This window comes from Eleutherodactylus coqui, chromosome 4, assembly GCF_035609145.1.
Source record: "Eleutherodactylus coqui strain aEleCoq1 chromosome 4, aEleCoq1.hap1, whole genome shotgun sequence".
NCBI classification, from domain to species: domain Eukaryota; kingdom Metazoa; phylum Chordata; class Amphibia; order Anura; family Eleutherodactylidae; genus Eleutherodactylus; species Eleutherodactylus coqui.
The window spans coordinates 115727640-115799728 of NC_089840.1; the positions used below are offsets into that span (position 1 = coordinate 115727640).

The following is a 72089-nucleotide window of genomic DNA, read 5'->3' on the forward strand; positions in this document are numbered from 1 at the left end:
TGTTACTGGGGCCTGTCTTGACTGCTACTACTACTGAAATGGAACTAATACTGTGCTCCCCCTATAATGCTACTAGTGATATGTTACTGGGGCCTGTCCCTAATGCTACCGCTGAAATGTTACTAATTCTGGGCTTTACCTATACTGCTGCTAATGCTATGTCACTAGGGTGTGGAAACGGAGGCTTCCCAAAGACATGATGGTGGCGAGGCCGTTTCCCACCAACGCGGTTACTGGTGCATATAACCACGGACACATGGAGAGGACACGTAGTGCCTCAAAAACATCCCCCTCCTCCTCCAACAATGAAAACATTCTTGGCAAATAAACTAGGCCAATCTGCAAAAGCAGTGTGTAAAAAATTAAGTACACTCAATGAATCAATAGCTTGTTGAACCACATTTAGCAGCAATAAATTGAAGTCATTTTTTATGACTTTATCAGTCTCTCACATCATTCTGGAGGAATTTTGTACCACTCTTATCTAAATCTCTACTTTGGTCTCCTCTGTACAAAGGACATTGTTCCAGAAGTCTTGTAGTTTGTTCAGATGCAAACTTTATTCATGCTGCCATGTTCTTTTTAAAAAGAAGAATTTTCACCTGACAAGCCTTCCAAACAAGCCATACTTGTTAAGTCTTTTTGTAATTGTACTGTCATGAACATTTAACATGCGGACCGAGTCCTTCTGAGTCTGAGGCTTCTTTCCCACGAGCGTATATTGGCCAGGGTTTTCACGGCCAGCAGATATACGACACCATCTGGGCCGTAGAAGATTGTGAATGGGCGCACATAACTACCGTTTATGCGCCCATTCACGTGACATAGGCCCCGGCGCATATACGCCGAGGTCACCATGCTGTCGCCCCTTTCCACTCCCTCCCCTTTGTAGACTCACCTCTTCTCTCCTCCCCACTTGTTATTTGCAATAGGAGGGGGCGGGGCGGTGACTCTCCTAGTCCACAGCCAGCAATGGGAGGAGGCGGGGCTATGGTGGTGCTTAGCTCCACCCCTGCCCACCCCCTACCATTCCAAAGAGCAAGCGGGGAGGAGAGCAAAGGGAGTTTAGCAGCCACACTGCTAAACTCCCTACCACCTCCAGCCGCTCTCATGGGCTCACATAGGAGCCCATGCAGGGGCTGACGTATTCAAGCTCAAAAGATAGTTCCAGGACTATCTTTTATGCACAACGTAAAAACACCCGGCCGGGAGCTTTTACATCTCAGAAATATGGCCATGTGATTTGATGCATTGGAATCCAATGAATCAGATCACAGCGTGCATCGGCCCGCTGTGAAAACAGACGGCTGATATACACTCGTGGGAATAAAGCCTGAGTTGTAGCTCTGGGGATTTTTGCTAATTCTATTTACCTTAAGATAAAGTTACTGGGACATTCACTTCTGGGAAGATTGTCAACTGTCTTGAATGTTTTCCTTTTGGGATAATTTTTCTAACTGTAGAATGATGGACTGCAAATAGTTTGGAAATAGCCTTTTACTTTTGCTGCTTCTCTAAGATCATTGCTGATGTCTTTCCTCCTTGGCATTGTGTTAACACACACCTGAATATTCCAGGTTAGAAAGCTGTCAAAAGCTGACCAGCCATATGGCTGGTCACTAAGGGATTAAATTAAAAATGACATGGTGCAATTTGCCACATGTTGCTGTTCATCTGAGGTTCTTTTTACCTAATATTTAAACATTCTAAGAGCCACATTTTTTTAAAATTATGTCCTGATATGTAAACCATAGTATTCAACCATAGGGTATACTTACTTTTTTCATCACTGTAATTCGCTCACAAATTAGGCATTCTAATTAAAGGCTAAGGAATTGAACTCTCAGTGGGCTGGTCCATGCAGGAAGACAAACCTGATGACCCATTGACAGTGAGCAGAGGAGACACAACTTCAGAGATCCAAAACACCAGCTGCTAAATCTAATGAAAGTCTGTGGTGGGGGTACAGAAAAAGAGGAGTGATTGAGTCATCAGAGATGGGCTGCAAAATTATGCAAATGGCCTTGATGACCAGAGGATATGACAGGTCCAATTTACCTCCAGATTAAGGGTTTATTCATACGGGAGCGACGATTGTAGGCCGGCTTTGTCACAGCATCAGCGGGGCGGAAAATTGCGTGAACGAGTGGCAGACGTAACCAAGTCAAAGCTGCAAACCCTGTTTTAATGCCCGTTCAGATGGCCGAGGCTGCAGCGCATATACGCAGCAGCCCCGGGACACCGTCAACCAGGGGGTGGGAGTTTAGCTCTGCCCCCCCTCCGCCCCTTGCTGAGCTTACGACAAGGGGAGAGGGCAGAAGCTCAGCAGAGCTAGTCCCTCAGCCTCTCTGTTCCAGCCTATGGGAGCTGCCGGCAAGTGGGTGGGGTGGGAATTCAGCACACTAGCTTCTGACCCATCCCACCCTCTCCCATTGCAGACAGCCAGCAAGGGGCGGAGAGGTGGAGAAAAGGGGAGGGAATTTAGCAGTCACGCTAGTAAACTCCCTCCCACCTTCCTTCTCCAGCAGCTCTCATAGGCTCCCATAGATGTCTATGGTAGCGGCCGCCATATTCCAGCTGAAGATAGTTCCAGAACTATCTTTTCTGGCCGGTGTAAAAACGTCCAGCCGGAATGTACACCGTATGCTCTATCTTTACCAGCTGGATGTTTTTACGCATAGTAGTTATCATTTTGTAAAAAATGTAGTGTATTACTTTATTAAGTTTGCAGTCATATTACATTCCAAAGGATTGAATTTTCCTCCAGTATTTTCTGAGCACATTCTGTATTCATGTATTTTGTGGAAGTGACAAATCATTTGCATAAATATTAATGCTGTCGGATCATGTCTGTGTTGTCTTTTCTCAACAAGTACATGCTAAAATATTTGAACAGTCATATTTACACTTTGTGACTATTCTCATACAGGATTGACACCAGGTGACTATAAGCTGATGATTCTGTAATATAAATTAAAAAAAAGAATACTGTTGCCTTTCGAGTTAAATTAAGTAATGAAACTAGGCATGTTCAGTGGTCTATAGCCAAAAACTATGGGCTAATAAATGTTAGTGTGTATACACAGTGGGGTATGGGGTTTAGATTTCTTGAAGGAAAAAAATATATATCATAGACAGTTTAACCAGTGGTCATTTTACAGCTGATCCCAGGACGTGGTCTGTTGTTAAGGACAGATATTGTACCGAGTATTTAGTGTTGCTGGGTGTGAAAGTTTATATGCCAGCAGGCAAGTTAAACAGGGTTCTATTGGTGTGACCAGAGAAAGAAGCTTTATCATGTTTTATACCTATATGAAATGTGGTCTCTACATTGGAAGTGGATATATTTCTACTGCTGTCATCATAAAAATAGCAGCAAAGCAAACTGGCATGGGGAAAGTTGCAGTTCTCTGTTCGTGGCCTCAGATGTCGTTCAAAATCGCCAGTCCGGCCACTGCAAAGTATTTTGCACAGCTCGAAGTGGGGTGAAGGGAATTCAATTATGCTGCGCCAAACAGGGACAGTGCAGAAATATACAAGCTATACTGTGTGTTCGTCTGTTCTCACATATCGTGCCACCCACTCATTGCAGCTTATTTAGTTGTTGCTGTTTTTTTCATTGTTAATATAAGATAAAAAGAAACCCAAACAGGGAAGCATCAAATACACACCGTGCGTGTTAGCAAGCTCAGTTCAGGTTGGTCACTCACAACACTAACATAGTAACATAGTATATCAGTCTGAAGGGAGACAATGTTCATCTTGTTCAGCCTGTTTCCATCCCCTTGTTGATTCAGAGAGAGGCAAAAAAAAAAACCAATCAGGCCTCTCTGGGTATTCCAGTGTTCTCATTCTGTTTATTAATTCTTTGTACCCCCTCAAGCACTGCAATATCATTCCTGAGCACCGGTGTCCAGAACTGTACACAGAATTCCATGTGAGACCTGACAAGTGCCTTATATAGTGGAAGAATAATGTTCTTGTCCCTTGCCCCTATACCTCTTTTAAAGCTGATCACATTAGTCATACATGATCAATCCCTCGTGAATCCATGCTGATGAGGAGTTATACTGTTGTTCTCCTTGAGGTATTTCAGGATGGCACTTCTCAGAAACTCCTCGAATATATTTCCAATTATTGAAGTGAAACAAAATCACTGAGGCAGAACGAACACCAGATGACGAATTAGGTTAGTCACTGTAGGGTTCTGAACATAACTAAAACATAACCTTTATTAGGTACCAATAAAAAGAAACTTTGTCAAACAAGATTCAGAAAAGACACACACGTAGTATAAAAGGAGTGCTACTCATGCGGTAATCCCAGAGCTGATCTCTACAGGAAATGGCCGCAGTTCTGGGATACAATATGAGAGCTTAATGTAGAATTCAGAACTTCAAAACGGTTCAATTGATCAAAAAGCCGACCATAAGGTTAAATAGTACAGCTATGACCGTTTAGTTGAAGGGTCAGCCAGACAGGTACGTTCAGATGGTTTAGACGCATTAACCACCATATAGTCCCTGGTAATTGTGTTCTGAGGATATAGAACTTTACAAATTACCCCAGCCTAATTTGTGTATGGGATGAATGTCAATCCCGAATAGCACACTCTGGTAGAAGGCTATAGGGCAATTTTGGCGAACTGGATCTAATCCTCTCAAGATTGATGCATGGGATATAAGTCAGTCCCTATGATGCACAATCTGTTTAGTAATTGAAAGGTCCCTTAGAAGAAAAAAAAAAGGGGGGGGGGGGTGAGCCTTTCAAAAGTAAGGACAGGATCGATAATGCGTAAATAATTCTATCAAGAAAATTTAGCAGAAATTTACTTCCGAATATAGCGTGGTTCGGATCGATAGTGCATATTTCGTATCAAGCAAATTCAGTAGAACTTTGCTTCCAAAAATAGCGCGGTTCAACGCGTTTCTGCTACAGATAGCGTAGCATCATCAGGAGCCTAAATTCCATAGCAAAACGTCAAGAAATTGATGAAACGATCCTCAACTGCTAGAAAAATAGCAATAGGTAAGCTGTAGCTCAAGTTCTAGGATTCAGAGGAGAGATAGCCAATACTATCACTCAGAAGGATTTTAGAGTACCCCAGAGATTCCCCCCAAAAGAAATCAGAACAGAAAAGGTAGCAGCACCAGCCCCTGTGGTAGGCTGGCGGCTAATGACCCATTGTGTGTCTTGCAGGAGTTTAAGTAGTAGATAGGGTCCTCCCCTAATGAGGGGGTGTGTGGTTGCATAGCCAATAGGGGTTAAGTAGGTTTAAACTCCGCCCCCTAGAAGGCTCAAGTCCTGTCAGGTACAAATATATAATAGTGCCAGAGTGGATCAGTGATACAAAAGGAGTGTTTGAGCTCTCCTTCGGTCTATTTTAGCATTTAAGTTCTCCTGCACCGCTTTTTATATTCATTATAGCGGCTTATGTGTGTGTATGCCGTTACTAGGGGGCTCGGCCGTGCGTTCCCCGTCATTACGTAGTCACGTGTGCGGCGTAGGTCACGTGACTAGACGCGCTGACGTCAGTAGTGAATAGAGTGTATAGAAGGGGCAGCAGTACATGGAACAGCCCCATGCGGTCACGTGAGAAACGCCGATCATGTGCCCGGGCAAGCTTGGAGGGGTGGGAAGTCGGCGATAGAAGTTCCCTCCCTGTTACATCACATGAGGATGCCCGATCATTTGACCTGCCTCCATGACAGAGCTGGTGGGTGGCAACCTAATGGGCGGAGCCAGAACAAACTGTCAGAGCACTACTTCTTTGTTTATGGCCTGCAATCCATCTCTATTACTGGGATATACCCAGTGAACATGCCACCGGAGATAAATTGATGTGCAGTCATAATAGCATACTGCATCATAGGAGTCCTTTAGATTGAAAGGACATGATGCCTGATGGCAGATCAATCCTTAGTAATACGGCGCCTAGCTAAATATGACCAAAGTATATAATGTAAGTCCATGTATCCCTCATTCTGTATCTGACAGTGCATAAGAAACAAGACAGGATTGATTTTATATTTACCTGAGTAGGGCAAATGTGGAATATATATTGTATATCCCAGATTAGATATGGAGTGTGAGTGTCGGAATAGAATTTTAATAATTATTTATGATGATGAATTTTATTAGTTTGGTGATGCAAATTCTCAAGTCCTACTTCCACTAATATACGGCTATGATTAGATCATAATGGGGAGGAGGGCGCTATATATATGCCACTTATAGTGTTAGAATATCCGCTAAGGGACTCAACGTTGTCGAAAAGGCTAGTATTGGATTTACACATGCTCAGCTCCGAAGGATTGGACATGCAGGACACAGACTCGTCCCTATTCATATAAAACATGCGAATGATAGGTTCTCGTTGAGACCCTTTGGTTGTAAACAGTCAATACGGTAGGTACATTGTGACTCCTTTTGTAGGAGCTTCCTATCCAAGTCACCTCTCCTCCCATGACTCCTGATGGATTCCACTCCCTGAAACTTGAGGTCAGGGTCACCTCCATGGTAATCTCTCATGTGGTTTGCCACCGGCGTTTTATCCCCTCGTCGGATGTTGCCAATATGGGCAATGATCCGTCGTCTGAATTCTTGCCTTGTCTTCCCTATATAATTCCTTTTACATGGGCATGTCGCCATATACACTAAATGAGAAGAACGACAATTAAAGAATTCCCTCAAAGTGTATGTCTTGCCTGTTTGAGCACTAGTTATCGTGTCTCCTTTCAGAATATTTCGACATGCTAAGCAATCAGAACAAGGGAATGTACCCTTGGGTCTGGGCATAGTGAGCCAATTTTCGGATTGTATGGTCCTTAAATGGCTCTTAACTACTCTGTCCTTGATGTTGCGACCCCTTCTAAAGGTTAAGAGTGGGTTCGGAGGTAAAATAGCTTTGAGGTCCGGGTCTTCTTGGAGGATCCCCCAGTACTTGAAGAGGATATTGCGCATATACGGAACTCCGTTGTCAAATGTAGATATAATGCGTAGTTGACTATTTTGGTTCTTTATTTTGGGGACAAGTAGTACTGGCCTATTCTGTTGTTTGGAAAATTGATAAGCTCTTTCGATAGAGTTACTGGGGTAACCTCTGTTTATGAATCTGTTTTTAAGTTTCGTGCTTTTGATTTCAAAGTCCCTTGTATCTGAACAATTGCGTCTTAGGCGCAGGAACTGCCCTTTAGGTATCCCATTTTTTAGGGAGTAGGGGTGGGCACTGTCCCAGGCGAGGAGGCTATTGGATGCGGTCGGTTTTCTATACAGAGAGGATTGTAGGAGGCCATCATTCGTTTTGCTGATCTGAACATCCAGGAAGGAAATGGAATTCTTCTGGATCTCCATGGTAAGTTTAAGGTTGATTGAATTATCGTTCAGAATATCAACAAATTCGATGAATGATTCCTTTGTTCCTGTGTAAAGAATCAGAATGTCGTCAATAAACCTAAGCCAAAGTGGGATGTTGTCTATCCACTTAGCGTGCTCATCTGTGAAGACCATACGTGTTTCCCACCAGCCCAGGAACAAATTTGCGTAAGATGGGGCACACGGACTCCCCATCGCGGTGCTCCTGAGCTGGTGGAATATATGGCCTTCGAACAGGAAATAATTTTTGGTTAGAACAAAGGTTAAAAGATCTTGAACAAACTGATTATGATGTAGGAAGATATTCCCTCTCTGCTTTAGAAAATAACCAACCGATTTAATCCCGATGTTGTGGGGAATGGAGCTATAAAGCCCCTCTACGTCCAGACTTATCAGTAGGGTTTCAGGTTCAGTGTGGATGCCAATAATTAGCCTTAGCACGTCCGTAGTGTCACAGACGTAAGATGGTAATGCCGTGACAAACGGGCGCAAAATGCGGTCGATGTAGATGCCCGCATTTTGTATAAGGTTCTCCACCCCCGAAACTATGGGCCTGCCTTTTAGGGGGTCCAGACCTTTATGAATCTTGGGTAGACTGTAAAAGGTCGAGACCCTGGGATGAAGTGGCAAAATGAAATCATATTCAGAGGAATCGATACAGCCCCATGATTAAGCTTGTTGCAGAATTTTTCCAAGATCAACTAGGAAAGTGTCGGTCGGGTCTGATGTGAGTTTGCGGTATGTATCTCTATCGTCTAGAATCCGCTTGCACATAGTAATATATTGGGACCTATCCAACGCGACAATGTTCCCCCCCTTATCCGACGGTTTAATTATAAGGGCTTCATTCTTTTCCAATAGTTCCAGAGCCTTTAATTCATCGGGTGTAAGGTTGTTTCTGATTCTTTGGGGAACTTCGATATCCCTTATTTCGTTAAAACGATTTTTTCAAAGATATCGATGTGCGTGGAAGTGTTGGCTGGTGGATTTTTTGTGCTTTTATTTTTAACTTCAGTAAACGGGCCTTCCCCTTCCTTTCTGGTGCTATCTCTCTCGAGGGCTTCCAGAGCTTCAAGGCACGGTAAATCATCGGATTCTAGACCCAATTCCTTCAACTTTCCCTTATTCTGCACAGCAAAAAATTTCTTCCATCTAATTTTCCTAAGAAAGAGTGCTATGTCCTTCGTCCAGGCAAACCTGTCGAAACGGCATGCCGGGACGAAGGACAGGCCTCTCTCCAGGACGGAAATCTGGCTTTTAGTCAGAGTCTGTGATGATAAATTGATAACCCTCAATCTATCCCCTGATTCTCTGGGATCTTTTACAGGTTGGACATTAGAGATAGGGGTACTCGTGGGCGTGGGGGTGACAGTCGGGGTTGGAGTATTGGTTACATTCCTTTGTGTTGCAGTAGTCAGGGAGATGTTAGGTAGGGCAACCCCTGAATGGTGACTAGTTGAAATGTTTAAGTCATCATCTTTATTTGAAATTTGGGCCACTTCGTTTAATGCAGCGGAGTCATGCTGGTATCTCTTCTCTTGCGCATGAAGTATTGGCATATAGGTTGGCCTAAAATGCCCGTATTTCATGCTTGTGGTCTGCCCCTTCCCCGAGTTCGACCCCTTGGTCTACCCCTGCCTACTCCTAAAAAATGATTCTTAGTGGAGTTCGGGGGATTGCCTTCACTTTCTGATAGTTCCGCCTCGGATGAACTAATTTCGGTGCCTGATCTGGTTTCTAGATTTTTGTAGACTTTATTATCTTTAAAGTCCTGTAGATCGCGCATAAAGTACCTATGCTTTCTTTCCTTGATATATACAACGTATTTATCAATGTTTTCTTGAAGTACTTTTTCTTTTGATGCAGAACACAATTACCAGGGACTATATGGTGGTTAATGCGTCTAAACCATCTGAACGTACCTGTCTGGCTGACCCTTCAACTAAACGGTCATAGCTGTACTATTTAACCTTATGGTCGGCTTTTTGATCAATTGAACCATTTTGAAGTTCTGAATTCTACATTAAGCTCTCATATTGTATCCCAGAACTACAGCCATTTCCTGTAGAGATCAGCTCTGGGATTACCGCATGAGTAGCACTCCTTTTATACTACGTGTGTGTCTTTTCTGAAACTTGTTTGACAAAGTTTCTTTTTATTGGTACCTAATAAAGGTTATGTTTTAGTTATGTTCAAAACAATTATTGAAGTGAGACTTACTGGCCTGTAGTTACCAGGCTCCCTTCTTGACCCCTTTTGGTATATTGGAACCACATTGGCAATACGTCAATCTAGTGGTACAATCCCGGTCTCAATAATGTCCTTAAATAGTGGTCTATCTATCACGTCACTTAGTTCCCTTAGTACCTTTTGGTGTATTCCATCTGAGCCCGGCAATTTGCCGATTTTAATCTTTTTTAATCGGCTCTGCACTTCCTCTTGAGTTTGTTGCATCTCGTGTGACATTTTGCGTTCCTTCATGAATGCACTTGAGAAAAAACTATTTAATAGATTTGCCTTCCCCCCATTATCTTCTATGGTTTCTCCTGCTTTATTTGTTAAAGGGACAGTGCTCTCAGTGCAAATCCTTTTACTGTTTGGATAATTGAACAATAGTTTAGGGTTATTTTTGCTCTCTTTGGCAATCAGTCTCTTTGCCTCCTCCTTTGCAGTTGTTATCTTTGCCTTACATAATTTGCTTTTTTCCCTGTATGTTTTTAGCACTTCTTCACAGCCTTGTTTTAATAATTTAAACACTTTCTTTTTTTTCGCTTATAGCCCCCCTTACAGTCTTGTCAAGCCACATTTGTTTCCTTTTACCTGTGGTTCTTTTATTTTTAAAGGATATAAACTGCACATATTAGGTAATTAGAATGTTTTTAAACTTACCCCATTCGTCGCCTGTACTCTTATTTTTGAGTATGCTGTCCCAATTAATGTTGCTGATAGCAACATTAGGTAGCATAGTCAGGGGGAAGCAAGAGGTTGGTACATGGGTAGTACCAGTTGCGGTACAAAGGAGCAGACAGGTAGCATAGTCAGGGGAAGCCAGAGGTCGGTACAAAAGTCAATCCATTTGCAATGTGGAAGAGCAGGCATATGGTAGAGCTTGACTACAGACTTGGGAGCATGCAAGGATGGGAGATGCTAGGCCAGATTATATAGGGTGTGCAATGAGGGAAACAGGGTGGAGCAATAATGGAAACAGGGACTGGATAAGAGCAAGGAGCAAGGGACAAGAACAATGTTAGCAGGGGAGCTTGTCAGAGGGCTGAATAGCTCAACAGGTAGAGCTGTCTGGAACACAGGAGCTCCTGGGTTTGAGCCCGAACAACTGCAGTGACAGTCTGACACATAGGGACCCCCAAATCTGGAGCTTTGACTCTGAAGGGACAAAAGCTATGATTAGGCCTACTGCCTTTATCAGAGAGGAGGAATATATGGCAAGGCGACCTTTTGTGTACTGGAAGATTTGCTAATCAACAGGGATAGCTGTGCAGGTGTGTCTGTAGGAGCTAAAATCTCCAGACACATTTAGTTCTAAAATGCTGCTGAAAGCTGGAGCTACTCCGCGAGAAGTTGGCCTGACATCTGTGGGAGATCAGGCTGTGATACGGCCACAAGTCTTATGGGGAAGTATACCCCCAGATTGACATCAGGTTGGGTACGTGTAGTGGTGCTAGGCCACTGTGTTGTAATGAGTAGTGAAACTACTGTTTAGTTAGCTTGAAACAATTGATAGGCAAGTGTGAGTTATGTTTATAGCACAAAGTGTATGTGCTGCCAGTGACTGCTATGTTTCCACTGGATTTCCGTCTCATTGCTGAATATTCAAGAAAATAAAGTTATTTGGACTTTTACATGGACTGAGTGAGCCACTGTGGCATCACAGACCCCACCCCCCCAATGCGGCTTATATATATATATATATATATATATATATATATATGTATATATATTGTAGCAAATGGGCTGCCCTCGCCTCGGGATCCCTGACCTCTCTTACCAGAAATGGCGCACCACACATGTAAACACGGCTCAGGAGTTGCGTATATCTTTGTCTGGCTCCTGCCAGTGTTTATTTCACAGTACATCACACAATGTCAATATATATATGTCTTTCAAATAAGCACCCCAACTTGGGTGGGAGTCCAGGGGCGTCATCCCTTTCGGACTCTGGCCTTTGCTAGGTCACCGGCCTGCAGCACCTTCCTATGCTGCACTGGTCCTCTCTCTCTCTCTCTCTCTCTCTCTCTCTCTCTCTCGCTCTCTCTCTCTCTCTCTCTCTCTCTCTCTAACTTGATTCTGGCAGGAACTGGCCCTTTTCTAGTTCCTGCTCAACCCCTTTGTGTTAACCCTCGCACCAGAAGTCCTGTCTGCAGCCCTCTACAGGCCCTCTGTGTACTTCACTACTACAATATATATGTCTGTTACGTCTTGTGAAACTTTCTGCGTATGACGTAGACACAACCTGTTACTTAAGTTCTCAACTTTAAGCAGCTCCCCACTGATGGTACATAGTATACTTAGTGTGATACTGATAGTTTAAAATAGAGACAGGTTAAGTATCTGATGGTGAATACGTAGTTAGAGGTCCTGTGCAATGTTAGATTAGTTGGTTGTTAGTGAAGTGTAAGTGTAGAGAGGCCTGCATATGCTCTCACCACCTGCACTACCTGGGTATATGTGCATGTCTTCTTCAGGATCTCTTACTAATGTAAGGCTTGAGGGACAGTTAGGAGGGAAAGCCTCATGGGATCTCTGAGTTTTATGTACACGATGGATGGATATGTCACCTTCTATGGAGAAGGTTTTCTGGTTAGCTATGATATGTTACAAAGGTCATTACTGGCTCAGATGAGATGGCAGAGAGTAAGTTCTGCCCAGTGATGGACTGGTTGGCAGCAGCAAATGATTGGCTGAAGAAAAATGGCGGGAAATGCCTGTGGTTGTGAGGCAGAATCAGGTGGCCTGACTGTGACTGGTGATTGGTCCAGAGGAACAAGCTAAGAGGAGCATCAGTGAGATATGGAGGTGCAGAGATGTGGGCCATCATCATCTGAAAAGGAAGCAGCATCCCACCCTCCCTCCCTTAGGTTTGTCGCTGTGTAGTTAATGGGGGATTGTCGCCCGCATTAGGCGGGTGGGCGGGTAAACTTGGGGAGAGTTTGGTGGTGGTAAACTCGTGTCTGTAAGGCAGAGTTTACATGAACTGTTATAGTTATTGATTGGTTAATAAACTTGGGTCTGTAAAACAGAGTTTACAGGAAGTGCTATAGTTATTATTGGTTACATTTCTCCCCATGTTTGTAACCCTGTTAATAAACACCGCGGACTTCTTTATCCAATATTGGTGTCTGTGTCGGTTATTTATAAGAGTTTGGTAAGATTTTAATAAAGCGTAAGATTCCATGTACTTAGGCCGCCTGCAGACGAGCGGGTCGGATCCGGCAGCGAGAAATCTCGCCGCGCGATCCGACCCCAGAGCCTGCAGGGACGAGCGCGTACTCACCCGCGCCTGGCGGCCCCGGCTCTTTGATGTGCCGGCTGCCGCGCAGCCGGCGCATGCGCAGACCGGAGCCGGCGGCCAGGTGAGTGCGTGCCCCGCAGAAAATTAGAACATGCCGCGGTTTGTTTGCCGCGCGAGATTTCGCGCGGCCAAACCGCGGCCGTCTGCATAGGAGTGCGTATTGTAATGCACTCCTATGCAGACTTTCAGCGGCGGAAATCCCGCGGGAAATCCCGCGGCGGGATTTCCGCTCGTCTGCAGGCGGCCTTACTCATTTCAAGTAGGATATATATATATATATATATATATATATATATAGTGTAACCATGTATTTTTCTATAAAGATATTGTTATAACCTACTGTATATACTCAAGTATAAGCCTAGTTTTTCAGTACATTTTTTTATGCTGAAGAAGTAAAAAACCCCCTCTGTACTCACCTCCCAGCCGGCATCTGTGTCTCTGGCGGCGGTGCGGCAGGCTGCTTGAATTCTCTCCGCTGTCATCCCCCGCCGTCCTCTTTGCTCGGCTTTGTCATCCCCTGCCATCAGCGCTGTGTAAGTAGGAGCTGTGATTGGATCGAGCACCGGCCAATCACAGCCGGTGCTCGATCATTCACAGCCAATCCAGCTGCTTTAGAATTTTCCCTGCTCAGCTTTCAAATTCCCTGCCGTCAGAGCTGTGTAAGTAAGCGCTGTAATTGGATCGAGCACCGGCTGTGATTGACTGGCGCTCAATCCAATCACAGCACTTACTTACACAGCACTGACAGAGCCAAGCAGAGAGGACTGGCAGCTGGCAGCCCCGGGGCCTTTCAGAAGGCCCTCTGCTACAATGACAACTGAAATCTCATCACAGGGGGCCTTTCAGAAGGCCCTCTGCTACAATGACAACTGAAATCTCATCACAGGGGGCCATATGGGAGTTCTCAACATCGGTCGGGGCATTTAAATCCCGCTGTCAGAATTGACTGCAATATTTAAATGGTTCATAGCTCAGATGAGCGTGCGGCTTATCAGAGCTGTTGCGGGCGGGTGTCATCTGTAAGAAACACCCGACACCCGCATTGTATGGCGCAAGATTGACCTGCGATCCCCTTCCATACATACCTTGAGGATGCAGGATGTAACTGTACACCCTGCAGCGTTTAGGGGTTAAACCCTTAAGAATGCAGCTTTTTTTCTTTCATTTTTGTTTTTTCTTCCCCACTTAAAAAAAAAACAAAAAAAAACCTCTTTTATTTATCCTTCAACGTAGCTGTTTGAGGGTCTATTTTTTATGTGATGAGTTGTATTTTACAACGGTGATATTTAATGTACCATATAATATATTGAGAAACTTTAACTGTACATCCTGGAGTATTAAGGGGTTTAATACAGAGGCTTTATAGTGGATGGAGTCTTCCATTCATTGGAGGTTGTAGTAACCTTGTCCCATACAGGTTAGCATTACATTTTATTGTGGGATGGATAGTATTCATACCCTTCTCAAAATGGATTACCCAATTATAACCTGATATTGAAATCTCAAGTTAAGAATAAACCATCCAAGAATATCTATATTATATTAGCAGGCTTTTAGTAACTTGTGATATATAAACAAACTCATGACAAATGTTGTTTAAGTTGCCACATGTCAAAGGAAATGAATATTTGTAAATGTACTCAAGGTATTAAAATATTATTTATTTATTTTAATCACAAGAAGAGTTCTAAAAAGAATGTGACCCACAATACATACAAGGGGATGATAACAATAAACAGAGTTCTCTTCCCTGCAGTGTAGTCATTATTGTAGATTTATGATCCCACCCCCAAGTAGCTGCTATATTAACCAGCATGTGCATCCCAAGAAATCAACGATCCTGCGGTATTCTGCACTCAGTACTTACTTAATCACACGGTATGTATTGTGCTTTATATTTAAAGTGCTTTTTAATTCTATGCATACTGAACTTTATTTCACAGCAATTCCACAACTAGGGCTAAATCATGTACAATTTGACTTTATTGATGACCTGTCAGCTTGTATTCCCATAAAATTACAACCTTATGGCAGCTAACTTTATTCCTCTGTTATTCCTCCTACAAATTATAGAATAAATTGACAACTGGGATCTCTCATTCTTTGTCAAGTGTGTGTCCATGGACATATTTCCTCTGTCAGTACTGACTGGACAGTGACAGATTGTGTAGGGACATAACTTAACTGTTAATTCCCAGTTGCCAATGTATTCATAAATGTGTAATAGCAACAACGGAGGAACAGAACAATGCAGAGTTCTCAGAAAAAAATGTTCTAGAATTTAGCTATTCTCCCTATATATGTCTGAGATTGGACTGCGAGCCCGGTGTGGAGCGAGACCGATGTGCATGATGACGAGCGCCATATAGCAGAATATGTTGGAGATACATGAGCAATATGAAAAAAAAAATGTTTTAGAAATGTTCAACTTACACTGACATTAATACAGTAAATAGAGGAAGTAAGTGTGGAAAGAAAAGTTTGACATGATGATGTCTTTTTTAGACATTTTTGACCTTTCAATGCTTTTATTTTTACAGACGAAACTGAAGAAGAAAATGGCTTTCTTAAAGAAGTCTCTTCTCCTTGCTCTCCTCCTTGGATTAGTCTCACTTTCCAGCTGTGAGGAAGGGTAAGTACTCATATAATATACAACATATCAGAGGGTTATTCTCATCTCATACAGTGATGGTATATCACTAAGATATCGTATCACGTATTGCTTCCTGGGGTCCAACTGCCGAGACACCCACAGATCCTGAAAATACAGCAGTAGCTATACTGGTTTAGTTTTGCAGCCCCTTCCCGGTTTGTTCCTGCATAGAGGCAATCCCGAGTACTTTTTAAGCAGGGAGTGGCAATATAGCCCGATTCAAGTAAAAGGGGTTGCGCTGCAATTCCCTGCTCTGTCAAATGATGGGAGTAGCACTGTGCAGGAAAAACTTAGAAAAATCCACAGCAATAAACCAGCGTTGTTCTGGGGGTCCCAGCAGTGAGATTCCCACTGCTCTATTTCTTTTGGTCTTGGTCTGTGGTCTGGTTTCCGTATTCATTCCGGCTTGTGATCTAGGGTCTGTATTTATTTTAGGTTCTATATTTATTTCATATGATTAAAGTAAAAAGTGACTACATGCTAATTATAAATGTTACCACTACAGATGAGCGAGCATACTCACTAAGGACAATTGCTCGATCGAGCATTGTCCTTAGCGAGTATCTCCCCGCTCGGGAGCAAAGGTTTGGGTGCCAGCGGCAGGGAGCGGCGAGGAGCAAAGGGGAGATCACTCTCTCCCTCTTTCCCCCCAGCTCATGGCCGCAACTCACCTGTCACCCACGCTGGCACCCGAACCTTTGCTCCCGAGCGGGGAGATACTCGCTAAGGACAATGCTCGATCGAGCAATTGTCCTTAGCGAGCATGCTTGCTCATCTCTAGTTACCACTGATTAAAGTGCTGAAAAAATCATCAGCTGTCAATTGTGATGTAATTAAACTGTCTTGCCAAATTCAATGTTGAAAAATCAGATCGTTGTTGTCCAGTGCAGTCCACACAACGATCCAGCTGAGAGAATAATTACAGGCAAAGCACAATAAAGGCGAACCAGGGACGAAGGTTCCATAAACTCTCTTTAATAGTCTCTGTACTCTGCCCAAATTAGGTGCAGTAATCGTTGTGATAAGTGACAGCCGCATAGTAATCTTGTTTAACAGACCCTGTTATAGTCGTATTTCAACGTTCATTATGTCCCTATGCATTTCGTCTGCCAAAAAGTTAAACTTGTCAGACAACTTCTTGAGTGAATCATACCTAGATGTCTCTGGGGAAATAACACTGCATATAAGCTCATTTTCAAATTAGGGTTATGGCCATTCAAATAAATATCAATTACGTTAATATACAAAAAAGAAAAGTTCCACATCTAGTACAACCTCACTGGTAGTCTACTTATTTTCCTCTGCTATCATTTTCCAATAAATTGGTAGGCCTTACTCATACATTTGTAGCCGTTGTACTAATGGGAGACATTTGTCAAAACTATTGAATAGGAAAATAAAAACGTTGGCCATAGGATGGAAAAGTTAGAGCTTGAATCAAAGAGATTGCCTAATATTAGATATAATTTTTTTTCCCACAAACACTGGTTCTATTCTGGAACAACTGTATTAAAATGATTTTACCACAGGATAGGGGATAACTTACTTATCAGTGGGGGTTTCTCCGCTGAGGCCCTGGTGATCTTGAGAACGAGATGCCCGTGTCCCGCTCTTCTGTCACTGCGGAGGATACTTCTCCAATAGTGACGTTACTCTGAATGGAGAGCTGACTGAACATGTGAGGTCAATGATCCATTCACTTTCAAAGGGACTGCCAGACACCCGAGTTGCACCTTCTTGGGTATTTCTGTCACTTCCATTGAAATGAATGGAGTGCTAACCTTTAAGCTTCCTTTGCAGTACTTGACTAAAACTCCTCAGTGACTGCAACTTGCTACTTATTTCTGTTTTCACCAAATCAAGGCATACAGAGATCACTTGCAAGTTCTACTATATTATTGATACAGGAAGAATTAGCATAATGTTTTATTGAATGTACACTGTCTCCCAACAGGAAAGGAGAGGAAGAAGAGGGCAGAGAGGAAGAAGAGGGCGGAGAGGAAGAAGAGGGCGGAGAGGAAGAAGAGGGCGGAGAGGAAGAAGATGAAGAAGAAGAAGAGGAAAATGAAGAAGCGAATGGAGAAGAAGAAGAGAAAGATGGAGGAGAAGAGGAAGATGGAGAAGAAGAGGAATATGGAAAAAATAAAGGAAAACATTACCCCAAACCAAGTTATTAGTAATATAGAATGTTTCATAAGAGCACAATTGTTATTAGTTGTGCCAAAAATAAATTCAAGCATGCTTAACTGAAATGATAGTCAGTCTTCTTATGCTTAATTTCTTTGGAAACATAAATATTGGAAGCCAGAATGGCTCAACTACTACCAGGGTTTTTGCAGATGTGACTCAGTATGATGCCAAGTGTGTTAATATGTGGATTAAACTAAAACAGCTTTAGTCACAAAATAATCTGCCAACTAGAACCTCATTTATACAGTGTTTCCCTAAAAATAAGACACTGTCTAATATTAAATTTTGCCCCAAAAGAGGGACAGTGTCTTATTTTCAGATGGGGGGGGGGGCATATACTCATCTCGCAGCCAGCGCTGTTATGCAATCCTCCCCACTATCAGAGGATTATCAGTTTGGTAAACTGGGCTTTGAATTCCCCCGGTTTCAGCAAGTGAGCGCTGTGATTGGATCGAGCGCCAGCCAATCACAGCCGGTGCTCGATGAACCAATCACAGCCATTCAGTGATGTCACTGAAATAATTACACTGCAGACTGCCAGGAAGACCATTGTGGGGACACAGACGCCAGCTGCAAGGTGAGTATTGCGTCCCCCCCCCCCTAGTGTAGCTAGGGCTTATTTTCAGGGGAAGGGCTTATATTTCAAGCCCACCTTGAAAATCAGGGTAAGGCTTATTATTGGGGTAGGCCTTATTTTCAGGGGGCATGGTGGGAGATCTCTCAGTGAAGCTGGACTGACAGCTTAGCTCTGCCTGCTCTCTCCTCCACTGTACCTACTTATTAGCTAATTTATGATCAGAACAAAAAAAAAGTTTTGTCTATATGCAGTCATACATAGAAGCAGCAGTCAACAAGTGATACAACATTCTTAGTTAATTCCTATTGCAAAAATGATTATTGGTGTCATGTTTGTGCTGACCTTGGGGCCAACAACCTACATGGATGCAACCCAAACATGAGCTGGTCACCCCATTGCATTCACTTTGAGCCAAGGACGCACTGTTATGCCCAGGATGAATGTACGGCTGTGTTCACAACTGGAGAGAGAATATGCTGCAACAGATATACCAGGCATGTATGCAAACATATGACAATGTCAGACAAAAGCTAAAATACTTACTAATAATACCCACACACATAAATCACTGAAACAGCTAAGAAATACAAGGTACTAGTAATTTGGCCAAAGTACATAAGCTCAAAAAGCCCACGACAAGGGTCCTCATTGTCTCATAAGTGCCTACTCTAACAAGACAACTGTTACGGTATACTACCCTTGATACGCCAGCCCGGGTCCACTTGGTCTCACCCACAACCCCTGTCCCTGCCTACTTGCCTCCACTCCTGGCTAACCCCAGGCGGGCAACTGGGTGGCGGTCTCTACTCTCACTAGGGACCAAAAAAGGGACGCTGGCGTACCTGGATGGAAAGCGTAGAATACCGACAGAAAAGGCAGATGTAAATAACCAACATGAACCATACTAAGCAGAACTGAGGCAGATTGAATAACCTGGCAGATAATAGCGAAGATGAAGATGAAGATGGCAGGAGACCAACAAAGGCAGACTAGCTAGCACACTGAGGGAAATTAATAACTGGCAGTGATTGCAAGTTTCGGCCTGACCTTTAAACAAAAGCCTCCGCCCAGGGGCGGAGAGTGGGAGACAGCCAACTCCCAACAGGACACAACAAAAGAGAGCTCGTGCATGGCAGTCGCACTCACCAGCACCACGCCGTCCACGCCGGCCGGGCACGTGCGCCACCGGCAGCCAGACAGCAAGCATGGGGGACGCACCCCAACCGCGGGACCCCGCACACCGCCACCCCAGGGTGGACCAGCAACCGCCGCATAGTAACAATAACTTAACCTCAGGAGTCCTGCCTACAAGCATGGTGATCATCCCAATAGGGATGGTCCCACTCCAGAACTTAGGGGCCTGACTCACCCTGGACAGTAAGAGACAGGATGCCATCAACATGCACCAACGAAGGAGTTTTCAAACCTCAGGTCTGGTCACCTACACGGACACAGAACATATTTCTGTTCACACCAACAACAGACAGGAAGCCCACTCAGAACTCACGTCTACAGATGTTAAACAGAAGGTAGTGTAAGTGTTCTCATCACTTACCTGACAACATACATCACATCAGATATCTGTAGGTCGCATCTGTTAATGGGATGGGAAAAGGGGACCACATAACATGCAGGCAGGGAATACAGCAATAGAAATAAAGTGGCAGCATCCAATGGTGCAAAAAAATCCAATGCGTTTATTTTTCCACAAGCGACGTTTCGATCAGCAGTCTGATCTTTATCAAGCTGGAATCGAAACGTCGCTTGTGGGAAAATAAACGCATTGGATTTTTTTGCACCATTGGATGCTGCCACTTTATTTCTATTGCTACTGCTTTTGGGATTGGATCCGTACCCGGAGGCTGTTGCATCCCAAGACTGTGTCCCAGCGTTATGGCAATAGGAGTGCTGCTTCTGTGCATATACTTGTCCAGGGCAGGGAATACAGGTGTCCAGACCAACCTCAAGGAAGGTGGAAGAAACACTTCAAACTAACATCATGCATTACACCAAGCTCTGAGTGGGAATGAAAAAAAAGGTAGAAAAAAAAAATAACTAGCACCCTTTAATAAGAGCGACTGTTAATTATATGCAGCAGACTGACCGTGATTGGCTGGCTGGAGAACATCACATTATCACCCAGCCAAATCAACCACACCTGCAGCAGTGTGCTCCTGGAAATCAACAGAACCACAGGTCCCAAGAGCACAAACGTTACAGTTGGCCATCAATACATTTAAGTGAAAAAAATGTCTTTCAAAAGGAGTCCATAGCCTTTAAATCTGCACTGTGATTGGCTGCCTGTTTTGATAAAAGAGGCCAATTTTATACTCTTACATTGGTTGTCACATTACATCTGTGATTTATGTTATTTAATGCACAGAATGTCATGAAAACATTTAGGCTGCACAATCACAAAACTCAAGGTCAGAATACACAATCACGATACAGATCCTTCAAATGCTATCTGCATCCTCATCTGGGACAGTGACAAAGTACATAATTGAAAAGTTAACTAATTTATTTTACTAGATTAAGCCAATGTTCACTACACAAACATAAAATGTTTACCTGCATGTAGCAGTTCTGAGTGCGTGTACCTGCATGAGGCAGTGCTGAATGAGTGTGCATACGGGCACATAGCGGTGCTGAGTGTGCGCACCTGCGTGTAGCATTGCTGAGTGTGTGTGCATACCTGCATGTAGCAGTGCTGAGTGAGTGTAGTACCCGCATGTAGCAGTGCTGAGTGTGTGTGTGCATACCTACATGCAGCGGTGCGGAGTGTGTGTGTGTGTGCATACCTGCATGCAGTGGTGCTGATGGCGTGTGTATCTGCATGTAGCGGTGCTAAGTGTGTGTGTGTGGATACCTGGGTGTAGAAGTTCTCAGTGTGTGTGCGTACCTGCTTGTAGTGGTGCTGAGTGTGTGCGTGTGCGAACCTGCGTATAGCGGTGGTGAGTGTGTGTGCGAACCAGCGTATAGCAGTGCTAAGTGTGTGTATGTGTGCGTACGTGTGTGTAGCGGTGCTGAGTGTGTGTGTACCTGCGTTGTGTATGTGTCTGTGTGTACCTGCACTGTGTGTGTCTGAGTATATCTGCACTGTGTGTGTGTCTGTGTGTACCTGTGCTGTGTGTGCGTCTGTGTGTATCTGTGTTGTGTGTGCCTCTGTGCTGTGCATGTACCTGCACTGTGTGGCTGTGTGTGTACCTGCGCTGTGTATGTGTACCTGCGCTGTGAGTTCACCTTTGCTGTGTGTACCTGTGCTGTGTGCACCTGCGCTGTGTGTGTACCTGTGCTGTGAGTGTTCACCTTTGCGGTGTGTACCTGCACTGCGTATGTACCTGCGCTGTGAGTGTTCACCTGTGCTGTGTACTTGCGCTGCGTGTGTGTCTGTGTGTACCTGCTCTGTGTGTGTACCTGCGCTATAAAAATCTGTATGTGTGTCTGTGTTTACCTGCGCTGTGTGTGTCTGTGTTTACATGCACTGTGTGTACATGTGCTGTGTGTGTACATGTGCGTACCTGCGCTGTATATGTGTACCGGCGCTGTGTATGTCTGTGTGTACCTGCGCTGTATATGTCTACCTGCGCTGTGTGTGTCTGTGTGTACCTGTGCTGTGTGTGTACCTGTGATGTGCGTGTGTCTGTGTTTACCTGTGCTGTGCGTACTTGCGCTGTGTGTGGACCTATGCTGTGTCTACCTATGCTGTGTCTACCTGCGCTGTGTGTACATGCGCTGTGTGTACATGCGCTGTGTGTGTACATGTGCTGTGTGAGTACATGTGCTGTGTGTGTACCTATACTGTGTGTACCTGTTCTGTGTGTGTGTGTACCTGCGCTGTGTGTGTACCTATGCTGTGTGTGTACCTGTGCTCTTTGTAAAGCTGCGCTGTGTGTGTGTCTATGCGTACCTGCGCTGTGTGTCTGTGTATACCTGCTCTGTGTGTGTACCTGTGCTATACATGTGTCTGTGTTTACCTGTGCTGTGTATACCTGCACTGTGTGTGTACCTGGGCTCTGTGTGTAAACCTGCACTGTGTGTGTGTCTGTGTATACCTGCACTGTGTGTATCTGCACTGGGTGTGTACCTGTGCTGTGAGTGTACCTGCTCTGTGTGTGTCTGTGTGTACCTGTGATGTGTGTGTACCTGTGATGTGCGCGTGTCTGTGTTTAACTGTGATGTCTGTACCTGCACTGTGTGTGTACTTGGGCTTTGTGTGTGAACCTGCACTGTGCGTGTGTCTGTGTTTACCTGTGCTGTGTGTACCTGCACTGTGTGAGTACTTGCGCTGTGTGTGGACCTGTGCTGTGTCTACCTGCGCTGTGTGTGTGTCTGTGTGTACCTGCATTGTGTGTGTACATGCGCTGTGTGTGTGCCTATGTGTACCTCTGCTGTTTGTACCTGCGCTGTGTGTTGGTCTGTATGTACCTGCGCTGCGTGTCTGTAGGTACTTGCACTGTGTGTGTACTTGTGCTGTGTGTGTGTCTGTGTGTACCTGCGCTGTATGTGTACCTATGCTGTGTGTGTACCTGCACAGTGTGTGTGCAGCTGCGCTGGGTGTGTACCTGCGCTGAGTGTGTCTGTGTGTACCTGTCATGTGTGTGTATCTGTGATGTGCGTGTGTCTGTGTTTAACTGTGCTGTGTGTACACCTGCGCTGTGTGTGTACCTGGGCTGTGCGTGTGTGTCTGTGTGTACCTGCACTGTGTGTGTGTCTGTGTGTACCTGTGCTGTGTGTGCGTCTGTGTGTATCTGTGTTGTGTGTGCCTCTGTGCTGTGCATGTACCTGCACTGTGTGGCTGTGTGTGTACCTGCGCTGTGTATGTGTACCTGCGCTGTGAGTTCACCTTTGCTGTGTGTACCTGTGCTGTGTGCACCTGCGCTGTGTGTGTACCTGTGCTGTGAGTGTTCACCTTTGCGGTGTGTACCTGCACTGCGTATGTACCTGCGCTGTGAGTGTTCACCTGTGCTGTGTACTTGCGCTGCGTGTGTGTCTGTGTGTACCTGCTCTGTGTGTGTACCTGCGCTATAAAAATCTGTATGTGTGTCTGTGTTTACCTGCGCTGTGTGTGTCTGTGTTTACATGCACTGTGTGTACATGTGCTGTGCGTGTACATGTGCGTACCTGCGCTGTATATGTGTACCGGCGCTGTGTATGTCTGTGTGTACCTGCGCTGTATATGTCTACCTGCGCTGTGTGTGTCTGTGTGTACCTGTGCTGTGTGTGTACCTGTGATGTGCGTGTGTCTGTGTTTACCTGTGCTGTGCGTACTTGCGCTGTGTGTGGACCTATGCTGTGTCTACCTGCGCTGTGTCTACCTGCGCTGTGTGTACATGCGCTGTGTGTGTACATGCGCTGTGTGTGTACATGTGCTGTGTGAGTACATGTGCTGTGTGTGTACCTATACTGTGTGTACCTGTTCTGTGTGTGTGTGTACCTGCGCTGTGTGTGTCTGAGTATATCTGCACTGTGTGTGTGTCTGTGTGTACCTGTGCTGTGTGTGTATCTGTGTTGTGTGTGCCTCTGTGCTGTGCATGTACCTGCACTGTGTGGCTGTGTGTGTACCTGCGCTGTGTATGTGTACCTGCGCTGTGAGTTCACCTTTGCTGTGTGTACCTGTGCTGTGTGCACCTGCGCTGTGTGTGTACCTGTGCTGTGAGTGTTCACCTTTGCGGTGTGTACCTGCACTGCGTATGTACCTGCGCTGTGAGTGTTCACCTGTGCTGTGTACTTGCGCTGCGTGTGTGTCTGTGTGTACCTGCTCTGTGTGTGTACCTGCGCTATAAAAATCTGTATGTGTGTCTGTGTTTACCTGCGCTGTGTGTGTCTGTGTTTACATGCACTGTGTGTACATGTGCTGTGTGTGTACATGTGCGTACCTGCGCTGTATATGTGTACCGGCGCTGTGTATGTCTGTGTGTACCTGCGCTGTATATGTCTACCTGCGCTGTGTGTGTCTGTGTGTACCTGTGCTGTGTGTGTACCTGTGATGTGCGTGTGTCTGTGTTTACCTGTGCTGTGCGTACTTGCGCTGTGTGTGGACCTATGCTGTGTCTACCTGCGCTGTGTGTACATGCGCTGTGTGTACATGCGCTGTGTGTACATGCGCTGTGTGTGTACATGTGCTGTGTGAGTACATGTGCTGTGTGTGTACCTATACTGTGTGTACCTGTTCTGTGTGTGTGTGTACCTGCGCTGTGTGTGTACCTATGCTGTGTGTGTACCTGTGCTCTTTGTAAAGCTGCGCTGTGTGTGTGTCTATGCGTACCTGCGCTGTGTGTCTGTGTATACCTGCTCTGTGTGTGTACCTGTGCTATACATGTGTCTGTGTTTACCTGTGCTGTGTATACCTGCACTGTGTGTGTACCTGGGCTCTGTGTGTAAACCTGCACTGTGTGTGTGTCTGTGTATACCTGCACTGTGTGTATCTGCACTGGGTGTGTACCTGTGCTGTGAGTGTACCTGCTCTGTGTGTGTCTGTGTGTACCTGTGATGTGTGTGTACCTGTGATGTGCGCGTGTCTGTGTTTAACTGTGATGTCTGTACCTGCACTGTGTGTGTACTTGGGCTTTGTGTGTGAACCTGCACTGTGCGTGTGTCTGTGTTTACCTGTGCTGTGTGTACCTGCACTGTGTGAGTACTTGCGCTGTGTGTGGACCTGTGCTGTGTCTACCTGCGCTGTGTGTGTGTCTGTGTGTACCTGCATTGTGTGTGTACATGCGCTGTGTGTGTGCCTATGTGTACCTCTGCTGTTTGTACCTGCGCTGTGTGTTGGTCTGTATGTACCTGCGCTGCGTGTCTGTAGGTACTTGCACTGTGTGTGTACTTGTGCTGTGTGTGTGTCTGTGTGTACCTGCGCTGTATGTGTACCTATGCTGTGTGTGTACCTGCACAGTGTGTGTGCACCTGCGCTGGGTGTGTACCTGCGCTGAGTGTGTCTGTGTGTACCTGTCATGTGTGTGTATCTGTGATGTGCGTGTGTCTGTGTTTAACTGTGCTGTGTGTACACCTGCGCTGTGTGTGTACCTGGGCTGTGCGTGTGTGTCTGTGTGTACCTGCACTGTGCGTGTGTCTGTGTGTACCTGCGTTTTGTGTGTGTGTCTGTGTGTACCTGCACTGTGCGTGTGTCTGTGTGTTATTGCATTGGGTGTGTGTCTCTGTGTACCTGTGCTGTGTGTCTACCTGCGCTGTGTGTATCTACGCTGTCTGTGTACCTGCACTGTGTGCGTTTCCCTGTGTTACCTTTGCTTTGTGTACCTGTGCTGTTTGTGTGTCTTCTTCTATCTGCGCTGTGTGTGTACCTGTGCTGTGTGTGTCTGTGTGCACCAGCGCTGTGTATGTGCTATGTTTGTGAACCTGCACTGTGTGTGTGTCAGTGTGTACCTGTGCTGTGAGTGTACCTGTGCTCTTTGTGAAACTGCGCTGCGTGTGTCTGTGCGTATCTGCGCTGTGTGTGTACCTGTGATGTGCATGTGTCTGAGTTTAACTGTGATGTCTGTACCTGCACTGTGTGTCTGTGTGTACCTGCACTGCGTGTCTGTGTGTACCTGCACTGTGTTTACCTGTGCTGTGTGTGTACCTGTGCTATGGGTGTGTCTGTGTGTACCTGTAAGGCTTGAGGGACAGTTAGGTGGGAAAGCCTCATGGGATCTGGGAGCTTTATGTACATGATAGATGGATGATATGTCACCTTCTATTGAGGAGGTTTTCTGGTTAACCATGATATGTTACAAAGGTCATTACTGGGTCAGATGAGATGGCAGAGAGTGAGTTCTGCCCAGTGATGGACTGGTTGGCAGCAGCAAATGATTGGCTGAAGAAAAATGGTGGGAAATGCCTGTGGTAGTCAGGCAGAATCTGGTGGCCTGACAATGGCTGGTGATTGGTCCAGAGGAACAAGCTGAGAGGAGCAGCAGTGAGATATGGGGGTGCAGAGATGTGGGCCATCATCATCTGGAAAGGAAGCAGCAAGCAGCATCCCGGTGACAGATCCCTGTTCCTGTCAGCTCCCCTCACAATTCCTGTCACAGCTTCAGATCCTCTGTGAAGATGGAGGACCTTCTGCAGCGGCTGATTGTCGGAGTGTATGAACCGGACGGTGAGGAATAGCTGCCGGACGGTGAGGAATAGCTGCGCAGATGTCTGGAATCCCCTGTGCTTCAGTTTAGGACTTGTCAGAAGCGCCGGCCAAGAGGAGCAGAACAGGGGGAGGACATCGTGTGAACACTTGTATCTGAGGAGGACTTGTCAGTAGAGAACCACCAGCGAAGCGAACGCAGTGGCTGCCTTTACCTTCATCTGATTGAAGGTGACTAAAACCTGGCAGCGGGAACAGTGCCCAGCAGATGCCAACACCAGCAGGAGCAGTGCTACCAGATGACAACACCAAGTCCTGTGCTGCTGCATGTGCAGGGTATGGGTGAAGCTCTACAAGATGGCGATGGCACCTCTGCCAAGTCCTGTGCTGCTGTAGTTGCAGGGTACAGGTGAAGCTCTACAAGTTGGTGAGACCCACGGTAACCAGGTGGTACCCCTGGTTACTGGCACCTGTGTATAGAAGGATTTAGATTGTGTAGCAGTTGGGAGAGATTTTGCACGGCGGTTTTTCTGTTTGGTTTTTGGCGGTCCGGAGCCAGGAGTGGGTCCATTATAGGGAAGACATGCAAATCTTTCCATTATACTTTCTCTCTGCTCCTGGCTTTGGCTCACAAGGTGCTGGGCATGGGGGCTGTCGTGTGAGCGCCCCCTAAGGTAGATTTGTCAGTTTAAATGTGTTAGTGTCAACCCTTACTAGGCTGTAAAGAACTGCACGGAGCCGGAGTCCAGGGGATATAGGCAGAGGCAGACATGACCGGGTAACGGGGAGGGAAGGGTTAATAGTGTAGATTATGCTAGAAAGAAAAGAGGAGTCAGAGAAGGAAGCTAGGAGGAGGGGGAGGAGTCAGTTTGGGTGGGGTAGGATCACTTCCAGCGAGACGGCGAAGAGTGAAGACAGGACCAGGAGAAAGCCGGGAGAAAACCAGAAAAGAAAGCAGTGACCAGGAGAAGAGTGAAGACCAGGACGTTTTTGGAAGACCAGGACGAAGAAGGCAGAACAGGCGAAGCGGGAGAAGAGTCGGCGCGGAGAAGGTAGCGGGCGGCAGGATGAAGAAAAGAAAAGCCCGAAGGTACTTACAGGAAGGAAGATGGAGGCCATATTGGATTGGATCTGAGCAGCGGCGGAGGAGAGGGGCTTGAAGTGGCTCGTGCGAATGATGGAGGAGGCCCCCCAAGAGGCAGCACCGGCCCCGACTGCAGCAGCGGTGGAAACGGTGTCGGGAGGTGAAAGGGAGAGAAGACCCCGAAGAACACGTCCGCCGGCAAGGCTGAGCCCGGAGCAAGCCCCCTTCAGGCGGCGCGTGCGTAGCCCTTCCATGGCCCCTCCATGTGGAGTCCCTCCAGCAACTCGTACTGGCATGGGAAGGAGGCCGGGGAGGGGGCGCCCGTGCGGCGCCGCGGTGGTGCAGGGGAGGAAGGCGGACCCCGGGATAGGAGCGGTGGCCGGATGATGGGGCTGACAGCGTTGGGGACCAGGGGAAGTGCGGGGGGCCGTGCTCCCGGTGATGTGCAAGCCTGAGCGCGGCCTCGGCACAGCGGTGGGCCGGATATTGAGGAGGCCGAAGATGGGGGCAGTGGGCGGTGCCCCAGAAACACAGAGGTGGCCAGGAGGACCTCGGCACCAGGAAGAGCCGCTGAGGATCAGGGTGAGCGGCCACAGCCTGGAGGAAGTTGGATGGGCGAGAGGAGCAGCAGCGCAGAGGACGGCGACAGGGAGCGTCAGGACAGCTGATCGGTGGCTGGTGGGCCCACAGCCCCTACGCAGCCAGGTGAGAGCTCTATGTGGGGTCTGTCTAATGCGTGTAGTCAGGTAGCGCGGGTGAGGGAAGTTATGGGGTCGTATGCGAGCGGCGCAACTTTAACAAATGCGCTTAGCGGGGGAGGGGTAATGGCGGCACTGCTTGGCGTACTCTGTGGTTTACTGATGCAGCAGAGTGGGGGGGGCAGGACAGGCCGCGGGGGTTGCCGCGGCGGTTAGACCGCCTCTGTGTGCGTCATCCAGCATAGTGAGCTCGCCTGGGGTAGGCTCGGCTGAGGGGACTGGGGGTGGCCAGGTGGCATGGGGGGAATTAACGAGCCCCTCTCCTTCAGCGGTAGCGGCATGGCGGATGGATGCAGGTTCGTCAGCTGCGTCAGAAGGCATGCAGGGCTTTAGCGGGGGTGTGGAGGTAGGGTGGTCAGCGACGGTAGCTGTGCAGACCGAGAAAGAGGGGGATGGGATTAGGCTTGATGACCGTGCTAGGGGGGAGGTTTATGTATTCTTCGAGGGGCCCCTGGGGGCCCACTTGAAGAAAGAGGTTAGAGAGAAAATATGGAAGTACGAGTATGTTGAGATATTCTCCCTCCTCCCCTTGGAGAAATTTAATCTCGACAAGGGGAAGAGGACAGAATTTAAAAAAGAGGAGGAAGAGAAGCGAAGGTGGCGTCTGATTCCCCAGACATTCACTAACTGGCTCCAGGCGTTCGCCATTTTAGCTAGCGTAATTGGGGAAAAAGCGCCGGACAATTGTTCCGGGCTTTTTTGTTACATGGATTCGATAGGTGAGGGGTATCGGATTTACGGGGGCCAGATATGGCTTCATTATGATGAACAATTCAGGCAGCGTAAGGCGGTGCGCCCTTCCATTAGGTGGGACCAAAAGAATATCGGGCTGTGGCTTAGGGTTATGGCTCCAGCGTGTTTGGGTCAGCCTTTTCAGGGGGGTGCCGGCCCTCGGGCCTGGCCTCCACCTCAGCAACAGGACAGGCGGGCGGAACTAGACTTGGCTTTTGTTGGCAATTCAACGAAAGTCAATGCAAGTTCGAGGCGACATGCAAATTCAAGCATGTCTGTTCACACTGTAATGCAGGCTCCCATGGAGCGGCAAAATGTTTTAAAAAGGGACAGGGTAGAGGGGCAGGGGGTGTTCCTAAAAGGGACAACCCCGGTGAGGGTGGAAGAGATGGCTCCCTTCTTAAATAGATACCCGGATAGGGAGAAGGCGGATTTGTTGTTGCAGGGTTTTAGGGAGGGGTTTGTTATTCCCCCTCCGGCTCATTGCGTCCCATTTTCAGTTAAAAATTTACGTTCAGCGCGTGAGCATGCAGCGGTGGTGTCGGAAAAGATCTGGAAGGAGGTCAGTCTGGGTAGAATGATTGGGCCGTTTTTAGAGCCTCCGGTGCCAAATTTTGTGGTATCACCACTGGGAGTAGTACCGAAGAAGTAATCGAACAAGTTTCGGTTGATACATCACTTGTCCTACCCAAAGGGGGCATTGGTGAATGATGGTATTGACCCTGACCTTTGTTCCATAGTCTATACGTTATTTGATGCCGCTTTGCGGTGGGTAAGGAAGTATGGCAAAGGGGCTTTGTTGGCGAAGGTCGATATCGAATCGGCTTTTCGCCTACTGCCGGTGGCACCGGAGAGCATTAGGTTACTGGGCTGTTATTGGGACGGTAAATTTTTTGCTGATCGCTGTTTGCCCATGGGGCAAGAGACACCGCTAAGGTTCAGTCGGTGATCCACTACTTGGATGATTTTTTGTGCATTGGGCCGGTGGGGTCGCCGGTCTGCGCAGTTTTCGTTGGGTATGGTTCAGTGGGTGGCGAAGCGTTTCGGGGTGCCGCTGGCCCCCGAAAAAACGGAGGGGCCTACGACGTCACTGAGTTTCTTGGGCATCTTCATTGACACAGAGGCAATTGAGTGCCGACTGCCCGAAGATAAGTTACGGGACCTGCAAGCGGAAGTGGCGGCTGCGAGGGCGTCCAAAAAGATTATGCTGCAGTGTTTGCAATCGGTTTTCGGGAAGCTTAACTTCGCCTGCACGATAATGCCCAGGGGCCGGGTTTTTTGTAGGCGTTTAGTGGCGGCAACTGCAGGGGTGAGTGCCCCTCACCATTTTGTGAGGTTAAAGGCGAGTCACAAGGAGGACTTGGCGGTTTCGGACGCCTTTTTAAAGCAGTATAATGGCAGGTCAGTAGTGATGGCTGAAGTGAGCGAGAACGCTGACTGGGAGCTGTTCACAGACGCGGCAGGCAGCGGGGGGTATGGGGCATATTTTCAAGGCAGATGGTGTGCGGGGGAATGGCCGGAGCAATGGCGGCGGGAAGGACTTTTGCGGAACCTGGTGCTATTGGAATTGTTTCCAATAGTTGCGGCTATTGCGCTATGGGGAGCTCACTTTTGGGATCGAAAGGTGAGGTTTCACTGCAACAACATGGGAGTGGTGCAGGTTATCAACAATTTGACGGCCTCATCTCCCCTGGTTGTTAATTTGTTGAAACATTTGGTGTTGGAGGCGTTAGCGCTCAACAGGTGCATCGTGGGGGTGCACGTTCCGGGTATAAATAACTCCATTGCGAATGCTCTCTGTCGTTTCCAGTGGGAGCGGTTCAGGACGCTGGCGCCGGAAGCAGAGAGAGAGGGGAGGAAGTGCCCGGATCGGCTATGGAGTGCGGTACGAGAGCAGTGGGGCACCTGATTGAGCGGTCCCTGGCTCGGGGGACGAGGGCTGCTTACGGCACAGCGTGGCAAGAGTGGGAGGGCTGGTTGGAGCATTGCGGAGGGGCGAGCTCGCTAGATGACAGGGTGGGAGTACGTTTGAGTTGGTTAGGAAATAAGTCAAAGGCGGGTTGGTCGGTAGCAAGGGTGAATAGGTTTATGGCGGGGGTGGCGTTCGGGTGTAAAATTAGGGGGGTTGCAGATATAACAAAAAGTTTTATGGTGAGGCAAGCATTAAAGGGTTTTAGGAGAGGTAAAGGGAGGTTGGATTCTAGAAGCCGGTGTCGTTTAATATTTTGGAAAATTTTTGGGGGGGGGGCTATAGAAGTAGTTTGCGGTGACAGTTGGGAGCGTTCGCTTTTTAAAGCTGTTTTTTCGTTTGCGTTTTTTGGAGCTTTTAGGTTGGGGGAGTTAGTCTCACCTAGTAAAGTAGTAGGGGGGGGGATTGAAGAAGAAAGAGGCTAGATGGGTGGATGGGAGAGTGGAAATTTGGTTGGGTCGGTCAAAGATGGATCAGGAGAGGCGTGGTCAACTTTTACGGCTTGGTAGGTTCCCGGGGACAGTTATGTACCCGGTGAGTTCGTCCGAGGACTATTATCGGTTTCGGGGAAGGAAGGGGGGGGGGGGGGGGGACCGACGGGCCTTTTTTCCAACATGGGGATGGGAGTTTTTTTGTCACGATTTCAGTTTACGGCAATTTTTAAGAGGGCTTTAGAGACGATAGGCCTTGATAGCTCGCAGTTTGGGTTGCATTCTTTTAGGGTGGGGGCGGCAATGGAGGCCTCGGTGCAGGGGATGGATGAGGAAGCAGTTAAAAGGATAGGTCGATGGGGGTCGGGGAGCTATAGGTCATATGTTCAGCCTCAATTGTTATAAAAAAAAACAAACTGATTATGCTTTGTTTTCTTTCAGGTTGCCACCCAGCGCTAGTGTGGATTTTAGGTCATTCATTTGTTTTTTGGGGGGCGGAGCGAGCAAAAGCTAGGCGCAACGGGAGGCAGCTGCGATTGCCACGTAGCGGGGCTTTGGTTAGGTGGATTGGGATTAGGGGGATGTTGTGGTGTAGGGTGTTGGAAGAGGTTGAGAGGGGGTTGAATTAGATAGAGTGCCGGATATACTTGTCCTGCATGCGGGGGGCAATGATTTAGGTCAGAGGCCATTTAGAGACCTGTCGAGGGATATCAGGTATGATATCCTGAGACTGATGTCGGCCTACCCAGGGTTACGGGTAGTTTGGTCTGAAATAGTCCCTAGAAGAGTATGGAGGAGTGTTAGGTCAGTGAAGGGGTTAAACAAAGCGAGGATTAAATTAAATTAAATAGAGAAGTTTCTCGCTTTGTGGGGTATCATGAGGGAGTAGCGGTGAGGCATATTGATTTGAAAGAGGGGGTGGGGAATTACTGTAGGTAGGACGGGGTACACCTAAACGAGATAGGGATAGACTTGTGGTTGGAGGGGATTCAGGAGGGGATTGAGAGAGCATTATTGGGGTGGCGGGCTGCGTAGGCTTGAGTAGGTCAAGCCGTGCTGGCTGTGGAGGGGTCCCTTGGAGCCAGTAAAAGGGGTAGTAGGGGGTAGCAGGGGCTGGATAGCTTCCTTCCCCTCTTTGAAGTGGTTGATTTTAGGACTGTCGTCTCTGGGTCTCGCAGGGCGGGCCCTGATGAGTTGGTGGGTGTGGTTACCCAAGTTATGGTTAGCCAGCCTCGGGGTCTGGATGAGGCGACCTGGGGCGAGGTGATGAGTGGTGGGCCCCCCGAGTCTGTCGACTGGCGGCGGGGGCAATGGTGGGAAGATAGTGTCGCCCGAGTCCGAAGTGCGACCAGCGACAAGTACAACTATTTTCTGGCGGTTGTTTGTGAGGCGACAGTTAATTGTTAGGGCTCCAGGGATCTCTCTCAGTGTTAGTTCAGAGGGGGTTGAAAAAATGGTTATTATATGTTAATTCATGTTTTTAAATAAACATGGCTGCTGTGTCCATATATAATCCAAGTATGGAGTTGGTGTTTATTTGGAGGTAAGGGGAAAAAGGGGGTGGGGGGGGAGTCAGGTCACAGTAGCAACGACTCCGGCATACCCTGGTCAAGAAAGGGTGAGTCAGGGGATGAGGAATTTATGTCTGCTTAAGGGCGCCCACCCACTGGCGTTTGCGATTTTCGTGCGTGAAAAACGCAGCGTTTTCGGCGCGTTTTTGCCGTGTTTTTCGCGGCGTTTTTTGCGGCGTTTTCGCGGCTTTTTCGCGCCTTTTCCATTAATTTCCATTAACATTCATGGGTGCATTAGGAGAAAAATAAGGACACATATGCAACTGACAGTTCCTATGTTAAAAATCGCAACGCACCGCAAAAAAAAACGCCAGTGGACAGGAGTACATTCAATTCTAATTGCTCTTGAGAAAAAACGCAAAACGCAAAGAAAAAAAAATCGCCAGTGGGTGGGCGCCCTAACAATTCTGTTTTATTAATGGTATCATGTCTGAAACTCTAAGGTAGCTGGGCACTGCAGGAGACTGTCAGCTCTGAGGTAACTGGTAACCACTGCTTGGTATCTGTCAGCTGTGAGATAACTGGCCACCTATTATGCAGACTATCAGCTCTGAGGTAACCACTGCTTGGTATCTGTCAGCTGTGAGATAACTGGCCACCTATTATGCAGACTATCAGCTGTGAGGTAACCACTGCATGCAGTCTGTCAGCTGTGAGGTAACCACTGCATGCAGTCCGTCAGCTGTGAGGTAACCACTGCATGCAGTCTGTGGTTGAGGCAGCTGCTGCTGTTAATCAGATTTGGTTTATAATTACTTGTTATTTTATAACTGTTACTTTCATATAAAGAAGCAGAATCTAATGATGACCGGAGGAACAGAGATGGTTAATAAGGGTTACCGTGATGTTGGTATTACCCTTGGTGTGACTAGTGAGGTGGTTGTTAGACATCCTTGGGGCGCCTCACTACCTCAGTGTAACTAGTTAGGTGGTTGTTAGACATCCTTGGGGCGCCTCACTGCCTGGATGTGTTGTTACATTTATGGGATCGAGGTAATGGAGCGGTGTGGGTACTGACATGAGGGCTCATGTTGTGCCGGTCTCATCCATTTATGGTTATTTTAGTCAGAAATCAGTACAAATTCCTTGCATCCAGGAAATAGAGAATTCCCTGCAATAGGGCAAGACTCCAGTGAGGCCCTCATATTGGAAGTCGTCCCGGATCATTAAAGAAGGCTCCCAGTACGGCTTACATGTGCATGAGTTAAAGGGACTCAGCTGTGAAGGGGTTAATAAGTTAATTTCAATTAAAATAAGTTAAAAGTTGTTTATGATTCTGAGGTAGTTAAATTGCTAAGCACATAGATGAGGGCAGACTTGCCGGTCATTTTGATACCCTCCTTTTTTCAATTTGAGGTTGTCCCCTTTAAGGGTGATACCAAAGAAGGAGCCTGTCTCCTCTCAGTGATTTATCATCTTTCTTACCCCGAGCAGTTGTCTCTGAATGTTGAGGCGCTCCTGAGTCGCTGGCATTAAAATATGCATCATGTGACTACATTGGCTTTGATATGGCACTTCGGTCATGTGATGCATTATTCGGATAACTTCTTATTGGTTGGGGTTTTAATTCTTTGGGTTTCCAGTTTGGCGTTACCGATGGGATCTAAGGCATCCTACTATTATTTAGAGCGATCCTCATTTTTAGAGTAGGTGGGAGGAAGGAATCTCCTGATGCTGGTGTAATACACTTAGATGATTGTTGTTTATGGGGCATCAGAGTAATGAGGCTATGCACAGGTTTTAGAGGGCATGTGGTCAGAATGGAGGATTTTGAGGTGCCGCTGGCGAACGGGAAAAACGGTATGGCCATGTACTCTGTTGGAGTTTTTAGGTATTCAATTGATAGCATTGCGATGGTGTTTCTAATTGTCAATGTCAGGGGTGCATAGTTTATGGGTTTAATTAGTCAGACATTATGTATGAAGGCAGATTACATGGAGGGAGTTGCAGCCGTTAGCAGGTCGGTCCTGTTTGGCTTCACAGGTGTTTATTATTGGTCGCAGTTATTCCCGCAGGTTATGTGTGGTGATGTGCGGTTGGAAGTCCCATACATTGCATGAGCGGATGTCAAGGGAGCTAAAGCAGGATTTAGTGCTATGGTTGGTATCTGTGACTTTAATGGTCGGTCAGCTTGGTGATGGGAGTTTGTGGAAGCGGAGGAGTTATCCTTAGGTGCTGGCATCAGTGGATAATGGTTATGGAGTGATTGTTGGTAAGAGCTGGTCGGCAGGAGTTAGTTCGTGTGCTGGTCAGATTATGTCTAACATATAACATTTTATTGAGGGTTAGACATGGTCAGTGTGAGATTAATGCGGCTGTTATTTCATAGTCTTGTTTGCGGATGCAGCAATTCAGGGAAGAAGAGTCCAGCATTTAGGATGCAGTGCTCATATAGCTCAGTTTGGAAGGCATTGGGGGGTATTGCTTTCTTTCAAAGATGGCATAATCTGGTACCTATTAATTCTGTTTTTCAGGTAGAGCGATTGATCAGGGTCTGTAAGGCAGTAGTGTATGCCCCTGATCAACGCTCTGCTATCACATGTAGCTTACTAGTGAAGTTGGTGAAAGTATTGCCTGAAACTTTAATTTTTGGATTTTATGGCGGGGGTGAGGATGGTACAAACTCATGGACACCAAAGTCAGTCACCAGAGGTCTCACAAGGGGTAAAAGAGTGGTGCAGGAAAAAGCCTGTAGGATATGCCAGAGTTCAGAACCCTAAAGGGCCATTTACAGGTAACAATTGTTGCTCAAAATTTGTTCAAACGAACAAAAATATGCAATAATCTTTACATCTAAATGGAAAGCCATTGTGCATTATTTGTTTGCTTTTCATTTGTTATCCGTTTCAACCAGAATAAAAATCATTGCTGGTTCGCTCACTGGTCGCTATGTGTAAATGCCTGTGTTCGAGTCGCGTTAGTGAGAAGTGAGCGCTTCTCAGCCATAATCTGCCTGTCTAAATGTTCTGCACAAGCGCAGACAAATAGTGGTGACATCACCTGCTTGTGTGTTCGTTTAGACAACAGTCGTCCCATGTAAATGTACCATAAGGGGTATAGACGGGAATGACTGTTTATTGCAAAGACTCCATCCCTCAATTTTGAGATCACTGGGGAAAAAACTGATCAAGATTTCCTAATTTCTAATCTTAATACTTCCACAGATGCATGATGCACCTAGTACATGAAGAGGCAAATGGCTCTTCATGTATTAGGTACATTTTGACATCTCTGTATGCCTACTCAGAAATTTACGTCACATCCGACCTGGCGTCCCTCTCTAATTTCATTTACACTACCGTATTTTCTGTTGTAAATTTTACATAAATATGTTGGTCCATATTGATCATGCCCCCTCTGACAAACCACATCCTTTTAAACACTGGTATACAGTAAAAATGTAGCAAAATGTTGCAATTGTTTTGCCTTCGAAACTGGAAAAGTCTTTTCTGAATGTTGCCCTCTGTTCTCGGACTAGGAGAGGGTGGAGGAGTCATTACTATAAAACCCGGGTGTGTACCACATGTGGTCCGCAATGCCATTCTATGTGGCCCTCAAGCATCAGGAAAAAGACATGCTTTTCCATGTCTAAGGGCGCCTAACCGCTAGCGATATTTTCTCTTGCAATGCGAGAGCGATGATTATGAAACCAATGCTTTTCAATGATTTCATACTGATTTGGGATTTTTATTCTCAAGTCTTGCAGCACAGAGAAAAAATCTGCAATATTGCTCTGTCATTTCAATGGGGCCGGTGGCAGCAGCGCCATCCTCATTGAAAACATAGGGAGTACATCGCAGACTTCTGCCACAGCTGTCACATCTATAGCAGAGGATTTCTTCATCACCGCGGGGATGAAGGAATCCTCTGCCACAGCTGTGGTAGAAGTCCGTGATGCTATCCTATTGCTTTCAATGGAGTCCGAACTGCTGCAGCTCAATTGAAAGCAGTGGCTTGCAGGCAACCCCAGCAGTGATAATTTTCTAGGAAGGGTTTGAAATATAAGCCCTTCCCTGAAAAATCAGCCCTAGCTGTACAAAAAAAAAAATTATACTCACCTAGAAGAGCCATTGGGCTCTTCTCTCTGGCACAGCTGTCTTCTTCAGTGTTCTGCAGGCTGGGGGATTGAAAAATCCCCGCTCCCAGAAAGTGCTGCTCTCATTGGCTGAGTGCTCAGCCAATCACAGGCAGTGCTCAGCCGTTGAATGACAGCTGAGCGTTGTGACCAAATTACCGGTGCCACCTGTGCCACCTCTGTGACACCTCTACCCCCGCCAGCTCCTCAGTGTGGGCCTCGTGCTTTGGTCATCGTGGGGCACCACATTTACCTGTTGTTCGCACAGAAATTTTTATGAAGTCGTGGTTAGCTTAGAGGAACCGAGAAATAAATATGTATATCCGTAGAGGAGCCTTAGAGTCTCCTCAGACTGCATGTACTGATGTCCCTCTGCAGAATGTGCTACTCCTCCCACTTTCCTCCCTTTTACCCTTAAAGGTAACTCCCCTTTTTATTCATATGTATTCCCAGACTAGAGGGTACAGCCCCTTCTTAGCCCAACACCAGGAAGTTGGAGAATTAATGGTGAGTCAGTCAGTGAGGGCTTTTGCCTTTGTATACATAGATAAAAAAGGAACAACATGGCCTAGTTACCAACTGAAGAGGACGTGTCACATTAGACTCCACTAATGCTCTGGTACTTTTGCAAAGCTACCTCTTCAAGATGGACAAATGTTCCAGTTGTCAAATCCACCATCCGTTTCACTGCTGCCTGGAAAATTTAGTCATCTAGACTTCTTTCCTACCTGAGTTGATCGTGAGCTAAATGCTTTGAGAAAATGTTTATACAATTATCATCTGTACAATCCATGCATAACCATACTATACCCTAGAGCTGCTTACCTCTATGTGTCTGTGTGCTGATCCTTCTGTTTTCAAAAGAAGTTATTGATAATAACTATTGGGCACGGCGCACGGAGGTGACTCAGTCTCTTCCCCATCCACCCCCACCTGAATCTCACCCTGGTGCTGCTTACACCAGTGTGGCTGTGTACCAACTCTATATTGGGCACGGCGTATGGGGGTGACCCCCCCCATCCTCCTCCACCTCTAATTTTACCTCCTTTCTAATGACTAAATGGATACATTTTTACCAACACTTAGTCTACTTGACATAAGATTTTGATCTGTAGCACATTTGTAACTCATTTATTGACATTTGCACTGTCTCTGTGGTTCACAATTCCCATAATGGGGCATGTCCACCACCCCCCACTACACACAGGCAGATGGCTGTTACTGGCATGGTTTCTTAACCCCTTAGTGACCAAGCCTGCTTGTGCCTTAATTACCAGGCCAAATTTTGCTAATGTGACACGTGTCAATTTAGCATGGAAAAACACCAGAAAGGTTTTGCATATCCAAGCGATTCTGACATTGTTTTTTTGCCACATGTTGTACTTCATTTAGGCGGAAAAAAAAGACCGATAGAATTTGTGTTTATTTATTAAAAGCGCCAAAATTGGGAAAATTTTGAAAAAATCGTCATTTTTTCACATTTCCAAGTGCAATATCTCAAATATGTGTAAACATAATATAGAAATTTTTGCTAAGATATATATTTCCATCCGTTTACTTAATTTTGGAAAAACTTTCGTTTTTTTTAACCATTTAGGAGACGTACAAATTTAACATTACTTTTCAGCATTTTGAGGAACACTTTGTTTTCCTACACCAAGCCAAGATTGGAAAGGCTCATAGGAGTCAAAATGATAGATACCCCCACAAATGACCCCATTTTAAAAACTACACCCCTTAATGTATTCACTGAGGGGTGTCATGAGTGTTTTAACCCCACAGTTTCTTTTTAGGAGTCAATGCAATTTCGAAGAGAAAAACTAAAATTTCATATTTTTGCAAATATGTCATTTTAAAGACAGGAATTTTTTCTATAGTACACATGAAAATGAGGATTTGCACCCCAGAATGGATAAGCCTGTTTGTCCCGTGCTCAGAAACATACCGATTGTGGCCCTAGTATTATGTCTGTATGCACAATGGGGCCCAAAATGAAAGGAGCAACCGGTGGCTTTCGGAACAGAAATTTTGCTTGAAGGAGATTTAGGCCCTATTGCACACTTGTAGAGCCATTGAGTGACCAAAACGAGAGAGAACCCCCACAAGTGACCCCATTTTGAAAATTAGACCCCATAATGAATTTATCTAGGGGTACGATGACTTTTTTGACTTCACCGTTTTTGAATGAATCTAAGCCAAGGCAAAGGAAAAAAATAACGGCTTTCATTTTTTTGGTAATTCTGTCATTTCAAAAGCAGTTTTTTTTGTACAACACATATATAAATGAAGACTTGCACCCCAAAATGGGTACCCCTGTTTGTCCTGTGCTCAGAAGCATACCCATTGGGGTCTTAGTATTACGTCTGTATGCACAATGTGGCCCAAAATGAAAGGAGCAACCGGTGGCTTTCGGAACAGAAAGTTTGCTTGAAGGAGATTTAGTCCACATTGCCCACTTGTAGAGCCATTGAGTGACCAAAACAATGGGGAACCCCCACAAGTGACCCCATTTTGAAAAGTAGACCCCTTAACGAATTTATCCAGGGGTACGATGACTTTTTTGACTTCACAGTTTTTGAATGAATCTAAGCCAAGCAGAAGGAAAAAATTATGATTTTCATTTTTTTGGCAATTGTGTCAATTTAAAAATAGTTTTTTTTGCCCAGTGTACATAGGAATGAAGACGTTCACCCCAAAATGGATACCCCCGTTTGTCCTGTGTTCAGAAACATACCCATTGTGGCCCTAATCTACTTAAAAAAAACATGGCTAGGCCTATAATGGAAGGAGCAACCGGTGGATTTCAGGGTACAGCGGAATAAATTCCAGGCCCCATTAACCACTTGTAGAGCCATTGAGCAGCCAAAACGATAGAGAACCCCCACAAATGACCCCATTTTGAGAACTAGACCCCTTAACAAATTCATCTAGGGGTGTACTGCGTATTTTGACCCAACAGTATTTGAATGAATCTAAGCAAAGCAGAAGGAAACATTTATGATTTTCATTTTTTTGGCAATTTTGTCAATTTAAAAACTGGTTTTTTTGTACAGTGTACATAGGAATGAAGACTTTCACCCCAAAATGGATACCCCCGTTTGTCCTGTGTTCAGAAACATACCCATTGTGGCCCTAATCTACTTAAAGGAAACATGGCTAGGCCTATAATGGAAGGAGCACCCGTTGGATTTCAGGGTACAATGGAATAAATTCCAGGCCCCATTGCCCACTTGTAGAGCCATTGAGCGGCCAAAACAATAGAGAACCCCCACAAATGACCCCATTTTGAAAACCAGACCCCTTAACGAATTCATCTAGGGGTGTACTGCGTATTTTGACCCCACAATATTTGAATGAATCTAAGCAAAGCAGAAGGAAAAAATTACAATTTTCATTTTTTGGCAATTTTGTCAATTTAAAAACTGGTTTTTTTTGTACAGTGTACATAGGAATAAAGACTTTCACCACAAAATGGATACCCCTGTTTGTCCCGTGTTCAGAAACATATCCATTGTGGCCCTAATCTACTTACAGGACACATGGCTAGGCCCATAATGGAGGGAATGCCCGCTGGATTTCAGGGCAGAACTGAATAAATTCCAGGCCCCATTGCCCACTTATACGAAAAAAAATTTGACTTCCTAAAAATAATCCCCCCCCCCCACACACCCCCCGCCATCCCCATTTTTTGGCATTCCCTAAATATTAGAAAAAGGTAATAATATAAACTGCGTTTTATGTCCGAAGACGGGTAATAACGGAGGCTGGTTGGGTTGGGCACATGGGGCAAGAAAACCGTGTATCCCCCACTCCTCTCATGCTTTTGGGGGGTTATTTTGTAACCTCAGAGGCAGGGATGAGGTATAAAAAGTGGTGCTCTGTGAGGCTTTGTAATCTTGCTGCGGTGCAGCGGTCTCACACAGAAGGCGCTCAACAAGCTGCCCCTGGAACTGCATGAAGGCAAGCGTTCCAGGGGTTTCTTGTAATTACGCATTACGCGGGCCTTCTGCGCATGCGGCTGACGTAATGCCGCCTGGCGCGCATGCGCAGAAGGACAGCTACGGGGCCCGGAGCATCAGGAGAGCGGGGAGCAGTGCGGTGGACCTCGGTGAGTAATTTCAGCTGCCCCGATGGATCCGATCCATCAGGGCAGCTGAATATGTAACTTTTTTTCAACTTTTATTTACTTTTTTGCGATTATCCAATGGATAGCGCCGATCGCAATGCCGGGAAGGGGGGGGGGGGTCCGTACAGCCCGGGATGACAACTCCATGCTGTCGGCTACCTGCGGACACCGACAGCATGGAGCTGTCACGTCCAGGGCCGGAGGGGCTTTATTCTCTGCAGGACGCATGTTTTTACGTCCTCAGAGAATAAAGCCCACTTCGGAAGGACGTAAAAACACTATGGGCTGGTCGTTAAGGGGTTAATTTTTCCCCAAACACTAAGTATATTTAACCACATCACCAAAAATGCTGGCTATGACATCTGTGTGAGTTCTCTCTCTTACACATATGCGCCAATGTTTAAGGCAAACTCTGTATATAGTTCTTGTTCACACACAGGCCGTTGTCTTACTTTCCCCCGTGGCTGTTTCAAATATTCTATCTCATTTATTAAGAGGGATTCCTCCCAATGTGAGAGAGAGATGGCCTCTTGCTATTCCAGATTGGAATCAATGTACATTGCAAATCCCTCTGATAGTTATAGGGCCCAATTGTTGCAGCAGGGTAGGGAGTATCTTACGATGCTGCAGGAGAGGGCCCGTAGATCTATCTTTTTTGCCAAAAAGAGATATTACAAGCTGGGTAATCAATCAAGTAGTTTATTGGCTCACCTACGCCATCAAAATACTGCATCACCTCCAATACTCTGCGTTAGTTCTGACATAGGGGAAATTCTCTCTGATAGAGACTCGATTAGAAAGAGATTTCGGCAATACTACAGTAAATTCTATAACACCAGATTTAGCCACTCCCAACAGGCGTTGGGTGATTTCTTGGCCAACATTCCCTTCCTGACTCTTACCCCAGTGCAAAAAACCTTTGTGGATGCCCCTTTTAGCTTAACTGAGCTGTCAGAGGTCCTATCCAGTAAGGCTAGAGGCAAGTCACCGGGCCCAGACTTCAAATCTAAATTTAACATATGGGGTTCTCTGCCACTTTCAGTGTCTGGTCATATCAACCTGATCAAAATGATAGTACTTCATAAATATCTTTATATTACAACATATCTCGATGCCGATACCATGCTACTTCTTTAGGTCAATGGACATCACATTGACCTATTGCGTCATCAAGGGGCTGTCAAGGGTTTAGTGGAGCGCATCTTGCATTCCAGTTCTCATACATATGCATTGTGTGACCTCGTGATGACATGGCACTTTGCCGTAATGACGAAGTCACCACACGTCATGATGTGGTCACAGAGGGTCACGTGATACGGCACGTTGCCGTGATTACGCAGCTGCCACGCGTCATGTGATTTCCGGGATGACGCGGTACGCCAGTGTCACCCGTCCCAACCACACGATCACGTGGTATGTGAACCTCACCAGTTCCGCCTCCAAGATAGCGCTACACAGGACAAATCGCAAGGTATCACTTATTATTTAGTGTATATAAATTTAAATGTATGTATGTGTATTGTATATGACTGGCTTGAGAAAGGTGCTACTGTTTAAGCACCGAAACGCGTTGCCTTCTACATTAAAGCATCGGATTATACCTCCGTGGACCTGAGCGTATCTCACTTTGATTTCGGAGTCGGCACTTCAAGGAGGGGGCTTCTGAGCATCATACCCCCCTCCTGACCAGTAAGTGTTGTTTCTATATGTTCAACTAACCTTTTGGATAGACATATATTTTGTTACCACAGTACCGTGTAGCGCAGGGACATTTTTTCTAACAATACATTGTCTAAACTTACAGAAGAGGACACATCACAATTACTTCAACCATTTACAGCTCCAGAGATCCTAAAAGTCCTCTCCACAATTCCCAATAGTAAAAGCTCAGAACCAAATGGATTCCCCAGTTATTATAAAAAATTCTCTAAAATCCTTCTCCCACCATTTATGAAACTTTGTAACTACCTATTAACTGGTGCATCCCTTTCCAAACAATCTTTAGAAGCAAGCATCTCCATATTTTGAAAGAAGGCAAAAACCCTGAACTATGTAGTTACTATAGACTAATCTACCTACTAAACACTGACCTTAAACTGTGGGCAAAACCTATCACCCTTTCTCACTAAACTCATACACCCCGACCAAGTGGTGTTTGTCCCAACTAGAGAAGGGAAGTTCAACACTTCTCGTATTATACAAGAAATACATTATGCCAGGCTCAACAAGACCCCTCTTCTTCTACTTAGCATAAATGCTAAAAAAAAACCTTCAATAGAGTCAATTGGAATTACATGAGGGACACCCTGTATAAGTTTGGATTCCCAATGCAACTAATTTCTGCCATCTTTCCCTATATTCACAAACCCCAGCCAAAGTATGGGTCAATGACACTTTATCAAAACCCTTTATGATCAAAAATGGTAATTGATGCCCACTTTCCCCCACCCTTTTTGTTCTGGTGATGGACGCAATACTCCAAAAAATATTACAATGTCCAGATATAATTGGCTTAAAAGTTGGAAAGCTTACCCACACTACAGCAGCCTTTGCAAATGATCTCCTAATACAGATGACAATCCCAGAAAAAAGCACTCCCAGCAATCCTAGAAATTTTTGAACTTTTTAGGATATACTGAAACTTCAAAATAAACTACGATAGATTTGAACCCTTAATTATTTATGTCCCTAATGATTCCATTAACTTAAAACAACAGTCTTCTTTCCCATGGCCCACTTCAGGTATTAAGTACCTAGGTATCACACTTACATAGGACTCATCCATGCTAGCTAACAAACAAACTTAGAGATCTGTTCTGGTTTGAAACATACATGTCCCTCTCATTGCACTCACATAAACTGACATTGAGACTAAAGGCTTGCTACTAAATTCTGCTCCAAATAAACCATGGTACGTTAGGGAATGGGAGACAGACTTGAAGACTGCCTGCTCCAGAGAAGACACTGTCAGAATACTTACCAACTCCCACGGATTTAGTAGATATGTTCAAATCCAGGAAAATTCCTATAACTTATAAGACGCCTGCTAGCCTCGCTAAATTATAACCTCAGACTGCTGTTGGCACTGTGGCCTTAATAGTGGCTCACTGCTACACATCTGGTGAGAATGCCCTATTAATACACCGTATTGGTCACAAATAGTGGAACATCAACAAAATATGCTCAACTCACATCACATTATCCCCAGTAAATATCCTCCTGTGGAAACCGCCTGCCTATTTGCACCCATCTAACAAAAACCTACCAACCTTCCTGCCGTTGACTGTAAAACTCTTAAACCCGCTTATGTGGCACAAATCTGAGGCACCTTCTCTGTCCTAATGGGCAGAAAGGGTTTCACAACTATGCCACTTTAAAAAAAAAATTCAAGCTGGAAAATGGTAGAAGACACAAATTTTTAAGCATTTGGAAACCTTAGTACGAATATATCACTTCAAATAATTTCAATTTAGGTCCATGAACTTCACCCCATGCGCTCTACTACATCATAAATTCCCCACATACTCTACTCCCTCAATGCTTCCAAAAATCTATCCTCAGGTCAAACCTTGAACATGTTTAGAGAATTCAGATAATTTTCTCATTTACCACATAACAGCGACAGAATCTTTTATACACCATTGCCTTACTGATGGACAATCATTTCAGATCTGACTTCCCATAGGAGAATACGTGAATAAAGAATAATGTAAAGGGCACATATTCCTGAGGAACTTCTTCAGTTTGTTGATGTCTCGCCAAATCAAAGTCTTTCACCAACCTTATAGAAGGGAAAAATTAGGACATTAAACACAATTTTTTTTAATTACCTTCCAACTGGAGTTATCTATGCATTTGTGTGCCCATGCTCATCTGTTTTTGTTGTGAAGGCTATTCTGCAACTTCAGATAATTGGAAAACACCTGAGCTCTATTCATACCAAAGCAGATACACATGTAGAACGACACTTCAACCATGTCTGTGGGGGAACAGTAATGTGCTTGAAATGTTATGGCATTTCAGAACCAAAATTTAATCTTCGATGAGGCAGCTTAGAGAAACTTTTGCAAACAGAAGCCAGGTTGATTTTCCATTTGGACAGCTTAAATCCAAACTGAATAAAGAGCTTTCCTTTTCTGTTTTTCACTCATTTAATTTTGCATCCGCGTATGAAATATTCTTACAAAAATGTTAGATTTTATTAACAAAGAACTTAGGAGGTCCAGTAGGTCCAAAGGACTAATTCAATAGGGTATTGATTACTACAAAGGACATTCTGAATATTTATTAGAACAGAGGGGCAGTATGGTTATTTATTAATACAGGGGAACAGTATGGCTATTCATTACTACAGGAAATCAGTATGGCTTCTTGTTTATGACAGGTGGACAGTGCGGATCATTTTCATTACATGAGAACACTGCAGCTTGTAATTCATTACTCAGGGGGCGCTGTTATACAGTATTTAGGGGAAACCATGCATGGCACTATTAAAAGTTTATCTTAATATAGGGATGACTGCAAGGTCTATAAAGTGATGGTGGTACTAGAATTTTTGTTTGTAAACTGACAATTCCCATCATACATTATTATAGATTACATCATATTAGGTAGTACAGGCTTAAAGAGCAGGGTCTGATGACTTTATAGTCTATCCCTTTTTGATCTTGGTTCTGGTTCTGTATTCATGTAATGAACTATTCTAGTTCTATATATGTTGTGCTAACTTGGGGGTTATTCATATGAGGACCACCATCTTTTCTTCATAAGTTGAGTGGCAATATCTCAGTAAATCATATTAAAGCAGGTAAAAGTAATTCCATTTATTTTCTCAAAATCAGGATATCAAAAATATTCTGCTCAAAAGTGCTCTCTGGAAAGATTTTCCAGGCAGCAACACATATGATCCTCTCTGTGGTCTCACAGGCCCTTACCTTGGAGAGGGCAGTCCATCAAGTCTGCTCTCAAGCACTCTGCAAGACATCCTGCGTACTGCACTACTACAATATAAGTTATGGCAACTTGGGGGTTGCTAGCTCAATTGATTGCCATCTTCCCTCCACCTAGATTGTCGCACATCAGTAACCCACGTACAGACCAGAAATTTAGTAGAACTTAAGAAATCTGTCCTTTTTTTGCACAATAATATGCAACATCATACAATCTTCACACTGTTGTTATACATTACAGTGTATACATATATATGCAAGAACCTGGTAATTTAGCCAGAGCATAACACATACTTTACTCTGTCTATCATAGGCCTAGTGCCTTAAACACAAAGCAGAGTCCAATACCATTGTACCTCTCATGATCTAGTTCTGGTTTCAGGTTTCAGTGTTATAACCCAAGCAGACAGATGGCATAGTCAGGAAAACTATGAGGTCAGTAACGGGAAGTATTGGTTTGCAGTACAAAAGATGCAGGTATATATCGTAGTTATATATGTAAATAAGTTATATATGTAACCCAGCTATATACAGTCAGCTCTAATACACGCAAGTATATACACTCAGCTCTGCTACACGCATCTATATACACTCAGCTCTCATACACACAGCTTAATACACTCAACTCTGCTACACGCAGGTATATAGATTAAGCACTGCCACATGCAGCTAAATCATTGAATTGTAAAGTTGGAAGGTACCGCCATGGTCATCTGGTCCAACACCCTGCTCAAAGCAGGATTCACTAAATAATCCCAGACAGATGTCTGTCCAGCCTCTGTTTGAAGACTTCCATTGAATCATAGAATGATAGAGTTGGAAGGGACTTCCATGGTCCCCTCAATTCCTTCCTCCAGATCATTAATAAAAATGTTGAGCAACACTGGGCCCAAGAAAAAAACCTTGTGGTACCCCACTTGAAACATTCTTTCAATTAGATGTGCAGCCATTTATGACTACTTTTTGAGTACTCAACTCTGGTGCACACATGTAAATAGACTCAGCTCTGTTACACATAACAAATATACACTCAGGTCTGCTACATGCATGTATATACACTCAGCTCTGCTATATGCAGCTATATACACACAGCTCTGCTAAACGCAAGTATTTACACTCAGCTCTACTACATGCAGGTAAATACACTCAGCTCTGCTACACACAAATATATGCACTCAGCTTTGCTACACTTAGGTATATACACTCAGCTCTACTCTATCATCCCAGACAGAGATTTGTCCAACCTTTGTTTGAAGACCTCCATTGAAGGAGAACTTACCACCTCCTGTGGTAACCTGTTCCACTCATTGATCACCCTGTCAGAAAGTTTTTTCTAATATCTAATCTATGTCTTCTCCCTTTCAGTTTCATCCCATTGCTTCTAGTCTTTCCTTGTGCAAATGAGAATAGGGCTGATCCCTCTGCACTCTGACAGCCTTTCAGATATTTGTAGACAGTTATTAAGTCTTCTCTCAGCCTACTTTTTTGCAAGTTAAACATTCCCAGAGTCTTTAGCTATTCCTCATAGGACCGCTCACCATTCTGTTACTTCTTGCTGTTACTTCTGAACTTGCTCCAGTTTGTCGATATCTTTTAAATTGGGGTGCCCAGAACTGGACACAGTATTCCAGTTGAGGTCTGAAAAATGAAGAGTAGAGGGGGATAATTACCTCACATGATCTAGAATCTATACGTCTCTTAATACATTCCAGAATTTTGTTTGCCTTTTTTGCTGCTGCATCACATTGTTGACTCATGTTCAGTCTATGATCTATAAGTATACCCAAGTCTTTTTCATGTCCGGTTTAGCCCAATTTCTCACATTCTGTATGTACATTTTTCATTTTTCTTGCCCAGATGTATGACTTTGTTAAATACCATTCTGTTAGTCGCTGCGTACTATTCAAGCTTTTCTAGATCTTTTTGAATCCTCTCTCTTTTCTCTTCTCTAGTATTAGCTATGCCTCCTACCTTTGTGTCATCAGAAAATTTGATCACTTTTCCCTCAAATCCCTCCTCCAGATCATTTATAAAAATGTTGAACAACGCTGGGCCCAAGAAAGAACCTTGTGGTACCCAACTTGACACATTCTTCCAATTAGATGTGCAGCCATTTATGACTACTCTTTGAGTACTCAGCTCTGGTACACACATGTAAATAGATTCAGCTCTGCTACACACAGGTGTATACACTCAGTGCTGCTATATGCAGCTATATACACACAGCTCTGCTGCATGCAGGTATATACACTCAGTTCTACTAAATGCAGGTAAATACACTGAGCTCTGCTACACATAAGTATACGCACTCAGGTCGGCTTCACACAGGTTTATACACTCAGCTCTACTACACGCAGATATATACACTCAACTCTGTTACATGCAGTTATATACATTTAGCTCTGCTACACACAGCTATAAACCAGAGAAGCAGGATACTACTGCTGAATACACCAAATATACTGGGGGTTCCACAGTAACATTTACTATACTGATTAGTGTAATATACCAACATGTAATATACACTAATTGACTGTTGCCATGTCCCCAAACCATGAAAGACCAAGCCGTGAACAAAGCACAATTTCAAGCGGAATCCTCGGCTCGACAGTTCTTAAAACATTTACAGCCATCAAGTCAATCTTGTTTAAATAAAATGGCTAGAAAGCACCTCACAGGTTTGTCCCGGGCACCAAAACCATTCTACATTTAACCCCTTAGTGACCAGGCTTTTTTGCTTTTTTCCATTTTTGTTTTTTCCTACTCCCTTTTAAAAAATCGTAGCTCCTTTATTTCTCCATCGAAGTCGCTGTATGAGGGCTTGTTTTTTGCGGGACGAGTTGTATTTTTCAATGGCACTATTTATTGTACCATATAATGTACTGAAAAACTTTTTTTAAATTCTTAGCGGAGAGAAATGGAAAAAAAAACAACATTCCACCATCTTTCGGTGTGTCCTGTTTCTACAACGCACAAACTGCAACAAAAACGATATTTTTATTCTATGGGTCAGTACGATTACTACGATACCAAACTTATATAGTATTGTTTTTGCTGTAGTACTTGTATTTTTTTTTGAAGATATTAAATTTTTTTCAATTATTTTCTGTGGTCATTTTGTGCGCGCGATAACTTTTTTATTTTTACGTTGACGTAGTTGAGCAAGGGCTCATTTTTTGTGGGATGTCCTGTAGTTTCCGATAGTATTAATTTAGAATACATATGACTTTTTGATCGCTTTTTATTGCGTTTTTTCTGGGAGACAGGGTAACTAAAAAAATGCATTTCTGGCGTTCTTTATTTTTTTTTTCAGACGACGTTCACCGTGCAGAAAAAATAATGCACTACTTTGATAGATCGGACTTTTACGAACGCGGCGATATAAAATACATATTTTTATTTTATGATTTAGATTTTTTAATAATAGATATGGCAAAAGGGGGGTGATTTAAACTTTTAGAACTTTTTTTTTTTTTACAATTTAAAAAACTTTATTGATCTTTTTTTTAACTTTACTTTGAAGTCCCCCTGGGGGACATTAACATGCGATGCTTTGATCGCTCCTGCAGTATGACTTAATGCTATAGCATTACGTCATACTGCTTTTTTACAGGCAGTCTATGAAGCCACCCTGTGTCGATGGCTTGATAGGCAGTCTGCTAAGGCAGCCCTGGGGCCATTCATTAGGCCCCCGGCTGCCATGACACCTGCACGGCTCCCCCGATCTCACCGCGGGGGGGCCGTGCGGGACCCCCAAACAGCGTTCGGGGGATTTAAATGCCGCTGTCAGAATTGACAGCGGCATTTAAAGGGTTAATAGCCGCGATCGGCCGAACGGCCGAGCGCGGCTATTGCCCGCGGGTGTCAGCTGTAATAAACAGCTGACGCCCGCGCTGTATGGAGGGAGATAGCGGCGCTACCACCCTCCATACACGTCCTGCAGCTGCAGGACGTAAAAACACTATGGCCCGGTCGTTAAGGGGTTAAACACTGTTCTCCCCTATCTGAGAAATTCACTTAGGCTCACAGTCAGTTCATTCCGTGGATTTCTACTAACTCTCTCCACAGTGTGCAGTCTCACGCCACTTCTGCTTGTCTAAAAATATACTGCTATTTACCAGTTTTAATGCAAATGTATTATTATGAAAGTTGTAAATTGATGAATATCTACAAGTGCTAGTAAAAGTGAACCCTACTGATACAACCTTACGTTCTGCTTCTGCACTATTGCTATTGCATCATTGTGCTACATAGCACTGGCGTCATGATTATCATTTATTGTAAACACCCATTTCAACTGCTGCAGGTGCTGTTGGTTGAGGAAAGTGTTGGTGACAGGGGCGTAACTATAGAGTATGCAGGGGATGCGGTTGCAGGAGCCTTAGGGGGCCCATAAGGCCTCTATTCTCCAAAAAGGAGCCCAGTACGATGAATAAAGCATTATAGTTGGGGGCTCTGTTACAGGTTTTGCATTGTGGCCCAGAAGCTTCAAGTTACGCCTCTGGTTGGTGATAAGCTCTGTGATCCAAATTACTTACTGCCACTCTCATCATCTGTAACTCCCTCCAGCAAACTGTACAATTATAACCTGATTTTGAAATTTAAGGCTGCCTGTCCACGGGTGTTGTGGTATCCCACGGCGGATCTCCGCTGATCTGACAGATAGGCTGAACGCGGAGAATCGCGGCAATTCGCAGCATACTGCCGGCCGCAAACGGAGAATCGCAATGCTCGTGGACAGGAAGGCGGCACTTTTCATAACAACGCTATGTAAAGATTCAGACAGCGTTATTCGCCGGTGATTTACCACCGGCGGAATCACGCCCGTGGACAGGAGCCCTAAAGGTAAGAATAAACCATCCAAGATTATCTTTATTATATTAGCAGGCTTCTAGTACCTTTTGATATATTAACAAACTCATGACAAATGTTATTTGAGTTGCCACATGTCAAAGGAAACAAATATTTGTAAATGTACTCAAGGTATTAAAGTATTTTTTATTTATCTTACTCACAAGAAGAGTTCTTAAAAAATGTGACCCACAATACATATAAACAATAAATAGTTATCTGCCCTACAGTGCAGTAATAGAGCAAGCAATATGCAAACAAACAATTGCTTTATATTCCCGATTTATATTTTTCATCTTTCTATCACTTTTCATATCCATTTATAAACTAATCTGTAAAAAATCATAATTTATTTTATATTGATTACAGTAGATTATATCATTGCTGAATGTCTAAGTCCATAGACCTGGTCATTGACTTACAGGTTGTGATTTAGTGTAGCTAATGTTCAGAAAAGAATGTGAAAGCTAAACAGAGGAGCTAACCTGCCAAGTTACAGGAATGCAGTAGTGGCTGAACCCTTCTTACGTAAAATATGACCCATTATGAACTGCAACAAAAACACCTTTGATTAGTTTCTGAGACAGTGATGAAAAATATTATTTTCTGTGCATGCTAGCAATTAAAACTACATAAATGTATGTTTTTAAACATGCCAGAGATAATTACTGTGCATGTCCGAGACATCAAATATCCTGTTTCTAAATGTCTATAAAAATAAGGTACATGTAATAAAAAAGAGGAACTTTCTCATTACCTGCATGTGTAATGTGTTGCTTCCCCAAGCTGCTCTCCTATACATAATACTAAATAATTAGGAGTCATAGGGTATACCTTAGCAGACTGAGTAGTAATGCCCTAGGTATAACCGAATAATTTCCACCTGAGCCCCAAAATTTGTTGCCTCACCATTTATGGGAAATATCTCAATTTCCTCCAGCCACACTCCAACTAACTCAGGAGACCCAATATCTCAATTGCCTCCAATGACACAACTCCCGATTCAGAGACTGACAAGCCTATACAAGACTAAATACACCATCATCTCTGCAAGGACTCCGCCCTGTCAGAGCCAATAGGTGACAGACCCAACAGAAACCATTAATCAAAGGGTACAAGGTGGCTATCGATCCCCTGCCTTCACCACAACCAAATTTTATACTGACTCCAAGAACCCCCCCCCCCCCACTCACAATAGCAAGCACTGCTTGACCACCTCAAGCCTGCACCGCACCCCACAAAACCACCGCTCTCTCAATCCCCTCTTGGATCGCCAATGACCAAATGTCAATACCCATATAATTTAAGTGCACATCATCACACCTCCAAAAATTTATGTGCCCAGATTATAGATCAAAATGCCAAGGACACACCTCTGAGCTACAAATCCCGAAAGCTTCCTATTTAATTTGACCCGAACTTTGTTCAACCTTTCCACTGAACTCGCATTGCACCATGACTTACGCGCACAATTTCCGGCTAAACCACTATCAATTCTGGATATGACTTTAAAATTCATAAACTGTCCTAATGAATGTCCTGCGCCAGCTCTATAAATGGCCTCCTACCCAAATCATTCCCCCAAATACGCAGCGCTAAAATATCGTAAACCCTATCCAAACTCTCAAAACGCTGAAAATCTGGAAAAACCCTACACCATGCCATCCCACACAGCCTAATCCACCTTATCACTGCCATGCTCCTGGCAAACCCCAACTGTTTTCCATTAGGGCGGATGTCCGCTCTCTCAGCACCCCAATAAATGTAGGAATGGCCCATAATCCACACTAAAGCTGGACGATGATCTGTAAAAGAAGACGAAGAGGGGAAAAAATATTGCTAAAACATAACTCAAACCACATATCATAATTTTCTGACGTCATGTGCAGGACTTCCTGCCAGCCCCTTTTACCCATCATGACTCTTTATAATAAATGTGGTCATATATATGACCTATACCGCCTGGATTTCCATCTGTCAATCCTTTTTTATTTCCTCTGAATATATACACCAACTAGCAGTTCTGTTGCTGTGCCCACCCGGGAAGAGTGAGAGCCAAAAGGGGGACTATTGAGTCCCTGGCTTGTTAACACCTTATGGAATAACACAGTAAATTGGAATCTGAACAAAAGGGAACCACCTGCATGACACAACAATGGCCCCATGCTCACCCCTGAGCTTATGACAGCTAATAATATTAGCCACAAACCAAATGAATAGAGACTCTTCATAGACTCTTCCAAGATGAGCCTGAAAGCAGCTTTGTTACATATTGGCAATACATTACCCTCTGTTCCTATAGGAGATGTAAAACAGATGAAAGAATGCTAAGAAAACAGAAAGCACCTTCTTGTAAAAATCAGCTATGAAGAACACAAATGGCAGGTATGTGGTGATTTGAAAATTGTAGCTATAGTGCTTGAACTTCAGCTAGGTTATACAAAGTACTGTTGCTTCCTTTGTGAGTGGGACAGCAGAGACAGAGTAGCACATTTCAAAAGGAGAGAATTTCCCCAAAGGACTTCACTGGAACCTGGATCAAAATAAATTGCAAGTCCACCCCTCGTTGACCGCAATTTTATCATACTACCAGCTTTGCACAAAAAATTTAGGACTCAAAAATGTTTTTGCCAAGACCATGAACTGTAATGGCACAGCATTTCGTTAGCTCAGAGAAAAGTGTCTGCATGTAAGTGAGACCAAAGTTAAAGAGGGGATATTTGTGGGTCGACCGATCTCCAGGCTCTTCAATGATACACATTTCGATGATGTACTATTTGGTGATGAAAAAGAAACTTGGAATTCTTTCATGATGGTAGCAAAGAATTTTCTTGGAGGCCACAAGGCTGAGAATTACAAAGCACTGGTGGACAATATGCTGTCATGCAATAAAAAAAAATGGGCTGCAACATGTCTTTAAAAATACATTTACATTCACACATTGACTTTTTCCCTGACAACTGTGGTTCTGTAAGCGATGAGCATTGCGGATGCTTTCATCAGGACATCGCTGGTATGGAGAGATGCTACCAAAGGAAATGGAGTCCCTCAATGCTAGCAGACTACTGTTGGAATATGACGCATGAAACACCTGTAGATTAATACAAGAGGGCAATAAAGAAACGCCGTAGATGCAAATAATTAGATATTAGAAAAAACTTTCTGACAGTGAGGGTAATCAGTGAGTGGAACAGGTTACCACGGGAGGTGGTGAGTTCTCCTTCAATGGAAGTATTCAAACAAAGACTGGACAAATATCTCTCTGGGATGATTTAGTGAATCCTGAAACAGAGAAGGGGGTTGGTACCGATGGTCCCTACCAACTCTACCATTCTATGATACTATGATTCTAATGTCCAGTTTTCATTGTGCAATTGAGTTTTTAACAGATACATTGTGTTTTTCATAATTGGAGGAATATCTAGACAGTTCCTGTGCTGCAAGTAGCCTCTATTACATCATATGTATGTATGTAGTTTTTAATAATAGTTAATGTATCTCATAAATCTGAACTAATCGAAGGTTTTCAATGTGAATTTCCAACTCAGCACATCAAAATACTAAAAAATTGGCATATTTTCTTTCTGAAACAAACAAAACATTAAAATTTGTTGACAAGTGTTATTAATCGCTTGAACCACCACCAAATTGTTGCAGTGAAACTTGACCTTCTTTTTGCAAAACCACCTCCCATAGTGTCACCGCGACAATAATTGGGAAAAGCTCAAGAACAACCAAATTCCGCACCAATCCCAAGTCCACCCACTCCACTGTCCAACATCCCACGTACCACTGATCTTGAAAATAAGCCCCGAATCCTGAGCTACCTGCCACATCCATAAACAACCCACAGTCAACATTTTTGATTGCCTTAGCAATCATGACCAACTTTCCGTTATAAAGTTCCAAAAAAGGACATCCACACCTCCAAATCTGCTTTGTGATCTTTTCCCAAATGAATGAAATGATAAGCTGCTTTCACTCCTGACGTGGCGGACGCCAGCCATCTACAAAATAACCCTTCCCATGGGCATTATCTGACACACAAAATTGAGCTTCCCTTGTAGAGATTGCAGGTCCCGCAGCATAATCTTGTTAGCCCACCATGCCCTAAGTACCTCCTGCTGCAAGGCCTGCAATTTATCCACCAGCAACCTGCATCCCATTACCTCCATGTTGATGATAATGCCCAGGAAGTTAAGACATATTGAAGGGCCCTCCGTATTGTCAGTAGCCAACATAACCCCAAAATTTTGTGCTACCCACTGAACCATCACCAGAAGGGCTGAAGACATCTGCAAATTCTCCGGAACTATGCATAAAAAATCATCATGGTTATGAATCGCCAAGCCAAAATGTATCTTTTACCACGCACCCTACAAAGGAACTAAATGCCACAAAATATGTGCATGAAATTGAGCAACTTATAGGCAGATATCTGTCTGCAAAATATCTCCCTCTCCAATAATACCACAACAAATACTCTCAGGGTGCACTGAGAGAAGACAAAAAAACCAACTCAATATCCGTTTTCGCGAACAATGCCCTTCACATGAAATGACGTATAATCCACCAAGCAAAGCTTAAGATCTATGCCATCATTGACCGACGCCCCCTTTGGGCATGATAAAATGATGAATCAACCGAAATTTATTTGGCTTCCTTTTTGGGGGACTACAGTGATCCCTCGTTCATAGCAGGGGTTCCTTTTTAGAGACCCTCGCGATATGTAAAAATCCGCAAAGTAGCAGCGTTATATTTACACAAATCAATCTGTTGGGTGAACTGCCAAGCAATCGCAAAAGTGAACAAATAATGCACATTTTAGCTATGACAGTTTACACGCAACGAGCAAACAAATAGAATGCTATGATCAGTGTGCCAATCAGCACCCAGGATACAGAATACATTCCATCAGCCAATAGTGTGCCATGTACAATCTCATGTTGGCAAGCACTAGTGGTGTACAGTATTTACTGTTTGTACTGCCAAATTTCGCGGTATAGCAAAAAACTCAGTGAAAACAGAATTATATATGGTCTATCTAAAATCTGCAATGCACTGAAGCCGCAATCATTGGACTATGATATAGCGAGGGATCACATACCTAACTGTGACACTATAAAATTTGAAAAGGAGGTTCCCTAAAATGCCCACCATGCGACCCAAGAGCACCTCCTTCCCCAATTTTTCTGTAGCGTCTATCAGATACCTAAGGGACGACTAAAGTTTTTTTTGTAAAAAAAGGGACAAAATGTCCCGAGGGAGAAATTTTAAATCCATCACAGAAACCAAATAACAACAACTCTGCTTTAACTTTACCGGGCATATTTCTAGAAACTGCACCATCTCTGCCAGCTTCACTGGTGTCTTCCCTTTTTCCAGAACTAGCTGGCCCCTTCCCTTTTCCTTTTTTAAAACATCTTGTTACCCCGTGCGATGTTGCATTACACTGTGAGCAAACATGTTTAAACCAGCAATTCCCCCAAAATTTGAATTGGCCCTCATTAAACTGCCAACACAATCCTGGTTTGTGCCCCGTCGTTTGCCCATATTAACCCGAGTCCTGTGAACCACTGGCTGAACCTGAAGATCTGACTCCTCACGGAAAGGGCTGCCCATACCGCACACGGGCGATCACCCTTAGCCAAAGGCCTATATCTTTTTGATCCCATCTGACAGAAGGGTGAACCACTTTCCTCTGCCTGAACTGCTCATCATACCGCAACCAGGTGTGCCCCAATACAGTCTATATGCTTCCCCGATTGAATCCAGGTATCAAAAAAGCATGGAACAATTTTCCAGTGCCTTTTTCCCTATCACGCTAACTAAGATCGCAAAAGCCTGCGGCCAGTAAGTAGGAGTCTGCAGAATCAAGCACCAGCTTCTCTTTTCCTCTCCCTTCTTTTTATATTCTGTCCTCTTCCCTTTGTCCAAATTGAATTTTTGCAAAGGGAGAAGAGAGAATATCTTTACGTATTAGTCGCGCCATGTTTGTTCTCTAACCTCCTTCTTTAAATGTGCTCCAAATGGACCCTCAAAACACACATGAACATCTCCCTTTTCTCTGTCATCTAACCGGATCCTATCCCCATCTTTTACCATTAAATGGACAAGACATTAAATTGTATCCAACAGGCTGTGCAGGAGCTGTGATCCCACCAGTCGCCATCCCTGCATCCTGATGGGCCATCTCCTATTCATGTCCCTGCCGGACATTCAAAACCTGGACCATCTGTGACAACTCTGCTGCTCCTGCAGCCGATCCTGACCTCCTTGAAGATAAGTCCCTCTCCAGCACTGCTGGACTGACCGATTGCCGTCCGCTCTCACCAACTGTCTGACCACTGGACCCACTGACATCTGGGCTCCTAGCATCCTCTTTTACCCGTGATCCTGGCCTGCGACAGGGAATGCTCCCCAAGCGGTGCATTGCCAGTTGAGCTTCCCCTTGTGTATCCCCTGTTCTCTGGTGTCAGCCAAGTCCTAGGCCCTGACCCTTTTTTGGACCAAGGCCTAGTACTTAGTGGCGAGCCATGCCATCTCATGTGATTCCTCCCAGGCCTGCTTTTTTCCCTGGTGAATGTTGTGGGGGAGACGTGACCCGAAGGGTCCTTGGAAGGGTCCCTAGATGGCAAAGAACTCCCAGTGTGTGCTCCAGGCTAAGCCACCCCGAGGCCCGTGCTCTCCGGGGTCTTCTTCTCGCATATTCCCATTGATCCGGTCACATCTGCTGTCATCTCCTAGGCTTGCTCCATAGTCTTCTGTAGCCAGAAAATCTATACTGCGCATGTCCAATGGTGAGCCATCAGGACCATCTGCAGTACAGAAAAAGAAGACGACTGACAGGTACGCAGGGTCACCAGCCAAGGTGTCATCCATAATCTTCTGCAGCCATCTGGCATCTCATTCAGTGGCAACAGCGCGGAACTGCTCAATCATGGCCTCCTCATCCATTGCAAGCAGGAAAACAGGTTCTTTCTTTCTTGTTCTCCTGTCTGTGCCCTTTTCTCCACTGATGTTTTCCAATGGTCTTTCCCGCATTTTTGTAACTCTACCCCAGTTTCTTCCGCACCTTTGTAGCTCCACCAATCCCCTGCCATCTCTCCCTCTCTTGTTTACTGTTAACTCCTTCCTTCCCACTTTTCTGTTAACCCTGCCAAGGGGGCCTTCACCCCTGGTCCTGCAGGCTCATGCTACTCCTTTACTTATTGTTGTTTAATGATCCCACCCCAAAGTTGCTGCTATATTAACCAGCATGTACACCCCAAGAAATCAGCGATTCTGCACTCAGTACTTACTGAACCACATGGTATACATTGTGCTTTATATTTGAAGTTCTTTTTAGTTTTATGCATACAGAACTTTATTTCACTGCAATTCCATAATTAGGGCTAAATCATATCTGGAACAACCTCACGGATTCTCTTCTTATTTTCCTGAGCCTTACTAATACATTTGTAGTATTTGTACCGATGGGGGGGATTTTGGAAAAACTTTTGAAAAAGAAAATGGAAAAGTTGCCCATAGCATGGAAAAATTTAGAGCTTGAATTAAAGGGATGACTTTAATATTATATATGTTTTTTTTCCATAAACATGGCCCCTCCTGTCCACAAAATATGACATTTCTTTCTAATTTTACCTCTATTAAAAGTATTTTACCACAGGGTAGGGAATAACTTGCTTATCAATGGGGGTTTCACTGTTGAGAGCCCCGCCAATCTCGAGAACGGGACTCCCATGTCCCGCTCTTCTGTCATTGAGGGGGTTACTTTTCAAGTAGTGATTGTCACTTTAAATGGAGTTCTGGCTGAGCATGGAAGGCCAGCAATCCATTCACTTTCAAAGTGACTGCAGAGATACCCAAGTGATACCTGGCAGGGTACTTCTTTCACTCCCATTGAAATGGAGTGCTAACTGAGCATGCTATTGCAGGGTCCAAGGTCAGGCCATGGATTGGGGAGACAGCAGGGAATAAAATGATTGGTCACGATGGCACTACTACCTCCTCCCATAACTTCCAGATGCGGCCTGGCACAGCTGCACGCAGGTGTAAAAATTTGCGGTCTTGCTAATAGAAAGAATAACTTAACTATTCATGTGATGGGGAGGAGGTTGCCTGGGCGCCATCTTGTGACTCCACTAAACAACTGGAATTTTCTGGCAACTTGTGGATTTCCAGCAGTGTCAACTCTCCCAATAACACCACACAATCCTAACTCAGCGTGTAGGGCATTTTCTCACACATTTGCTTGAATAAAAAGTTTACTTTTAGTCCAGTATTTCTGTAACTCCTTAGGGGTACCAACGAAAAGGCAAGAAGTCCACTTTACCTCTCTTTGGCATGTACGGTGCGAAGGTAGTATCCTGTTCGTGATGCTTAGTGGCCTCCTGCAGTGTCCATGGTCAGGCCATATATTGGGGAGACAGCAGGGAATAAGATGATGGAACACAATGGCTTCACTATCTCCTCTGTTACCTCCAGACAAGCCTGGCCCAGCTGCCTGCAGGCGTAAAAGTTAGCGGTCTTGCTAATAGAAAGAATAACTTAACTGTTCATCTGACGCCAGTACCTCTGCGGAAAATTGACTCATCAGAGCTGAATAGAAGAGCCCAAAAATCAAAGCCTAGTTTAAGAAAACATTACTATGAACTAGAAAGAGATGACTAAAATAGAATGTTTCATAACACTGAAGAGCACAATTATTATTAGTTGTGCCAAAAACATATTAAAGCTGGTCTGTCTTTTTATGCTCAATTTCTTTGAAAACAGAAATATTGGAAGCCAAAACGGCTCAACTACTACAAGGGTATTTGCAGATGTGGCTCGATAGGACAAGTGTGTGAAACAATATGTGAATTAAACTAAAACCGCTTCTATCACAGAATAATCTTCCAACTAGAACCTCATTTACAGAAGATCTCTCAGTGAAGCTGGACTGACAGCTTAGCTCCCTCAGCTCTCTCCTCTAATGCACCTTCTTATCAGACAATTTATGATCACAACAAAAACTGCAGTGTCTATATGCAGTCATACATAGAAGCAGCAGATAACAAACAGTATAACTAGAGATGAGCGAGCACCAAAATGCTCGTGTGCTCGTTGCTCGAGTCGAACTTTCTGCGATGCTCCAGGGTTCGTTTCGAGTAACGAACCCCATTGAAGTCAATGGGCGACTCGAGCATTTTTGTATATCACCCATGCTCCGCTAAGGTTTTCATTGGTGAAAATCTGGAAAGCCCAAGAAAGTGATGGAAACGACACAGAAACGGATAGGGCAGGCGAAGGGCAACATGCTGGGCTGCATTTCAGGTTCCCAGGTCCCACTATTAAGCCACAATAGCGGCAAGAGTGGGCCCCCCCCCTAACAATTTTTACATCGAACAAACCCTCATTAGTAAGGCACACCTTAGCTAAGCACCACACTACTTCCAACTAAGCACAAGCACTGCCTGCGGGACACACCGCTGCCTCTTCTCCTGGGTTACATGCTGCCCAACCACCCCGCACGACCCAGTGTCCACAGCGCACACCAAAGTGTCCCTGCGCAGCCTTCAGCTGCCCTCATGCCACACGCTGGCCTCATAGCCACACCACCCTCATGTCTATTTATAAGTGCGTCTGCCATGAGGAGGAACCGTAGGCACACACTGCAGAGGGTTGGCAGGGCCAGGCAGTGACCCTCTTTAAAAGGGGCGGGGCGATAGCCCACAATGCTGTACAGAAGCAATGAGAACTCCAATCCTGTGCCACCTCCGTCAGGAGCTGCAAACGTGGGCATAGCAATGTGGAATCCATGTGCCACACAGAATTCATTCTGTCAAGGTGTCGCATAGCTCAATCGACACTGCAAGGGGAAAGCCATATGCGCTCTGCCCCCTACCGAAGTCAGTGTCTTTGTGCCAGACAGGTCAAACACCGTGATGGGAACTAAGTTTGCACCAACAGCATAGGTGGGTCCTAGGAAACCCAAGACATGAACAAAAAATTGATCTGAGCGGCCAAACATGGCAGACTTGCACCGCGCCCACGACATAGGCTTTGGCCCACAGCTTCAGCAATTCTAGGCAGGAAGCGGACTTTCACTGCACCCAGGACATAGGCCTCTGCACAAACCCTCAGGAATCGCGGGCCTACAGTAGACTCCTATGCTAGCGTAGCTGTGCAGATTTCATTAGCGCTGTATTGCTCCTGTAGTTTGTCCCAATGCAGTGCCCTGGACAGCAGAGCTAACGTCAGATTAAATGCAGGTGGGCTTCGGCCCACACTGCATGCCCCAGTCAGACTGGGTTCTTTATAAGTAGATACAGGCAGGTACAACTCCGTGTGGACCGACAGCATGGGTCGGTCCCAGGAAGCCACCGGCGATACATAAATAAATCCCATTGCATTGCCCTGCACAGCTGAGGTAACGTCAGATAAAATGCAGGTGGGCTTCGGCCCACACTGCATGCCCCAGTCTGACAGGGTTTTTTAATAAGTCGACACAGGCAGGTACCACTCCCTAATGTGAAGTCCGTGTGGACCGACAGCATGGGTGGGTCCCAGGAAGCCACTGGCAGTACATAAATAAATCCCATTGCATTGCCCTGCACAGCTGAGGTAATGTCAGATTAAATACAGGTGGGCTTTGGCCCACACTGCATGCCAAAGTCAGACTCGAGTGTTTAATACATAGAGACAGGCAGGTACAAATCCCTAATGTGAAGTCCCTGTGGACCCACAGCATGGGTGGCTCGCTGGAACCCACCAGCGGTACATAACTATATCCCATTGCAGTGCCATGGACAGCAGAGCTAACGTCAGATTACATACAGGTGGGCTGTGGCCCACACTGCATGCCCTAGTCAGACTGGGTAAATGTTTTTTGGGCCATGTACGTGGAACACCGCGATGGGAACACTTAGTGCACCCATAGTATGCACCAACCCCTGTAATACTCCTGTAGCTAAGGTATACGCACACCCCACTAACAGTTATGTTGCAGAAGTCTAGGGAGACCCTATTAACACTTCTGTAGTTACAGTATAGACGGACTCCAGTTACATTTCAGTAGCTGCAGTATAGGCGGAGCACAGTATCAGTTACATTCCAGTAGTAATGGTATCGACAGACCCCTGTAACATTTCAGTAACAGCAGGATAGGCATAGCCCAGTATTAGTGGAATTTCAGTAGTAACAGTATAGACAGATTGACAACACCTATGTGGAAAAGCTAGTATTTTCTAAGACAAGAAAGGGGCATTTGATTGCAATGAAAAGGATACTCAAGGTACTGAAAGTCTGCACTCCTTCTCATCTCAAGCTGGAAAATGGAAAGGCTACATTCCTATGGTTTCCGTTGTCCATTTCATTTACAGCAGTATTGACAGACCCCAGTAACATTTCAGTTCCAGCAGTGCAGACAGACCCCAGTAACAGTTCAGTAGTATCATTAGAGACAGGCCCCAGTAACATTTCTGTAGTAACAGTATTGACACACCCCTTTAACATTTCCGTTGCAGCAGTGTAGGCTGAGCCAAGTAACATTTCATTTGCAGCAGTATTGACAGAGTGCAGTAACTTTTCACTCTGTAACAGTATTGACAGACTCCATTAACATTTACGCTGAAGCAGTATGGGCAAAGCTGCAGATTCACATTTCCTTGGCAGCAGTGTAGGGAGAGCATATTTTTTTATAGCATTTCAGTAGTAGCAGTATAGTCAGACCCCAGTAACATTAACGTAGAAGCAGTATGGACAAAGCAGCAGAAAAACATTTTCCTGGCAGCAGTGTAGGGAGAGTACAGCTTTTGTTACTTTTCAGTAGTAGCAGTATAGTCAGACCCCAGTAACATTAACGTAGAAGCAGTATGGGCAAAGCAGCAGAAAAACATTTTCCTGGCAGCAGTGTAGGGAGAGTACAGCATTTGTAATATTTCAGTAGTAGCAGTATAGACAGGCCCCAGTAACATTTACGTAGAAGCAGTATGGGCAAAGCAGCAGAAAAAGATTTCCCTGGCAGCAGTGTAGGGAGAGCATAGTATTTGTAACATTTCAGTAGTAGCAGTATAGACAGGCCCCAGTAACATTTACGTAGAAGCAGTATGGGCAGAGCCCAGTATTAGTTACATTTCTGTTATAGCAGTATAGACATGCCCCACTAACATTTCCGTTGAAGCAGTATGGGCAGAGCCCAGTATTAGTAAAATTACAGTAGTAACAGTATACACCAACGAAGGTAACATTTCAGGAGCAGAAGTATCGGCAGACCGAAAATACATTTCTGTTGCTGAAGTATAGTCAGATCCCTGTAGCATTACTGTGGCAGAAGTATAGGTAGGCAGAACAGAGTTACATTTCTGTAGCAAAAGTGTAGGCCAACCCCAGACACAGTGGTGTAGCATGAGTGCAGGCGAAGCCCATAAAAATTACTTTGATTACATTGTAGGCGAGGGCCCGAAAAATTGGTGTACCGACAGTACAAATGTACCCCACAAAAAATTGTCCATGTCCAACCCAAAGGGCAGGTGAAACCCATTAATCGCTCAGAGTACTGTGGCTTAATTTTTAACTAGGCCTGGAGGCAGCCCAGTCAAAATAACAATTGGTTCAGGTGGAAGTTTCAATGCTTTAATGAGAATTGAAACAGATAAATATTATTTAGAAAAGTTATATGAGCCTTTTGGCCCACAGAAAAATTGCCCATTCGCGGTCATTACGTGAGGTTTCAGGAGGAGAAGCCGGAGGAGGAGGACGAATATCATACACAGATTGACAAAGGTCTTTAGGTAGCGCTGCTGTCCGCTGGTGGAGAAGAGAAGTCTGGGGAAATCCTGGCTTTGTTCATCTTTATGAGTGTAAGCCTGTCGGCACTGTCAGTTGACAGGCGAGTACGCTTGTCCGTGATGATTCCCCCAGCTGCACTGAACACCCTCTCTGACAAGACGCTAGCCGCAGGGCAAGCCAACACCTCCAGGGCATATAGCGCGAGTTCGGGCCACGTGTCCAGCTTTGACACCCAGTAGTTGTACGGAGCAGAGGCGTCACGGAGGACGGTGGTACGATCGGCTACGTACTCCCCCACCATCTTCTTACAGTGCTCCCTCCGACTCAGCCTGGACTGGGGAGGTGTGACACAGTCTTGCTGGGGAGCCATAAAGCTGGCAAAAGCCTTGGAGAGTGTTCCCCTGCCTGCGCTGAACATGCTGCCTGATCTCCGCGCCTCCCCTGCTACTTGGCCCTCGAAACTGCGCCTTCTGCCACTAGCGCTGTCAGATTGGAAGTTCACCATCAGTTTGTCCACCAGGGCCCAGTGGTATTGCATCACTGTCAAACCCCTTTCCTCTTCGGGGATGAGAGTGGAAAGGTTCTCCTTATATCTTGGGTCAAGCAGTGTGTACACCCAGTAATCCGTAGTGGCCAGAATGCATCTAGCGCGATGGTCACGAGAAAGGCATGCTAACATAAAGTCAGCCATGTGTGCCAGGGTGCCTGTACGCAACATATGGCTGTCCTCACTAGTAAGATCACTTTGAGTATACTCCTCCTCCTTCTCAGGCCATACATGCTGAATGGATGAGAGGCAAGCAGCATGGGTACCCTCTGCAGTGGGCCCAGCTGTCTCTTCCTCCTCAGGCTCCTCCCCCTCCTCCTCCTCCACGTGCTGAGATATAGACATGAGGGTGCTCTGACTATCCAGCAACATACTGTCTTTCCCCGCCTCCGTTTCCGCCCGCAAAGCATCAGCCTTTATGCTTTGCAGGGAACTTCTCAACAGGCATAGCAGGGGAATGGTGACGCTAATGATTGCAGCATCGCCGCTCACCATCAGGGTGGACTCCTCAAAGTTTCCAAGGACCTGGCAGATATCTGCCATCCAGGCCCACTCCTCTGTAAAGAATTGAGGAGGCTGACTTCCACTTTGCCGCCCATGTTGGAGTTGGTATTGGTATTCCACTATAGCTCTACGCTGCTCATACAGCCGGGACAACATGTGAAGCGTAGAGTTCCACCGTGTGGGCACGTCGCACAGCAGTCGGTGCACTGACAGATTAAACCGATGTTGCAGGGTGCGCAGGGTGGCAGCGTCCATGTTGGACTTGTGGAAATGTGCGCTGACCCGGCGCACCTTGCCGAGGAGGTCTGACAAGTGTGGGTAGCCTTTCACAAACCGCTGAACCACCAAATTAAAGTCGTGAGCCAGGCATGGCACGTGTGTGAGGCTGCTGAGCTGCAGAGCCGCCACTAGGTTACAACCGTTGTCATACACGACCATGCCTGGTTGGAGGCTCAGTGGCGAAAGCCAGCGGTCGGTCTGCTCTGTCAGACCGTGCAACAGTTCGTGGGCCGTGTGCCTCTTCTCTCCTAAGCTGAGTAGTTTCAGCACGGCCTGCTGACGCTTGCCCACCGCTGTGCTGCCGTGCCGCTCCATACCGACTGCTGGCGACGTGCTGCTCACACTTCCTTATTGTGAGGAGGAAGGTTTAGTGGAGGTGGCATACACCGCCGCAGATACCAGCACCGATCTGGGGCCCGCAATTCTGTAGGTGGGTAGTACATGAGCGGTCCCAGGCTCTGACTTGGTCCCAGCCTCCACTAAATTCACCCAATGTGCCGTCAGGGAGATATAGTAGCCCTGCCCGCCTGTGCTTGTCCACGTGTCCGTTGTTAAGTGGACCTTGCCAGTAACCGTGTAGGTGAGGGTGCATACAATGTTGCGTGAGACATGGTCGTGCAGGGCTGGGATGGCACACTATGAAAAATAGTGGCGACTGGGGACAGAGTAGCGCGGGGCTGCCGCCGCCATCATGTTTTTGAACGCCTCAGTTTCCACAAGCCTGTAGGGCAGCATCTCCAGGCTGATCAGTTTGGCTCTGTGGACATTTAAAGCTTGATCATTCGGGTGCGTGGCGGCGTATTTGCATTTTCTCTCCAACGATTCTCCTAGCGACAGCTGGACGCTGCGCTGAGAGACATTGCTGGATGGGGCCAAGGGCAGCGTAGGTGAGGGTGTGGGTCCAGGCCAGGAGACGGTCGTGCCTGTGTCGTGAGAGGTGGGTTGGATCTCAGAGGCAGGTTGGGGCCCAGGGGGAGAGGAAGTGGCGTAAGCTGGAGGCGGTGAACGGCCTTTGTCCCACCTTGTGGGGTGCTTGGCCATCATATGCCTGCGCATGCTGGTGGTGGTGGCTTGCCGGCTGATCTTGGTGCGACAAAGGTTGCACACCACTGTTCGTCGGTCGTTCGCCATCTCAGTGAAAAACTGCCACACTTTAGAGCACCTTGGCCTCTGTGCGGTGGCTTGGCGCGAGGGGGTGCTTTGGGAAACAGCTGGCGGATTATTCGCTCTTGCCCTGCCTCTACCCTTGGCCACCCCACTGCCTCTTCCAACCTGTCCTGCGGCTGCTATTGCCTCCCCCTCTGAAGCCCTGTCTTCAGTAGGCTTAGCAAGTCAGGTGGGGTCAGTCACCTCATCATCCAGCAGCTCTTCCTCCATATGCTGCTGCTCCCTCGAACTCGCTGCCCTTACAACTACCTCACTGACAGTCAACTGTGTCTCATCATCATCATCCACAAAAAGCTCTTGAGAGAGTTGCCTGAAGTTCCCAGCCTCATCACCTGGACTCTGGGAGCTTTCCAAAGGTTGGGCATCGGTCACGACAAACTTCTCAGGTGAGAGAGAAACCAGTTTTTCCCACTCTGGGCAGGGACCTGAGAACAGTTCCTGGGTGTCTACCTGCTCAGAATATGTTATTTTCCTGGAGTGACGAGGCTGGGAGGAAGGAGGAGCAGCCAAAGAATTCAGAGGTGCGGTCCCTAGGTCGGGAGTAGTGGACTGTATAGAACACTGGGGGGTTGATACATTGCTGGACGCATTATCTGCCATCCACGACAGGACTTGCTTGCACTGCTCCATTTGTAAAAAGGTCTACCTCGTGGACCCACAAATTTTGATATGAAGCTGGGGAGCGCAGGGACTTGGTGCTCACCTAATCCCTCAGCAGCCGGCTGTGATGCACCCCGCCCAGGACCTCGGCCTGCGCCCACACCCTCACTTGGACGCCTGCAGCCACGTCCACGTCCACATCCCTGACCCTAACCCCTACTCCTCATCATGTCAGATTAAGGATAGAGCAGGGCCAAAATAAATTACCCCACCATATAGCACTGAGAAATGTAGCTAATTTACCGCATACAGAGACGTGTAGATACCGGAGGCTCTATGCTGTGACTGGAAAAAATGTAACAGCTGTCTAGCACTGATATGGAGGGGTCATATACTGTTCACAAAGACTTGTATATAAGTCTCAGTGGATAGTGCTGGTAACTGCGGCAACTTCACCGCGACCAAGTAAAAGGGTATTGTGCAATGATCTGCCCAGGGGCAGAAAACTATACAGGCAGTGAACAGTGCTAATAACTGCGGCAACTTCACTACACCCAAGGAAAGGGTATTGTGTAGGGATGAGCGAGTATACTCGCTAAAGCACTACTCGTTCGAGTAATGTGCTTTAGACGAGTATCTCCCTGCTCGTCCCTGAAGATTCGGGGGCCGCCGCGGAGCGGGGAGCTGCGGGGGAGAGCGGGGAGGAACGGAGGGGAGATCTCTCTCTCCCTCTTTCCCGCCTGCTCTCCCCTGCTCCTCGACGCAACTCACCTGTCAGCTGCGGCGGCTCCGGATTCTTCAGGGACGAGCAGGGAGATACTCGTCTAAGGCACATTACTCTAGTGCTTTAGTGAGTATACTCGCTCATCCCTAGTATTGTGCAATGCTCTTTGCAGGGGCAGAAAGCTATACAGCCAGTGAACAGTGCTAATAACAGGGGCAACTTCACCGCACCCAAGGAAAGCATATTGTGCGACGCTCTGCCCAGGGGCAGAAAGCTATACAACTAGTGAACAGTGCTAATAACAGGGGAAACTTCACCACACCCAAGGAAACTGTATTATGCAACGCTCTGCCCAGGGGCAGAAAGCTATACAGCTAGTGAACAGTGCTAATAACAGGAGCAACTTCACCGCACCCAAGGAAAGGGTATTGTGCGACTCTTTCTGCCATGGGGCAGAAAGCTGTACAGCCAGTGGATAGTGCTAATAACTACGGCAACTTCACCCAACACATAGAATGGTATCTGTGAAATGCTGTTCTGCAGAAGCCCAGGAAATATTTGTGCATTATTTAGCAATGAGAGTGAGCCCTCTGCCTAAGGCACTGCACACATAGGACAGTATAGCTGCAATGATCTAGAGTGGCCCAGGAAATATTTGTGTACTATTTAGCGATGAGAGTCAGCCCTCTGCCTAAGGCACTGCACACATAGGCCGGTATAGCTGCCATGATCTGGAGTGGCTCAGGAGATATTTTTCTTACTATTTAGCGATGAGAGTGAGCTGCTATAGCTGTAATGCTCTGCAGAGGGATATATGTTTTTAAAAAAAACAAAATTGGTGCACTACTGTTCCCAGCCAACCACAACTATAATGCACAGGATGAGGAGTAGCTCTAAGGAGGACCGTTGTGGTTCTTGAAGACAGAATCCTACTCAAACACTTTCCCTCAACTCTGCCTAATGCAATGCAGACTGAGAGTTGTAATGCTCTGCAGATATATATATATATATATATATTTTTTTTTTTTAAAAAAGAAGGAAAGAAAAAAAAAAACTTCACCGCACCCAAGGAAAGGGTATTGTGCGACGGTCTGTACAGGGGCACAAAGCTATTGCAAGCAGGATCCGTAACAGGTATGTTTCCGCTGTAGGAAGTCAGGCAGCAGCAGAGGCAGGTGATGGTAAAGCAGGGTGGTTTATTACCAAACTCTCAGTCATAAACAAACACAGGCTTTCTCCAGCAATATAATGAAGGCACACAAAATAACAGAAGGCACACAAAATAACAGTCTTTGTAATCTGATGCAGGGATTCTCACCCAACCCTTTCCTCAGGGTTTTGCTTCTCTCAGCTCTCCAGGTTCTCTTCACCCAGCTTTCCAGGGACTCTGCACACAGTCTGTCCTCTCTCTGGTCTGGCTGAACACACTCTGCAACAATCTCTCACTTACTGAGCTTTTCCTGCTCCTTTTTCAATTATGTTTCAGCTGTGTTCCAGGTTCAGGTACTTCCTGGACTGGAAAATACAGTACGTGTGACCCGGACAACCCCTGCCTCATGCAAACTCCGGAGTTATATCCTGGAGTTTAGTAATCTCTGTGGTATATACACACCATCCAGGACTTTACGCCTTACTTCACTACATATCCCCCCCCCCCCCCCCCTGTCAACAGCCGAGGGGCTGGGTATCTACTGCCAGCCCAAAATCTACCCTTGACAGGGCGTCTGCATTCCCTTGTAATTTACCTGGCCTGTGTTCTACATGGATGTTAAAGTCCTGTAATGCTAAGAACCACCGCATTACCCTAGCTAGCATTATTCCCTTTTCGTTCGCTCATCCATTTAAGTGGGGCATGGTCAGAAACTAATTTGAATTTTCTACCCAGCAGATAGTATCGGAGGGAGTCCAATGCCCATTTTATGGCTATACCCTCTTTCTCGACAATTGAATAGTTTTGTTCATATGGGGTTAGTTTTTGGCTCAAGAACATAACTGGGTGCTCTTCCCCGTTGATCTCTTGAGACATAACCGCTCCTAAGCCCGTGTCCGAGGCACCTGTCTGCACTATGAATTCATTTGCGAAGTCCGGGGCCACCAATACTGGTTGTTGACACAACATTAGCTTCAGTTCCCCAAATGCTTGTTCGGCTTCTGAGGACCATGGAGCCATGACAGATTTGCTTTTCCCTTTTGTGAGCTCTGTTAATGGGGCCGCTATTGTGGCAAAGTTAGGGACAAAACGCCTGTAATAGCTTACAATTCCCCAAAAAACTCTTACTTGTTTCTTTGTTAAAGATCGGGGCCAATTCTGTATTGCCTCACCTTTGTTGGTGTGGGGTTTAATCAGGCCTCTTCCTAGTATATAGCCTAGATATTTTACCTTATCTATGCCTAGGGCACATTTTTTAGGGTTTATAGTGAACCCTGCCTTTCTGATAGAATCCAGAACAGCTTGAACTCTACTCAGGTGGCTCTCCCAATCCCGGCTAAATATAACTGTCATCTAGGTAGGCCGCAACATATTTCTTGTGCGGACTTAAAATCTTGTCCATTACCCTCTGGAAAGTGGCAGGAGCCCCCTTTAATCCGAATGGCATCCTCACATAGTGAAAGCAGCCCTCCGGGGTAGAGAAGGCAGTCTTCTCCTTTGCACTCTCAGACATGGGAATTTGCCAATATCCTTTAGTGAGGTCTAAGGAGGTAATATATCGGGCAGGAGCTAATCTTTCAATTAGCTCATCTACCCTAGGTATTGGGTAGGCGTTAATCTTAGAAACTTCATTCAGTTTTCTATAATCGTTACCGAACTGCCACTTCCCCGAGGGTTTTGGTACTAAGACTATTGGACTCGACCGCTCACTTTTGGATTCTTCAATCAGCTCTAGTTCTAACATTTTTTTAATCTCTTGTGAAACTATCTCCCGGCGGGCTTCGGGAATTCGATAGGGCTTTACTTTTACTCTTACGTGGGGTTCTGTAATGACTAGAGATGAGCGAGCACCAAAATGCTCGAGTGCTCATTACTCGAGTCGAACTTCCCGCGATGCTCGAGGGTTCGTTTCGAGTAACAAACCCCATTAAAGTCAATGGGCGACTCGAGCATTTTTGTATATCGCCGATGCTGGCTAAGGTTTTCATTTTGAAAATCTGGGAAATTCACGAAAGTGATGGGAATGACACAGAAACGGATAGGGCAGATGAGGGGCTACATGTTGGGCTGCATCTCAAGTTCCCAGGTCCCACTATTAAGCCACAATAGCGGCAAGAGTGCCCCCCCCCCCCGCACTGTCAGCATAAAGATCATTCTCCTCTGCCACAGCTGTAACAGGTGTGGCAGAGAAGAACGATGTTAGCCTATTGAATTCAATGGAGCTGGCAATACAGCCGGCTCCATTGAAAGCAATGGGCTGCCGGCGAGCGCGGGATGAATTTTCGGGAAGGGCTTAAAAATATAAGTCCTTACCTGAAAATCATCCTAAAATGTGTAAAAATTAAAAAAAAATGTATACTCACCTTTCCGCTGAAGCCGGAGTTCATCCGCGTCTGGCCGGCAGTTCTCCTGAACTGCTCTCTGTAGTATTCATGAATGGGTGTGAGTGAGAGCTGCCCCTGATTGGTCCTTGCGCTGAGCCAATCAGAGGCAGCACTCACCCATTCATGAATTCATGAATGGGTGTGAGTGAGAGCTGCCTCTGATTGGTGAGGCTGTGACCAAGCAGAGGGCAGCTCATTCAGCAGGCGGGGATTTTAAATCCCCGGCTGCTGATAGATCAGCAGTTCAGCACCACAGTGCAGGGGACAGCAGGAGAAGACGCGGCTGTGCCCCGGCAGCTGAAGGGAGGTGAGTATCTATTTTTTTAATTTTTTTTTTTACTATTTTAAAAGGCTTTTCAGGGAAGGGCTTATGAAGCCCTTCCCTGCAAAGCCACTAACAGCTGCCGGGGCTCAGCGGAGACTTCTGCCGCGGTCCCCGGCTCTGTAGCGCTGCTGAGCTATCAGCAGCTGGGGATTTAAAATCGCCTCCTGCTGGTAGCTCTGATTGTGATTGGCTGAAGCAATTCAGCCAACCACAATCAGAGCTACCAGCAGGTGGGGATTTTAAATCCCCAGCTGCTGATAGCTCAGAACTACAGAGCCTGGGACAGTGCTAAAAGTCGCGGCTGAGCCCCGGCAGCTGAAGGGAGGTGAGAATTTTTTTTTTTTTTGCACTATTTTAAATGGCTTTTCAGGGAAGGGCTTACGAAGCCCTTCCCTGAAAAGCCATTGACAGGATGCCGGCAGCAGGATTCTCTACCGCAGCTGTCATGTGTGACAGCTGCGGTTGAGAATTGAAGAATTCCTTTTGCTGCATCTGCCATAGATGTGGCAGATGTAGCAGCAGGGAATTCTTTTAACTAACGGGGGTGAAGGATACATCTGCCGCATGCGGCAGATATGTTCTTCATGCCCGCGGGGGTCACTGAAGCGGCGGAGAGGTAAGTTTTTTTAAATTATTTTTTTGTTTTGCACTAAAATGTTTCTTTTTCAGGGAAGGGCTTATATGTAAA

The 72089-nt window shown here is 45.6% G+C and overlaps 2 protein-coding genes and 1 long non-coding RNA gene across 3 annotated transcripts in view; 1 reads left to right on the forward strand and 2 right to left on the reverse strand.

Annotated features, from left to right (window-relative positions):
• LOC136624712 (uncharacterized) overlaps positions 1-2071 on the reverse strand; it is a 7873-nt gene extending 5802 nt beyond the window's left edge. The window contains exon 1 of the long non-coding RNA XR_010792398.1: positions 1779-2071. This is a non-coding gene — a long non-coding RNA (uncharacterized lncRNA). The remainder of the gene's footprint in view (positions 1-1778) is intronic.
• A 2484-nt stretch (positions 2072-4555) lies between these two features.
• On the reverse strand, positions 4556-51941 carry LOC136624713 (uncharacterized). Its single transcript, XM_066598657.1, has 2 exons — positions 51860-51941; positions 4556-7421 (listed from the first exon to the last, which is right to left on the reverse strand). The coding sequence occupies exon 2, from the start codon at positions 7351-7353 to the stop codon at positions 6346-6348; it is 1008 nt and encodes a 335-aa protein (XP_066454754.1). The 5' UTR covers positions 7354-7421; positions 51860-51941; the 3' UTR covers positions 4556-6345.
• Positions 14716-17812, forward strand: LOC136625653 (frenatin 1.1-like). Its single transcript, XM_066600028.1, has 3 exons — positions 14716-14785; positions 15448-15539; positions 17515-17812. The coding sequence occupies exons 2-3, from the start codon at positions 15466-15468 to the stop codon at positions 17735-17737; spliced, it is 297 nt and encodes a 98-aa protein (XP_066456125.1). The 5' UTR covers positions 14716-14785; positions 15448-15465; the 3' UTR covers positions 17738-17812.
• Positions 51942-72089: the final 20148 nt, after the last annotated feature.

What these genes read in the sequence shown, in the direction of transcription:
- LOC136624713 (XM_066598657.1), bottom strand. Translation starts at nt 7,353, where the DNA reads ATGGAGATCCAGAAGAATTCCATTTCCTTCCTGGATGTTCAGATCAGC.
- LOC136625653 (XM_066600028.1), top strand. Translation starts at nt 15,466, where the DNA reads ATGGCTTTCTTAAAGAAGTCTCTTCTCCTTGCTCTCCTCCTTGGATTA. An exon ending in CTTTCCAGCTGTGAGGAAGG is followed by an intron (nt 15,540 to 17,514) that starts GTAAGTACTCAT and finishes GTCTCCCAACAG; the next exon opens with GAAAGGAGAGGAAGAAGAGG.